Below are 72,089 nucleotides of genomic sequence, written 5' to 3'. Positions count from 1 at the left end.
TGACTATGGCCATTGATATATGTATTGAATTAATTTTAAAATAAACTCTGATAAAAGAGAAACATATTTAAAGAAAATATGATGAATTTTGAAAAGGATCCAGTGTGGATCCAGTGTTATTCCATAAAAGATGAAAATTCTAAGTCTTGTTCACATCCTGACTATGGCCATTGATGTAAATCGTCAACTTAGGATTAATCACCTTTTATCAAATGGTGCACGTGCCATTCGTGTTTCACCATTGTGAGATTTTAAAAAAATAAAGGCGAAAAGCATGAAAAAACAAGCAATTTATGACATTTACAATACTCATTCATTCTATCTAAAAGTTGGAAATGTAAACATTCTCATTAATACCTAACTATTACAACTGAATTTGAAATCCTAATCTAAGAAGGATGTCAACATTTCTAGACATTCCTGCAAGAAAGAAGAATTAGCACCAAGCCAAAATAAAATGAAAGAAATTAATTCTAGCTTAAGATGCTACATCATGCTAAAAGAGCCGTATAGCATATCTTGTATTTATGAGAAAATGTGCATATATACCTATACATATTTATATGTATATATATGTATGTGTACATATATATATATATATATATAAGCAATACCATAGGCAAACAAAAATTCACATGTAAGAAGGCATATACAAGGTTTTAATGAAAGATATATATATATACAATGAATGGTGGATGGTAAAGTGGTAGATGTTGCTGTGGAGATATACAGCAGATAGCCATTTGACAAATGTTACAAGATAATATTGTGAAAAATAGTAGATGAAGTGTAAGCTTGATGGTGCTGGAAATGTAACAGCACCTTAGTAGAGTGTGGGTGTTACGAGTGAACATGCATGTATAAGAGGCTAGGCAAATGAAAGGGGTTGAAGGTGCAATAGGAATTGGAGGGTTGCAGTAGGAGGTGTTGTAATAATGTATAGGCTGAAACATGCTGCAAATGGGATACAGTATGATGCAGCTGGGGTTGCTGCAAATGGATATACAGGTAAGAGTAATGCTTAATGAAAAAGAAAAAAAAGGTGACAAAGGGATAACAGTGTAAGGTACCATGAATTAAAGGGGAGTTGAGGTAATGATTGGTTGTGAAAATGGAGAAGGTGGCAGCAAATGCATAGGTAGTAGGTCATATGGGCTGCGAAAGTGGAGCTGAAATGATGATACAGGTATAAAATGTGCACAACAATAAGGAAGTGCAACAAGTTATGTATGTTGTATGAGTGGTAATGGTGCTGTCTATTTATGAGCTTGTCAACAATTTATATATATAACGATAGGAGGTAAGATGCAGCTGTATGATACAATAGATGAATGCTGTGAAAGTGAAAACATGTCGCATGTCAGTAATGGAGTATGACAGCAGTGGGTGCATAATGAAAACATACAGTGAGGTAGTGTGTGTTGAGGAGTGTCAAACAAGGGTGAATAAAGGTGCTATGGGAATGAAGGTATTGGTAGTGAAATGGGTATATGCACAGTAGGTAGTGCAATGGGAGGCTGACAGGGTGCTGGGAATATTTGTGGCAGTTGTGCATATGGCGAGAGAATATGGGCTAATGACGACAGCCATAGGTGAGTGTGACTAAAAATGTTTAGTGAGATGGTAGTGTGAAGCTGGAAAGCATATACTGGGAGTTGGCTGTTGTAGCCAGCGCAGCAGGATGTTATGGTATAACCTTGATTCCTTGATGATAACATGGGTACCCTACAGTCAGCATATTGGAATGCTTCTTAAGAATCATAGCCACGCAGAGGCTTTGGACCTGTACCATCAAACCTCGCTAGACCTGGCTGAAATGGGGGTCTGGGTATCATTATGAGTATGCAAAACAAAGACTAAATGGGGATCAGAAATACTCTACAGATAGTGGCAACCTAAGGATGCAGAGGGGGAAATCCCTGAAGAAAATCAATAAAAAAAATTGCAAAAGGAGAAAAACATGAATAGCAAAGAATATAGTGGATTATGGGAATGGCTACTTCAATTAACAAATATACAACAATTCATAATAAATAAATGCACACATACTGGACCTATCTGATGAAAATCAGATAAGCCACTAGGGATATCAAACAGTATTTGATGGGAATCCCTGCAATTGCCTTTAAGATATTTCAGTATATTGTTCTCAAAGTTTTTCTTCAGAAATTGCCCGTCATTATGAATATTTACTAGTGATAGCTTGTATACGACCCCCTTGCTGTTGAATCCCAGGCGAGTTCACATCCTCTTTAGAAGAGAATGAAAGCACATTTTTTTTTTGTTTTAGGAGAACTATCAAAGGCATCATTCTCATAAGACAATCTATCAATAACTGAAGAAGAGTCTTTAATATTGACTAAGCTGCTGGGCTCATCTGTATGCCTGGGAGGATCAACGAATGACCCTGAGGAGTGTATGGGCATTGAATTTATTTCTATAACAAAAGAGCCATCTGATATTCTGGCAAGTAATTTGTCATAAGTTGATGCAGAAATTAATGTATGACCTGATGATGAATGGGCTAAACTAATAAGATGGTGAAATGCAGGTGGACTTGGTAATGTCAACCAAGAATATGATGCAAAAAGAAAGATGATCAGATGGGATATGATGCTTCAACTGTAGCTGATATTCAATGAAAGCAAGCTTATCTGGATTTAACATGGAGATTGTAGATCAGATAAAATATCCTTGTGATCTAATTAGTCCAGTCAGCTGCGACCGGGTCACATGGACCGGATGGTGAAATCTCTTGATCTTGTCTACTACACTGTTCCTGAACAAGCGACATGCTCACACATAGCGGAGATGTTGAAGTGAGAAAGCAATAATAAAAAAAACAAACAAAGGAAATGTTGTAGAAAATAGACGATTGATGTTATGAATCAAATCAAAACATGAAGCACATGAAGTGAATTTGGCATAGTAACATGATGCTGGAACGAACTGATGCAAACATCCGAATTCAGCATTGAGTAATTCTATCAGCAGATTGATGACCAATTTTCAATGAATCGATGTGCCAGTCCAGGAGTAACTGATCTTTGATGGAGGATTTCATGGTAAAATATACTTAATCTCACTACAGGATATTCAGTGATTTTACAACAAAACGTAATTGCTGCCTTCTTCATGATGCCATCAGAGATGCTCACGTCAACCGGATCAAAGGGGCGAGAACCTCTTACGGGATTTTGCAATGCTTCAGAAAGAGCAGGCGTCATATTTGAAGATGCTAGGAAAAGAAATTATATGTGTCGTAGAAATAGCCAGAAAAAAAAAAGAATGAAAACTGAACTTAAAAAAAAAGGGGGGGGGGGATGGTCATATACATCGGATCAAGCCTCATTCGGACCCAATGAAATGCATAGCACGCACGATGGAGTGTGGTGAACATCTGGGATCACCGTTTGTCATATCCCTTGCTCTGATGCTTATGATGTCAAGGATACACAGAGGCAAAGACATCGATATAATGCCAAAAATAAAGCAAAGGAATCCAATACCTCTCAAAATCAGGGTGAATACGAGAGAGGTGTTTAATGAAATATATTGACCAATAAAAACAAGAGAATCGAATTTCAAAACAGAAGTAACGACAGAAAAGGGGGAGTCCGAAGTTTACCAAAAACTTAACAAGAAAGCAAAATTCAACAGGAAATTTGGACTGGGATTCGAATGAACCTTGCTGGATTATTGAATCCGGCAACCTGAGTCCAAAATTCGCAGCATGAGCAAAAAAAAAAATGTTGTAGCGTGATTACTCTGTTTGCTATTGCACAGGAGAGGAGCTGATGTTGCTAAGAGCAACCCAGCACCCTCGAGAGTGCATTTACGGGATTAGAAATGAGAATTTTTTGGAGAAATTCAAGTGAAAAGAGCCAGAATGAAGGTCGAATGATAACTTACCTGGATGTTATTGAAGTTCTAAAGGATAAAAGAGTCTTCTCTTTGTTATGCTTGGGAGATCCTCTAATGCTGCTGAAAAGGAAGGAATCGAGGGGAAGAAGGATGCTGGAGAAGGAGGAGAATTGTGTATTGTAATGGATGCCTTTCTTGACCCCCTGAGGGTCGATTTTATAAGAGGTGGCCATTAGGCCACTCTCAGATCGGGTCACCCTGTTTTATGAAATTTTCTAAAAAGGAGGCTTTAAAAAAAAAATTCTAAAAAGGTGTTTTCACAACTTGATTTTCAAAAAAGGGTGCTTTAAAAAAAGGCTATTTTTGTATTTTCTTTTTCAATTTTCTCATTTTTTGTTCTTTTCTTCATTTTCTATATATTTTTTGTATTTTTTGAAAACAAAAACTCTAAAGCTATGGGATTTCTAAAAGTTTACAAATTTTTACAAAAGAAGGCTTTTTTGAAAGTTTGATGCTATCTTTTGGAATTTTCTTCAGAAAATGGGTTTACATCCGGGTTTTGAAGAAATATTCGAGGTTTAAACCTCGAACCGAAGAATATAGAGTCTCAAATCCAAATGGATACTAGATCGACTATCTGAATATTTTAGAATTTATTTTTGATATTTTTGTAAAATTTAATATGAAAATTGGATAGTGAAGCTTAGATTTGGATTTTAACATTGGATCTGGATCCAAGATCGAGTCAGATATATAAAATGAATTTAATTTTAGTAAAATTTTAGAAATAAAATGGAATTTAGCTTTAAAACTAACTCAATTACTCAAAAAAATGGGGTCAGGGGCAAAAAGGGAATATTTATAAGATTTTAAAAATTTTGGGGTGTTCGCAGATGCCCCTCTTTGCTTCTAAGCCGGTTGAAAGCCTAGCTTAGTGGCAAAGATGACACTCCAAATTTTGAAAATGCCCCAGTCAGCAGATCTGAACTGGGTGTGGAAGAATTGATTTGAAAGACATGGTTTCAGGCTTAATACCTTATCCTGAATGGCTTTGGGGAGATGAAATTCTCGAACAATGATATAGCTGGATAACAAAAATGAGGAAATTGTGATGGGATTTTGGGCGAAGATCCCGAAATGATGAAAGATAAGAATTTTGATCAAGTCTCATGGGTGAGACAAGATAAACTTTAGGAATGACTCAGGTTTAGCCCTTAACCTGGATGAGACGAAGATATATCAAGATAGATTAAATGGAGAAAGGAATATAAGCGGACCTTGATAGGACATTTTTGCGAAAATGCCTTGTGAGATGAAGTTCAAGTAGAATCCTATCCTGGATGGATATACAAAGCATGGATTCTCGATGGGAAGAACCATGATGGGACAGGAGAGATACTTCAACTGTATGAGGCAACTCTTCTGGAAGATATAAACAATGCTAGGTTACATAAAAAAGGATATTGAATATTTATTTCATTCTTGGAATATCTAGAAAATTTTGCCAATAAGATAAAAATTGTAGTTGACTCAAACGCTTGAAAATGTGCGCGCATGTGCAAAAGACATTCCCTCTTTTACCTGGAGTATTTCCTCCAACGAGGTTAACTCCTTGGTCTTTAAGAGTCAAATTCAAAATTTTAGCGCTGATGACTTTCTTCAAGGAAGCTATCTATTTTCTTGATATGAGAAGAAAAAAAATATTCTTAATTTCATAAAAGCAAGTGATGAAAAGACATTGATAAAAGGATTTTGCATGAGAAAATATGACTTCTGGCAATTTCGGCAGTTTGATATCTGGGTGTTTTCCCATGATGATCTTTTTGCACTCTTTTTGAGTCATTGAACTTTTCGGGCTTTTACATCATCCTTTATTTTGGAGATGTCCTAACTTTTCTCTCTTTTTCGGGGAAGAGTATGTTATAAACTCCTTCATCTTGGAGATGTTTTGATCCTTCATTTATCTCAGGAATTATATTAATGATATCGGCTCAAAAGGTCTTTAGATGATAGCAGAAATCAAATATCTTTTAGGGTTTGTCGGTAGGTTCATCACACTCGCCTTCATCTCGACGATGATCTGAACTTTCTATGGAAGGATCTGTCATAAACTCCTTCATCTCGGACATGATCCAAATCTTCTTTGGCCCCGGGGGTCTAGCTCGCATATTCGTCTTCATCTTGACGACAATTGAGAGATCCCTTTTGCAGATATTTGATTGCAACTTAAATGGTTGAGAGGACATGGATTGAGTGGGTTCTTTTATGGCATAAGATATTTCCACTGCCTGATTGCCAGATAGCCGTCTTTAAACACGCGCCATAGCCATTATCAATATCGATTCGCTTTCGGCATTTCAATATCATTGAATATTTATTTTGCCAATCATACCGAGGATATTTCTTACATCCTTTTGGTTGATCAACAGGGAAAAAAAAGATTTGAATTTTATCCCTCTTTCGCAAAAAGTTTCACCTTTTTGGAAAGAATACTAGAGGTAATCTGAGGTGATTCTTTTCTATAGTAAGAATATTGTAATCAACAATATTTTTAGCAAATTGGCAAAGTTTTTGAGAATTCTTTGTGAAATAATTACTCAATATAGATTTTGACAAGACCTTGAGTTGAATCTTTGATTTTGAAAATTTCGACTAGTAAAACTGGGATCTTTCATTTAACGACCAGCGAAGGAGCTGGAACCCTTTTTTATTTAATGACCAAAAAAAATTGAAACCTTTGATTTAATGACCAGTGAAAACTGAAACCTTTCATTTAACGACCAGCGAAGGAGCTGAAACCTTTCATTTAATAACCAGTGAAAACTGAGACCTTTCATTTAACGACCAGCAAAGGAGTTGGAACCTTTCATTTAACGACCAGTGAAAACTAAGACATTTCATTTAACGACCAGCGAAGGAGCTGGAACCTTTCATTTAACGACCAGTGAAAACTGGGACATTTCATTTAACGACCAGCAAAGGAGCTGAAACCTTTCATTTAATGACCAGTGAAAACTGGGACATTTCATTTAACGACCAGCGAAGGAGTTGGAACCTTTCATTTAATGACCAGTGAAAACTGGGACATTTCATTTAACGACCAGCGAAGGAGCTGGAACCTTTCATTTAACGACCAGTGAAAATTGGGACATTTCATTTAATGACCAGCGAAGGAGCTGGAACCTTTCATTTAACGACCAGTGAAAACTGGGTCATTTCATTTAACGACCAACGAAGTAGCTGGGACTTTTTATTTAACGACCAGTAAAAACTGGGACATTTCATTTAACGACCAGCGAAGTAGCTGGGACTTTTTATTTAACGACCAGTAAAAACTGGGACATTTCATTTAAAGACCAGCGAAGTAGCTGGAACTTTTTATTTAACGACCACTGAAAAGTGGGACATTTCATTTAACGACCAACAAAGTAGCTGGGACTTTTTATTTAACAACCAGTGAAAACTGTGACATTTCATTTAACGACCAGCGAAGTAGCTGGGACTTTTTATTTAACGACCAGTGAAAACTGGGACATTTCATTTAACGACCAGCGAAAGAACTGGAACCTTTCATTTAACAACCAGTGAAAAGTGGGACATTTCATTTAACGACCAACGAAGTAGCTGGGACTTTTTATTTAAGGACCAGTGAAAACTGGGACATTTCATTTAACGACTAGCGAAGGAGCTGGGACTTTTCATTTAACGATCAGTGAAAACTAGGACATTTCATTTAACGACCAGTGAAGTAGCTGGGACTTTTTATTTAACGACCAGTGAAAACTGAGACATTTCATTTAACGACCAGCGAAGGAGCTGGAACCTTTCATTTAACGACCAGTGAAAACTGGGATATTTCATTTAATGACCAGTGAAGAAGCTGGAACCTTTTATTTAACAACCAGTGAAAACTGGGACATTTCATTTAACGACCAGTGAAAACTGGGACATTTCATTTAACGACCAGTGAAGGAGCTGGAACCTTTTATTTAACGACCAGTGAAAACTGGGACATTTCATTTAATGACCAGTGAAAACTGGGACCTTTCATTTAACGACCAGCGAAGGAGCTGAAACCTTTCATTAGTGGAAACTGGGACATTTTATTTAACGACCAGCGAAGGAGCTGGAACCTTTTATTTAACGACCAGTGAAAACTGGGACATTTCATTTAATGACCAGCGAAGGAGCTGGAACCTTTCATTTAACGACATTTGATTTAATGATTTGATCTAAGATTGAAACTTTCTGAGGGACAAATAGTACATGGACTGTGAATAAACTTGATCTTTAGATTTGAAGATTTTGAGAAATGACCTGTGTGAGGACTGAATTTTGAAAGCATACTAGTAAGAGCACTGAAAAAAATGTATCAGTACGAGCACTGGTTTTTCCAACTGAGAGTCGGGAAGGAGACCGACATTCTTAAGGTATTTAGAGATCGAAGCAAGAATGCTTGCCGGGGTTTCAAGATTATCCCTTATCCTGAATAGAATATACATTTGATGAGAATTTAGAAAAAAAACATGATTCAGGTTTTATCCCTTAACTTGAAGGGGAAGTAGAAGATTTTGTGAAGAGATAACCTGAGACTTGAATTTAGAAGGGATATGACAAGATTTATGATTTATGATTTATGATTTATGATTTATGATTTATGATTTATGATTTATGATTTATGATGGACCAGCACAGTTAGCTGTATGTGGTCCAATTTTCAGGATTAACCCCTTATCCTGAACGGGGAAAATAGAAAGAATAAAATTTGAGAAGGTAGAATGATATAGAATTTGATGAAAAGTTGATAAAAATGAAGAAAATTTGAGGAAATTGATGAAAATTTATTTTGTAAAAGAATTCTCACAAGTAGCATTGTTGCCCCTATGAGTGATTTCAGGATTATCCCTTATCCTGAATGGGAAAAGAATACCTCGAATGTCGAGGTTCAGGTTTATCCCTTAACCTGAAAGGGGAAAAGAATAAAATTTATAAAAGTGGAGAAAAATTGAATAAATTTATGAAAATTTTGTTTTTGAAAAGAATTCTCACAGACAGCCTTGTTGCTTCTATGAGGGGTCTCAGGATTATCCCTTATCCTGAATGGGAAATAGAATAGAATTTAATGAAAATTAATGAAGAGAAGTTGATATAAATTTAGAAAATAAAGATTGAGGAAACTTGTGTTGTAAAAGATTTCTCGTAGGTAGTATTATTGCTCCTACGAGGGGTTTCAGGATTATCCCTTATCCTGAATGGGAAAAAGAATAGAATTTAAGGAAAATTAATGACGAGAAATTGATATAAATTTAGAAAATAAAGATTGATAAAAGTTGTATTTGCAAAAGAATTCTCATAGGTAGCCTTATTGCTCCTATGAGAGGTCTCAAGATTATCCCTTATCCTGAATGGGAACACCTCGGACAACGAGGGTCAGGTTTATCCCTTAACCTGAAAGGGTAATAAAGAATAAAATTTATAAAAATTGGGAAAAGATCGAATAAATTTATGACAATTTTGTTTTTGAAAAGAATGCTCACAGATAGCCTTGTTGCTTCCGTGAGGGGCGTCAGGATTATCCCTTATCCTGAATGGGAACACCTCGGACAACGAGGGTCAGGTTTATCCCTTAACCTGAAAGGGTATAGAGAATAAAAGAAATACCTCATTGAAAAGAGGCATCAGGTTTATCCCTTAACCTGAAAGGGAAAAATTTTGTTAAAATTTAATAAAAAAAAAAATTTGATGTAAACTTGATAGAAATATGAATAAAATGAAATGAAACTGATAAAGATAACAAGATTTAACTGAAAATTTTATAAGATTTGAGAAAACGAGTTTGTCTGATCCTGCCTGCATATGGGATCTTCAATGTGAAAGAAAAATGTTCGTTTTTAAAAGACAAGTGAAAAATCATTTTTGGGAAGAAAAATCAACCGCAAGAAGAATGATCAGCGCGAGATCTGAAATTTGAAAGAGAATCAAACATGAGAGATCATCATGAGGGTCAATTTTCGAAGGCAATGGTTTGAAAACCTACCTTTTGAAAAAGAATATCAACAACAGATTTGATTTCTGAAAATAACAGTTCGAAACTGATAATAAGATCAACACAAGGGTTGATTTTAAATATAATGTTTTAAAACCAATCTTGGAAGATAAGACCAAAGGGTTGATCTTTGAATATAATGATTTGAAACCAATTTTAGAAGATAAGAACATCACAAGGGTTGTTAATGGTTTGAAACCCATTTTTGGAAAATATGATCAACACGAGGGTTGATATTGGTTCGAAAACCCATTCGATCAACACGGGGGTTGATAATGGTTCGAAACCCATTTTTGGAAAGTACGATCAACACGAGGGTTGATTTTTGAAGAAGGTTGGACAAAAAATATTTGAAATTTTTTGTTATCATGACGAAGATTTTGCAGAAATTTTCAAAATTTCAAGATTTTTGAAAAACCCTCATAGGTAATATCATTTCTCTCATGAATGATGTCAGGATTGTCCCATATTTTGAAAAGAACAGAAATTTAATGCCCCAGTGTGGCAAAAGAAAGAAGTATAAAAGATATAAAGAAAATTGACATTTCATTAATAAGCGAAGGTTCGATAACAAAACTAAATATTTATAAGAACTTTGAAAGGAAAGGATTCAAAAAGACTGGGCTGACTTGCCCCTACAAGACGACTAAAAAAGGAATGACACTGCAGAAAAAAACTTGGGCATCCTCATTTCTTGGAGTGATCCGGAAATGGCTCTGTCAGGACTGTTGGGTGCTCTTCTTCCTCGTCCTCCACCAACTCACTTCTGTAAATGCAGTCTTGTATCATATGCTTGAGGACGAAGCAGTGCTCTGTGTCGTGTCCTGTTGCCCTATGGTACTTACAGAATTGGTCTTTAAATTTTTCCAAGATTACGGGAGGATCCGCTATTTTAGGGAATTTGATCATCCCATGCTTTAACAGGTAATCCATAACTGTTTCCAAAGTTTGATCTAAAGGAGTGAAGACTCGATCTTTCTCTCACTTGATGTACTTGGGCTTCTCTTGAAGATCCCCTTTTAGTTGGAGGCAAGTCAGAAATGGCTTGTCATTGTTCTTATAGGATCTCTCCTTCTGCCCCTTGTTCTGATCTATTCTCGGGCCACTGCCACTGTTGTTGTTTTTTCCTTTGCTGCTACTGCCAAGACTATTGCTGGAGGTATCAACTGAATGAGCGAACTACACCTTCTTTTTCTAGTCTTGGATATTCTTGACCAGAGGCATGCCCTCGTAGAGCCCATTTTTTATTCCTGCTTTGAGCCATTCGGCTCGCTCAATCAACTTGATAAAGGATTTTGCCGGGGAAGTGGCGATGAGGCTCCTCATGGGCTGAGAGAAATTGTTGAGGATTATCTGCAATGCGTGCTCCTCTGGAATGGGTACCTTCATCTTATTACAAGTGCTTCTCCACCTGTGAATGAAATCTCCTGCCCTTTCAGTCTCACCTTGCTTCAGGTTGTAAAGATGATTTAATGTAGGTGAAGCTTCAGTGTTGAATATAAAGCGCTCAATGAACAAATTTACTACCTTATCGAACTCTCATAGTTCGATAGGATTGAGGTGGTCGGCATACCACCTAGCTGCTACACCCTCTAGACTGCAGGGAAAGCAAATAAACAAAGCTCTGTTGTCCTTTCTGAAACGACATCATTCTGCATAAAAAGTGGCTAGGTGAGCCTTAGGATTGCCGATTCCATCAAACTTGAGAAACTTGCGAGGAAGATTCTTCAGGTTGTCATCCCCATCTAAGCCATCGTAAAAATCCTCGCCGGTGTAGGTCTGCTTGCCCTTACTCTTGGCTTGAATGTCCTTGATTGCTCGATTCATCTCCTTTATTTGCTTGCTCATCGGGTCCTCTGCTGGAATCCCAGACTTGGGCTTGTTGACGGATTCGGGCTCTTCTGCAACTATCTTTATGGACTGCCTCGGAGGATTCTGATTGTAGACAAACTGCTCTTCCTCTTCTGATTCTTCCTCGGCTGACTCTGATTCCTCAAAAGTAGTGTCTGGCTGTACCTTCTTTCTGATGATTTTGACTTGCTTTTTGACAGGCTTCTTCCTCAGTTTGCTTTTAGGAACTGCCTCTTTCAGATTGACCTCGGCTTGCTCCGACATCATCCTCGCCATCATCTTTTGGAACAGACCATACATAGCGGGGTCAATGTCATCCCCTTTGTTCTGACCTTGTCCCCTGACCGACTTAGGAGAGTCCATCCCTTCCGCGTCACTGTCGCTATGTTGAGGAACTATTTCTTTTCCAGCTCTTGTCTGAACCATTTTCGAATATCGATGCTTTTTGCAGAGGAATGGGGAGGCTTTTAGACCGAAGAAACTTTTGGAGAAGTTTTGTCAGGAGGAAGGATTAGGTTAAATATGTTAAAAAATTGTATCCCATTACTAGGGATTGAGTCACCACAAAATTTGTGACAATTGCGTTGTTACTCCATGAGGGAGAGTAACTAACTAAAACACGAAGAAAAATGCTATTTTGAAAAGGATATCTCTTGGCAGAAAGAAATTTTATTTATGAAATATAAACAAGAATATAAAATCATAAGAAATAGGAGGAAAAATGAATTTTGAGAATAAATGGTAAAGATTTAAAATTTGAAGAACTTGCAGGCAGGATCAGAAGAATTTTGAAGAAATCAGAAGAATAAAACGAAAATACACCTAAGTTTTTAAAACAAAGAGGAAATTTTGAATAATATACACCCAGGGTTTTGGAAAATATAAGGAATATAAAATATCATACCATCACAGATGTATAAACAAGGATATACAAACAACCCTCCCTAAAGCTGACTCTATATGCAATATTTGAAATGGCTAATAGGACCTTAATCCTAACTCTAAGATTTAGATCATCTGATTCCAATCAAGGTACGACGATATACTCAAGCCGAAGCTCGAAGTACGTGGCATAGAAATATACCTCCGGTTCTAAGGTAATGGCTTCCCAACATCCTTGAGCACCTACCGATATACCTCAGATTATGGCCCTTAGGTACGTGGTAGGGGGCACGAACCCAAATAAGTGGTCCAGTTGTGAGGTTCTCTCTCGAACTATAGCTCAGTGAGACATCCCAGCAACGTGAAGACCGGAACAATACAGGTAGGGATGTTTTCAAAAACATGTTCAAATGCAAGAAATCAGATGTCTCTAATGCAAGTCCTAAAGAGATAGAATTTAAATGAATAGAAGCATACACTTGCATACATTGTCTGCATTCAATCCCTAAAATTGAGGAGAGTTGTATTTCAGACCTAAGTCTAATGTGAACATGGAATAATCTCCTCAATATGGTCCTACAAAACCATACTTAAATCCCATATGCATTATGTCAACTTAGGATAGAGTCTAGGCTCCTAAGGTTTGCATGGAAATGAAGATGACATTTATAGAATAAAGACTTAGACAATATCAAAACAAAGCAAAAGGCATAGATCCAACCAGACGAAGACGAGTCCCATCACGGTCGCCAAAACTGTGATCATCGCAAAAATTTTCCTCTCTTGGTGTTTCTCTCTCTTCCTTCTCTTTTTCCTTTCTGACCTCTATTTCTCCTTTTTGAGGGAAGAAATGAAAAAGACAGAAAAGAAGAGAGAAGAGAAAAGAAAAGAAAGAAGAGAGAGGAACTCTTTTGCGGGGTCTCACTTGACCTTAATTTGAAAATATTTAGAAAATTACTCGCCTCCGTTTTAAAAATATTGCGAGAAAAATTGAGAGACGGGGCTCGCTCGTCGGTACGAGGTTCGACTGTTCCTGGTGCCTTTACCAGGGGTAATCGAACCAAGGATCGAATTTATGCCTTTTTGCTTTGCTAAAGTATTATCTAAAAATTTATTCTAAGTCTAAAATGCACAAAGAGTCATGCTTGTGTAATGCAAGGATGTATGCTCTTTTGAGAAAATGTTTTGAAAATTTCCAAGTTTTCTGAGATAAATGTTGATAATAGAGTGAAGAAATGATTTCTAACTCAAAACTTGAGATTTAAAGTTCTAAGTCTTTGAAATAATCAGAGTTTTTGGGAAGATAAAATGGGATTTGAAGTTGAGATAAAAAGAGATAAAGTTTCAAAGTCAGAAATGGACTTTGAACCTGGATTTAGGAGAAGAGATGAGATTTGAAAATGGAATGGTATATCAGTTTTGAAGTTTGATATCAGGATGGAATTTGGAGTTGAGAAATCCGAATGGAAAAAATAGATTTAAGAAATCCAGTTGGGGTCTGAAAGTGGATTTGGATTTGAAATCTGGAGTTGGGAATATAATTTGATTTCAAATATGGAATTCAAGATGGAATTTGAATTCTGGATCCTAAATGGAATTTGGATCTGAAGTTTGATGGAATTGGATTCAAATTTTGGAATGGAATTTGGATCTGAAGTCTGAGATCCAAGATGGAATTGAATTTTGAGTCCTAAATGGAATTTGGATCTGAAGTCTGAGTTCCAAGATGGAGATTGCATTTGAAAATCTGGATCCAAGTTGGGATTGGGATCTAACTTTGAATTTTGATTTTAAAAGTCCCAATGGGAATTTTGAAGATGGATCTGGGTTTTTGAAAACTCAGATAGAATTTAAAACTTAGGAAGATTTAGATTTTGAGATTCAGAATCAATCTCAACTTTGATTTTGAATTTGAAGATAAACTTGATTTTGAATTTAAAATCAGAAGGTGAATCAGACACTTCAAAGTTAAATTGAACTTTGAAGTTTGAATTTTGAATTTGGAAATTTGAAGTACAGAATGAATTTGAAATTTCAAAGTCAATTTGGACTTTGAAATCGAATTTTGAATCTTGAAAATGAGATACAATTTGAATTTGAAATAGAGACTTGAAGAAAGATATTCAAAATCACTTGGGTTTTTGAAAAAGAATTTTGAAAATATGATGTGATTCTGTCTTAAATGATGAATGAATTTAAAGAATTTGAAATTGGTTTTGAAAAGCATATTTCATTCTTTAAATGAATGTAAATAAGATTGAAGATATAATACATCCCTGACTATGGTCATTGAATGTATCATATAATAATCAGATTTAAATTCAGGTGAAGAAATAAAATACATTTTTGTGCTTTTATAGAGTTTAAAATGAAATTAACTCTCAATATATCCTGACCGTGGCCATTGATATATGTATTGAATTAATTTTAAACTAAACTCTGATAAAAGAGAAATATATTTAAAGAAAATATGATGAATTTTAAAAATGATCCAGTGTGGATCCAGTGTTATTCCATAAAAGATGAAAATTCTAAGTCTTGTTCAAATCCTGACTATGGCCATTGATGTAAATTGCCAACTTAGGATTAATCACCTTTTATCAAATGGTGCATGTGCCATTCGTGTTTCACCATTGTGAGATTTTAAAAAAATAAAGGCAAAAAGCATGAAAAAAACAAGCAATTTATGACATTTACAATACTCATTCATTCTATCTAAAAGCTGTAAATGTAAACATTCTCATTAATACCTAACTATTACAACTGAATTTGAAATCCTAATCTAAGAAGGATGTCAACATTTCTAGAGATTCCTGCAAGAAAGAAGAATTAGCACCAAGCCAAAATAAAATGAAAGAAATTAATTCTAGCTTAAGATGATACATCATGCTACAAGAGTCGTATAGCATATCTTGTATTTATGAGAAAATGTGCATATATAACTATACATATTAATATATATATATATATAAGCAATACCATAGGCAAACAAAAATTCACATGTAAGAAGGCATATACAAGGTTTTAATGAAAGATATATGTATACAATGAATGGTGGATGGTAAAGTGGTAGACGTTGCTATGGAGATATACAACAGATAGCCATTTGACAAATGTTACAAGATAATATTGTGAAAAACAGTAGATGAAGTGTAAGCTTGATGGTGCTGGAAATGTAACAGCACCTTAGTAGAGTGTGGGTGTTACGAGTGAACATGCATGTATAAGAGGCTAGGCAAATGAAAGGGGTTGAAGGTGCAGTAGCAAATGGAGGGTTGCAGTAGGAGGTGTTGTAATAATGTATAGGCTGAAACATGCTACGAATGGGATACAATATGATGCAGCTGGGGTTGCTGCAAATGGATATACAGGTAAGAGTTATGCTCAGTGAAAAAAAAAAAGGTGACAAAGGGATAACAGTGTAAGGTACCATGAATTAAAGGGGAGTTGAGGTAATGAGTGGTTGTGAAAATGGAGAAGGTGGCAGCAAATTCATAGGTAGTAGGTCATATGGGCTGCGAAAGTGGAGCTGAAATGATGATACAGGTATAAAATGTGCACAGCAATAAGGAAGTGCAACAAGTTATGTATGTTGTATGAGTGGTAATGGTGCTGTCTATTTATGAGCTTGTCAACAATTTATATATATAACGATAGGAGGTAAGATGCAACTGTAAGATACAATAGATGAATGCTGTGAAAGTGAAAACATGTCGCATGTCAGTAATGGAGTATGACAGCAGTGGGTGCATAATGAAAACATACAGTGAGGTAGTGTGTGTTGAGGAGTGTCATACAAGGGTGAATAAAGGTGCTATGGGAATGAAGGTATTGGTAGTGAAATGGGTATATGCACAGTAGGTAGTGCAATGGGAGGCTGACAGGGTGCTGGGAATATTTGTGGCAGTTGTGCATATGGCGAGAGAATATGGGCTAATGACGACAGCCATAGGTGAGTGTGACTAAAAATGTTTAGTGAGATGGTAGTGTGAAGCTGGAAAGCATATACTGGGAGTTGACTGTTGTAGCCAGCGCAGCAGGATGTTATGGTATAACCTTGATTCCTTGATGATAACATGGGTACCCTACAGTCAGCATATTGGAAAGCTTCTTAAGAATCATAGCCACGCAGAGGCTTTGGACCTGTACCATCAAACCTCGCTAGACCTCTCTGAAATGGGGGTCTGGGTATCATTATGAGTATACAGAACAAAGACTAAATGGGGATCAGAAATACTCTACAGATAGTGGCAACCTAAGGATGCAGAGGGGGAAATCCCTGAAGAAAATCAATAAAAAAAATTGCAAAAGGAGAAAAACATGAATAGCAAAGAATATAGTGGATTATGGGAATGGCTACTTCAATTAACAAATATACAACAATTCATAATAAATAAATGCACACATACTGGACCTATCTAATGAAAATCAGATAAGCCACTAGGGATATCAAACAGTATTTGATGGGAATCCCTGCAATTGCCTTTAAGATATTTCAGTATATTGTTCTCAAAGTTTTTCTTCAGAAATTGCCCGTCATTATGAATATTTACTAGTGATAGCTTGTATACGACCCCCTTGCTGTTGAATACCAGGCGAGTTCACATCCTCTTTAGAAGAGAATGAAAGCACATTTTTTTTTTGTTTTAGGAGAACTATCAAAGGCATCATTCTCATAAGACAATCTATCAATAACTGAAGAAGAGTCTTTAATATTGACTAAGCTGCTGGGCTCATCTGTATGCCTGGGAGGATCAACGAATGACCCTGAGGAGTGTATGGGCATTGAATTTATTTCTATAACAAAAGAGCCATCTGATATTCTGGCAAGTAATTTGTCATAAGTTGATGCAGAAATTAATGTATGACCTGATGATGAATGGGCTAAACTAATAAGATGGTGAAATGCAGGTGGACTTGGTATTGTCAACCAAGAATATGATGTAAAAAGAAAGATGATCAGATGGGATATGATGCTTCAACTGTAGCTGATATTCAATGAAAGCAAGCTTATCTGGATTTAACATGGAGATTGTAGATCAGATAAAATATCCTTGTGATCTAATTAGTCCAGTCAGCTGCGACCGGGTCACATGGACCGGATGGTGAAATCTCTTGATCTTGTCTACTACCCTGTTCCTGAACAAGCGACATGCTCACACATAGCGGAGATGTTGAAGTGAGAAAGCAATAATAAAAAAAACAAACAAAGGAAATGCTGTAGAAAATAGACGATTGATGTTATGAATCAAATCAAAACATGAAGCACATGAAGTGAATTTGGCATAGTAACATGATGCTGGAACGAACTGATGCAAACATCCGAATTCAGCATTGAGTAATTCTATCAGCAGATTGATGACCAATTTTCAATGAATCGATGTGCCAGTCCAGGAGTAACTGATCTTTGGTGGAGGATTTCATGGTAAAATATACTTAATCTCACTACAGGATATTCAGTGATTTTACAGCAAAACGTATATGCTGCGTTCTTCATGATGCCATCAGAGATGCTCACATCAACCGGATCAAAGGGGCGAGAACCTCTTACGGGATTTTGCAATGCTTCAGAAAGAGCAGGCGTCATATTTGAAGATGCTAGGAAAAGAAATTATATGTGTCGTAGAAATAGCCAGAAAAAAAAAAGAATGAAAACTGAACTTAAAAAAAAAAGGGGGCGGGGGATGGTCATATACATCGGATCAAGCCTCATTCGGACCCAATGAAATGCATAGCACGCACGATGGAGTGTGGTGAACATCTGGTTTCACCGTTTGTCATATCCCTTGCTTTGATGCTTATGATGTCAAGGATACACAGAAGCAAAGACATCGATATAATGCCAAAAATAAAGCAAAGGAATCCAATACCTCTCAAAATCAGGGTGAATACGAGAGAGGTGTTTAATGAAATATATTGACCAATAAAAACAAGAGAATCGAATTTCAAAACAGAAGTAATGACACAAAAGGGGGAGTCCGAAGTTTACCAAAAACTTAACAAGAAAGCAAAATTCAACAGGAAATTTGGACTGGGATTCGAATGAACCTTGCTGGATTATTGAATCCGGCAGCCTGAGTCCAAAATTCGCAGCATGAGCAAAAAAAAAAAATGTTGTAGCGTGATTACTCTGTTTGCTATTGCACAGGAGAGGAGCTGATGTTGCTAAGAGCAACCCAGCACCCTCGAGAGTGCATTTACGGGATTAGAAATGAGAAAATTTTGGAGAAATTCAAGTGAAAAGAGCCAGAATGAAGGTCGAATGATAACTTACCTGGATGTTATTGAAGTTCTAAAGGATAAAAGAGTCTTCTCTTTGTTATGCTTGGGAGATCCTCTAATGCTGCTGAAAAGGAGGGAATCGAGGGGAAGAAGGATGCTGGAGAAGGAGGAGAATTGTGTATTGTAATGGATGCCTTTCTTGACCCCCTGAGGGTCGATTTTATAAGAGGTGGCCATTAGGCCCCTCTCAGATCGGGTCCCCCTGTTTTATGAAGGACCTTTGCGCAATCAACACTCATGAGTGTCGAGAACGAGGCCCAACTTAATCCCATTCATATTGGAATTACATTATCAATTCCAAATACGTAGCCACATTTTGCCCGCACAAACGAGGCATAAACGAGGCACGGACAAGACTATCTGCCGAGAGCGTCTGACGAAAAGGGGGAAAATACATGCAAGCATGTAGCGTGACACATGTCACAAGCCTAACCACCTTGCTGTCATGATGGGACAATGGGGCACGAGCATCGGATGCCCAAGGTCGCAACGCTCAAGTTGCTTACAAGAGAAATTCCTCGCTTAACAAGTTCTTTCGTTTTGTAGGTTGGCGGCAATGAAGGGGAAGTCACCGCCACCTAGTGAGCTCTAGCAGGAGGCTCACCAAGGTCATGGCATCCAGTTGAACTCGACAACAGGCCACAGACTGCGTGCAGTCCAACACCGACCCGCACAAAGCGGCAACAAGGTTGTCGGGTGCCTTAGCACCCGGTGCCAATCCTGCACCAAGGAGTAAGCCAAGGCCTGTAGGGGGCCTGCCGTTTGACTGGGCCATTGGGCCCAAGTCAACCTTGGTCTGCACTTCACGTGCAGACCAAGTGCTGCTGGGGTGCAACACTATCCCAAGGAGTGCAGCACCTAGCTCACCCGGGTGTACTAGCACCCGGCTAGGTCTAGAGTGCCATAAGAGGGCTCAGTTGGGTTAGATGCCCAAAGGGTTGGGCCTAGACCACTTAGCAAGGTCTGGTCCAACAGTGACCAGACCCAGATGGGTCATGGGAGAGCCCCTAGTCTGAACCCAGTGGGTTCGGACCAGGCCTAGCCTGAACCCTAATGGGCTGCGGCTAGCCCAAAGACCCCTGTCCGGTGGGTCAACACATCAGCACGGTCTGGACCCTCTGGGTCCAGACCCTACTGTGTCAAATGGGGCAGGGTAGCACACAGGGATGTGTGCTAGGCCTATGCCTCTGGTCGGACCCCGGGAAAGGGTCCCGACCAAGGCTGTAGGCCACAACCCGCACCCGCACCTAGGTGCACCCATGGGGGCGACCTAACACCCAGTTTGGGTGGGGCGGTCAAGGCAGCACGGTCTGGTCCCAATGGGTCCAGACCTTGCTGAGCAAAGGGGAAGGGGGACACAGAATGTGGGTCTATACCCCCTGGTCTGACCCCGAAATGGGTTTAGACCATGCCCGAACAAAGTTGGAGCCCCACAAGGTGAGTGCGGCCAGATGATGGAATCCGGGTGCTAGGTGCACTCGGTTTCCAGTTCCCTCAAGGCAACTCCCAAGAGGGAAAGGGACTGGGTTGCTCTATGGTTTGAATCTGATAGGGGTTTAAACCAGGGCTGCTGCCACTGCCCAAGCCCTCCCCCTCGATGGGTGCACCAAGGAGGAGGCAACCCGGGTGCCAAGTGCACCTGACTCCTATGCCATGGGGTTGAAACGAGTGGGGGTTGGCCCCCAAATGGTGGCCCCACTTCGTGAGTGGGTCTACCAGGGTGGGTCTGGGTCCATGGTGGCCTAGACCACCCTGCCAAAACATAGAGGCTACAATAACCCAACTGGGACTGCTGCATGCTCGGCCTCAAAACCGCCCAAAGGTTACTAAAGGGGGGTCTGGACTGACCTGAAAGTGTACTAGGATCGAGACAACGAGCACTAGAGGGAGGCTGAATAGTGCTTTTAAATATCGTCTTCGGAATTTTGACGGATTTTGCAATTCGCAAAGCAAACACACAAAGAACACAATAATTTATCAGGGTTCGGTCTTTCCCGACCTACATCCAGTCCCCAAGCAAAACCCGCTTGAGATTTCCACGATCAATCTTGTGTAACTACAAGATCATATAGACCAAATCTGATCCCACTTTCAGTAACACACCTACTGAAAGCAAACAACTCCTTTAAACGAAGGAGCCCTTCCTTTTACAGAAAATTGAAATAAGTAACAACTTACAAAAGCAACCTACGAGCCCTTCTTATGAATGCAAATGAGATGCAATTGAATTTTGAGGTTGTTGAAATACTCTACTCACGAATTCACTGTCTCTCAAAGGAATTTGAGTGAAAAACTGAAGTGAAAATATCACGTGAGTGAGAAAATGAATATGAGTGAAAAGCAAAGAGTAATTGATTCAAATTCATTGAATTGCAGTGCTTTTGAGTGTAAAATGCACTCATATTTATAGTTGAAACATTTCATACGTTGAGGGTATGAAAGGGTGTCAAAACAGTCCATTTTGAACGATCAAAATGTTTGAAAAATGAAAAGACATGCCTTTTTAAAGTTTTAGGAAAAACTACAAAATTAGTCGACTGAAACAGTAGTTAGTCGACTGATAATTAGCTATTATTAGACTGACAGTTATCGTCGGTCGACTGATCTGTTTATCGAGCCGTTTGAAAATCTGAAGATTGGAAACTTAGTCGACTAGAGAAAAAATTAGTCGACTGATAATATCATCAGTAGACTGAAAAACCTTTCAGTCGACTGCTGCTAAATTTTTCTGAAAATACATGTTCTGTCCGATCGACTGATAAAATCATTAGTCGACTGCTGCTAAATTTCCAGAAAACAGACATTCTGTCTGGTCGACTGATAAAACCTTTGGTTGACTAATTTGACAAAAATGACATTTTGTTTAGAAAATTTGGCGCGAAAGAATTAGTCGACTGGTGAGTCTATTGGTCGACTAATAAACACGAAAATTTAAGAAAAGAGTTTTCTAAAAAGATTTTCATGAAGGGTTCTTTTAGAAAAGTTTTTCTAAAGACTTTTTAGGTGAAATGCAACTGGAATATGCACTTTAAGTAAGGCTCTTACAAGAATCTAAGACTTTTAATGAATTTTAACATTTGCACACTAGTCTTCAAAGATTCTTCATCGAATTCTTCAATGTTTGTCATTTTTCTTCATTGTCTTAGCTGAAATGCAGTTGATTCACTTGTTCATCATCAAAACCTTGTATTTGAAGTATCATGTATGACTTCATTGTCGTAACAATCTCTCCCTTTTTGATGATGACAAACTAATCAAAGATGGAGCATTTAGATGCATAGATGGATATTTTACTCCCCCTATCAATATGCTGCAAAACATTAAAAGTTAGTACATTCAAAGCACATATATCACATATTGATTGGTTTGCATTTCCATCATTACTTCATGCATTTTTAAAACTTAAAACTTTTTCATAAATGTAATTTTCAATGCTTTCACATGATGCAATTTCCATGTTATGATGCAATATGCAATTTCTATCTTTTTCTCTTAATTTCTCATGTTTCTTATGCAAGTTCTATCTATTTCTCCCCCTTTGTCATAATAAAAAAGAGTAAGGGCAGAAATAGTATAAGCAAAATGTGAATTCAAGTTCAAAATATTACAACCCATAAATTATCAAAGTTCAGTAAAGACAGAAAACAAAGATCAGAAAAGTGAGTTGAGAAACTCCTTGATTGCAGTAATATCTTTCTGAATCGAAGAAAGTTGTTGAGTCACATCTTCACGAAAAGTGTGTTGATGCAGCTCCAAAGCTTCCAGTCGCTGCAAAACTTCATCATTGTCTTGACTAGTAGAAAATTTCTTTCGTTTTGCTTGAGATGAAGGTGTCACAAGAGATGGTGAGGGTTCAGAAATTGATGGTTCAGATGGTTCAGTTTGATCAAAGTTTAAAGGAGGCAGATATTTGATTTTCATTCGTTTAAAAATAGTTTGATCAAAGAACTCCTTTTGCTTAATATATTTTTCATTGGTTAAGGGTACTTTGAAATATCTAAAAATACGAGTAAGAAGACATCCATAAGGAAGAAATGGTTTTTGTTTCCACAAATTAGTAAAATACACGTTGGCCCAATTTACAAAAATATTTCCAAATAAGACATAAAGAGTCGTAGAAAGATCTGTGGAATAGTAATCAAAAGAACTAGTTTTAGGTAGAACATTGTGGGCAAGAATTCATCCAGCAATAAGTGCGCGAGTTTGAAGATTGGTATTTTTGAAAGGAGGACAATGAGGTGCACTAGGAAGAAGAATTTGTTCAAAAATTCTTTCATCATTAAGTTCAATAGTATTAAAAAGAGTGTCTGAAGGTGGAATTTCTAGGATTTGTCCAAGCATTTTAGAATCAAACTCAATTTCAACATCGCGAACAAGAGAGAAAAGAAATCCAGTTTCATGATCAATTTGTAAATTTGTGTAAAACAAGTGGATCAGAAAAGGATAATGAAGGGGGCCTGCACCGACATCAAAAAGATGTGAAATACCTGAAAATAATTCTCTGATTTTGTAACGAGAAAACAGGTGAAATAGGACATTTCAGCCTGGTAAAATAGGAAGTGCAGAAATCGATCCAAAAGTATCATATAAAAGAGGATTTCAGAGTAATCTAAGAGAAAATCCATGTCTTGTTGGAGGTGTAGTAGGAGGAGAACCTTGTGCGGATGCAGTCTTCTGACGAGGCATGGTTGAAGCAGATTCACCCAAAAAAAAAATTCAGTTGCAGAGAATGATTGATCAACACAGTCGTTGAGAAGAACAGTTGAAGATGGTGTTGATGTCGGCTTCCAAATGACGTCCGACAGGAGGAAGATATCCATCGTCGTGCAATAGAAACACTTTGTTCAAAGTGAACGATGTGCCTTCAAATTCGTTGGTAGTGGCCAAAATAATCAACAGTAACAACCCACTGAAAAGGGATGTCGATTCTCCACAGATTTTAGGCAAGAGGGAAGAGACGAGGAGGAGTCCGAGGTGGATGACGGCAGGTGAGAGGAGGCTGCCACAAGGGGATTTCGGCGAGGACTGAAGAGACACCGGTCACGGCAAGAGGATTCCAGCGAAAAGTCAAGAGACTCCCTGTCACGGCCAGAAGATTCTGGCGAGGAGAGGTTCGAACCTCACTCCGAGGGTTTTTCGAAAGAGAGAGAGAGAGAGAGAGAGAGAGAGAGAGAGAGAGAGAGAGAGAGAGAGAGAGAGAGAGAGAAAGTTTTGTTTTTCAAAGGGTTTCGTTTAAGAAAAACGAAAAGGTGCGTAAAAATGAAACGATGCGTTAAAAACCAAGGGGTATCGGGTCCTTTAAAAAAAAAATTAAAAATATTAGTCGACTAATAAGGTGCGACTCATTCTGTAAAATTTTTAAAGCATCGGTCGACTAGAAATTTATCGGTCGACTAATATGGTGCGATTTTGAGATTTTGTTCAAAAATCAGCATTTTATAAATCCAAAAATGAGCAAATGCCTAGTTCTCTTATAATTCTCATAAAATCTTCATTTTTAAGTGGTTTAGCGAAGATATCGGCATGTTGTTCATTAGTAGAAATGAAATTTAACGAAATATCTCCTTTTAACACATGATCTCTTAAGAAATGATGACTAACTTCAATATGCTTAGTTCTTGAGTGCTGAACATGATTTTTCGAAAGATTTATAGCACTAGTGTTATCACAATAAATAGTTGTGGAGTAATTCAAACCAAAATCTTTTAAGGTTTGTTTCATCCATAGTACTTGTGAACACTCTAAACTAGCCGCTATATATTCTGCTTCAGTTGTTGAGAGTGACACTGAATTTTGCTTTTTACTAAACCAAGAGACTAAGGAATTTCCTAAGAAATGACAAGTTCCGCTAGTACTCTTGCGATCAGATTTACTTCCTGCAAAATCTGCATCACTATATGAAACTAAATCAAAGGAAGATGATTTTGGGTAAAACAAACCAAAATCTGAAGTATCTTTCAAATAACGAAGAATTTGTTTTACTGCAGTTAAATGAGATTCCTTTGGATTAGCTTGAAATCTAGCACGCATATAAATACTAAACATAATATCAGGTCGACTTGCAGTTAAGTATAATAGAGATCCGATCATACCTTTGTAGAGCTTAGTATCTACATTTTTACCATTTTCATCTTTATCAAGACAAGTAGTTGTACTCATAGGATTTCTTTTTTATTTCGATGAGTCCATCTCAAACCTCTTGAGAAGTTCTTTTGTATACTTATGTGAACACCCCAAATTTTTTAAAGGTTTGTAAAAATAACCTTTTTGCCCCTGGCTCTATCTTCTGAGAAAATCAAAACTAAAATTCAGTTATTCTTCAGATTTTCTGGATTAAATTCCATATTGATATATTCAAATTCAATTCCGGATCCGAATCCAGTGTTTTAAATCAAAATCTGAGCTCCAAATTAAAATTATAAAAATACCAAAAAAATGGTTCTGAATGGCTCGGGCAGTTCATCCGGCACACTGTTGGATCCCCAACTCTGTATTTCTCGATTCGAGGCTTTAAACCTCGAATATTTCCTCAAAATCCAGATATGAACCCATTTTCTGAAGAAATTTTCCCAAAATAGCCTTGAGTTCTCAGAAAATCTCTCTCTTGTAAATACTTCGCAAAAATACAAAAAATTAGTGTCTAATCTTTGTTTTCTCGTAAAGTCTTAGACTTTTATTCCAAAAAATACAAAAAAATGAAAAATAACACAAAAACCAAAAAAAATTGGAAAAACTAACGAGAAAAACAAAATGATTTTGACCCTTTTGAAGTAAATTTTGCTAAAAACCTCGGGAGCCCCCTCTTTGTAAAATCTTGAAAATCAAAGGGGCTCCTCTGCAAAACTTTCTTTTAGGGTTTTAAAACCCTTCGTAAGAAAGGAAAAGGGCGAAAATCGCCCTCACTCTCACCTCTTTCACTTTTTTTTCAGAACTCTCGAAACCCTCTTCTCCTCAAACCCTCTCTCTGCTTCGCCCATCGGGGAACCACCCTCTTCCTCCTCCGCCCATCTCCAACTGATCTTCTTCTCAAACCTTCCTCTCCTTTCTTAAAAAGGCACTCAAGAAAACCCTAAAGGCATCCGTTATCACCCCTCCATCACTTCTTCACCTCGGCACCTCTGGTTTTCTTCCCCTTTCTCTCTACAATCCATTTTCTTTTCACCTCGTCATTACATCGAAGAGATCGATTTCTCATCCTATTGCTTCTTTTTCCTAATGCTTCTCCTCTATTTCTTCGGTATATACCAGAACAAAGAAGAACTCTCTTTTGTCAAAGAATCCTTGTAGAATCAGGTAAGATCTTCCTCTCTCTCTGACTCTGATCTTTTGTCATTTCTTTTGATTTTATCACCATTACCGCACCATGGGTTATCGGGTTGCCTGTAGCAAACTCCGATACACCCTTGTGCTACAATGAATGGAGCCACGGTTCCCACATATTTCCTTCATCTTTCCCATATTTTATCTCTTTTTTTTAGTATTTTTGTTTTTTTTCTGATTTATAAGTCGATTTGTTCCTAATTCTTCGTCTGTCATTTCTTTGTTTACATCAAAATCTCAAATCCCGTCTTGATGAATCGACATGGGTTTTGATTTTGCTTCTACGCTCCACTTTTTCCTTTAGCCCCAATTAGTTATATTCATCTGGATTCTTATGTTTAAACTGTTATGTCTACTGCATTATGGCTCAAAGTGCCATCGCTACTGCAATTTGATTTCATGTTATTTTTTGTTAAGTTTTTGTTGATCGTAATTACTTGAAATGTTTTGATTTTTTGATTGATGCATATCCCTGTTTGTTCCATCAATTTCACGAAGGACAACATTCAGTACCATGCTCTAGTCCTGTAAGTATGTTTTCTTGTCTTGTATTCGTTATCTGCTATGCCATATGATCGAATGTTAGATCGATGGGAGTTTCATTGCTATTTTCGGTTCATATTTTCTTCTGCCGTCTTTGTTTTATCATTACAATTTCTATCTTCCATCTTCTTTTGATTTTATTGTATAAGTATCATGTTTTGTTAGCATACCATACTATATTGGATTACATCAACATCGTCATTCTCAATAAAGTTTACTGCAAGAAGCTTACTGTTATAAAGAAATTTCTGGATCTCTGTATGCCAAAGCTTTCTCACGTTACCTTACCTTTTTTTTTCTGTATATATTCTGATCATATTGGGTATTTTAGCATTCTGCATTTTCTGTATTGATTCCCCACTTGCCTGCCAATGGGATGCTCAGGGAAGATGACCATGTATCTCCCAGTTACCTTAACGGTTATTCCTAAGATTAATTTGCAGAAGTCATCCGGTAAGTTGATTTATTGTTTGCTTTATTGATTCGCCTTTCAACACCCAAACCCCTCTGAGATTATGAGGGATATCAAGTTTGATCCAGAGCAGAGTCGGTTTTGTATAGATGATCATTATATATGATTATCCATTTTCTCTTGCTGAACACGTTGGTTCCATAACGTCTGGAAATAATCTTCAGCCAAAATCCAAGGTGGTATCGACCAATATTATGAAGGCAGATTACCTAACAATTTTTTTAATAAGAAAAGAGAAGCTCTGTGAAGGATTTGGATAAACTCCTTGATGAGGACAGTTTGATAACAAATGTATGGACATCCTATCAAAATGTTTTATATCCGTGTCTGACTGCATACCACATGGATGAGGTTTGGGCATTGCAGGACAAGATTCTTAATCTTGTGACTATTCAACCTCTCCATACTGGAGGAACTTACATTCATCCAAGTAAATCAGTGGTTTGGGACTGTGATGTTGGGCATCATAGGATACGCAAAAGGGAGTATCAAAATCTAATCATTTTTTTTCTTCTTCTTCTCCTTTTTTTTTGTTTTTCTCTTCTTTTCAATATTATGATATCATAATAATTGAACGTCTGTTCTTTTCAAATCAGAAGTTTTATTGATATTGCCATCACCCCATATTGTTGTGGCGTCCATCCACCAGTTGCATCCTCTTCCCCTGCAAAAGAGTGCTATGTAGTGCAAAGTTGTTAAAGGGCATATTTGTTGGTGCTTTTCTGTCCATGTCATCAATAGTTGTGGTGCTCAAGTTTTCGGTGGAGCATAATAGTACCAATGTTGTTCATAGCCAGGTCACAATCGGAACACTTATTTTCCAGAATTGTGTTGTTGGTCTGTTATTTGTTTTGCTTCCAGTTTTAGGTGGCAATGGTGGCCTTATTCAAGGGATTGTATCCATAGCAAAATTGTTGCTTGTGTTGTCCGTGTTCCTGATTGCTGCATCCATATTGTGTTGGTCATTTGTTCCCTGTTTCTTGAAGTCGATGAGCCAGGACAAATGAGCTTTATCAGCTAGCTTCTGTGGCTTTTTGCTTATTATTAGCTTGGTGCAGTGACTTGGCCTCAGTCTTAAGTTGGGGTCATTTGTTGCTGGTGTTATGATATCAACCACTGATTTTGCTCAGCATACACTAGGTCAGGTGGAGCCCATTTGTAACCTATTTATGGCACTTTTTCTTGCTAGCATTGGAATGCTTATACATGTCCAATTTCTGTGGAGCCATGTAGATATTTTTGCATCTGTCATTCTGGTTGTTACAATAAAAACAATAGTGATTAGTGTGGTGACCAGAGCCTTTGGCTATGGAATGAGGTCTTCTTTCCTGGTAGGCGTTTCTCTTGCACAAATTGGAGAATTTGCTTTTGTCTTTTTAAGTCGTGCCTCAAATCTTCATCTTATTAAGGGAAAGATGTATCTTCTTCTTTTGGGAACTACAGCCCTTAGCCTGATATATCAATCACCTTTCATTCCTGTACATTTCTTACTATTCATTTTGCAAGATAGTTAGTGTTAGATAGTCTGGCCTGTTAGTGTTGGGTTGATGGGGCTAAGCTAATATTGATGAAAACTATATTGCTCGTGGGGTGTATTTTTTTTTTTTCAATCTGCAGACCGGGTAGTTTCATATTATATCATCCTATATTTCTTGATGTTGGGTGTGGGCCAAAAGCTGACAGTAGAGGATTTTTCTTCCGGGCCTGTTGATTCCTCTGTGTTCGTGGATCCCTTCCAGAAGCCTGAAGGTGCTGAGAACCATCTTGTTATATCATATATCATCAATCTGATTAGTCCTTTTGCAGGAACTAAGCTGCTAATCAGACATAAGTCACTTACTCTCTCTGTTTGCTATATGTTGTGTAACATTTCTTTTTTCTATTCTTTGATATACATGTATTGTAGTGATACGTCAATATTATCATTGATGGCACCCCCATATTCCATCTGTAATCCCATCCCCCATAGCACACATTTACATTGCCAAAACCCACCTGTCAACATCGTTGGAACCCATCTTGCTAATACATTGATTTCTGATTGGGTTAATATCTATTCGCTGCAGGTTATCAGTAACCCACGAATAGTTTCAGCCTGTAACAGGTTTGAAAACTTCCCTTTCAGCCTCCATTTTTTTCTTCTTCCTTGACTTAAGATGAATTTCTGTTTCGAAATTGTTGCAAAACTTTACTTAGAATTTATTATGATTTGCTTAGAGAATATCGGTTTTTACTGCAAAAAAATAAGACTGATATCTATTATAAGATTTGCTTGGGTCATTCCCAACCAAGAAAGCATGGTGAATTCATTAGATTTTTTGTGCCTTCACGACACAATAAACACTATGGCGTCTTGTGTCTTCATAGTACAGCAAGCCCCATGGCTGTTATGGTCTCCTGTGTGTTCATGACACAATAGGTTAAGAGATTGTTGTGATCTCCCGCCACTACTTTACTTCATTTCCTGATCCATAGGGAGATGTAGAAAGTGTCATATATAACTACATTCAATGGTCTAGTGCAAATGGCACATCAAAGCTATTTCCTTTATTATCATGTTCACATTTTGCCATTTGAAGTTGCATCAGACTAATGGCTGCATTTCTACAAAATATGTTATCTCATTTCCTGCATTCATGTAGATACTGATTTGAATCAGTGCCATTGCCCTCCTTACATTTCATTAGGCACCTCTACTACCTGTGCATTTGCATTTAGTGTGTCACCAGCCATAACATCTCACTGCCTCATTGTTTTCCTGCCACCATACAATTTGTTTGTGCATACCATTCCACCTATATATATATATATATATATATATATATATATATATATATACATTCATGTCCATGCACATATATATATATATATATATATATATATATATATATATATATATATAAGTATATACATATATATGTATATGCATGTACATATGTACATAAATATATATCATTTTTCCACACTTTTAGATCTTAAATACCTTGGCATGTGAGCATTTTTACCATTGACATCCATATGATATGTGCAATTTTTCTTCTCTTTTCATACTAATCAAGTGTTTTGGCAGGGGAATATGTGGAAAGGGTCATTATTTGGAGTTGCATATTCAAATTCATGTATTGTAATAGTTAGATCTTAATGAGAATTTACATTTCCTGTTTTAGATAGAATGAATGAGCATTGTAAATATCATAAATTGCTTATTTTCATGCTTTTTACCTTTATTTCTCGAAATCTCACAATGGTGAAACACGAATGACATGTGGACCATTTCGTAAGAGGTAATTAATCCTAAGTTGATGATTTACATCAATGGCCATAGTCAAGATGTAGACAAAACTTAGGATTCTTATCTTTTATAAAATAACACTGGATCCACACTGGGTCATTTTCAAAATTCATCATGTTTTCTTTAAATATTTTCCTCTTTTATTAGAGTTTAGTTTAAAATTAATTCAATACGTATACCAATGGCCATAGTCAGGGTATACTGAGGGTTAATTTCTTTCTAAACTCTATAAAAGCACCAAAATGTATTTTATTCTTCATTTGAATTTAGATATGATCATTATATAATACATTCAATGACCATAGTCAGGAGTGTATTATATCATTAATCTTATTTACATTCATTTGAAGAATGAAATATGATTTTCAAAATTCAATTTCGAAGTTATTTAAATTCATTCGTCATTTAAGATAGAGTTGCATCATATTTTCAAAATTCCCTTTTCAAAAACCCAAGTGATTGTGAATATCTTTTCTTCAGTTTCTACTTCAATTCATCAATTCTATCTCATCTTCAAAGTCCAAATTTTTAACTTTGAAATCAAATTCAAAGTTCAATTTAACTTTGAAATTCTTGATTCATTCTCTAAATTCCAAATTCAAGCTTCAAATTGAAAATCCAATTTGACTTTGAAATTCATTTGTATATTCGAAATTCAATTCTCAAATCAACTTTTGAAATTCCAAAATTCATTTTCAAAATTCAAAATTCAAATTCAAATTCAATTCAAAATATCTCAAAAATCCATTTTTTTTTCGAAGTTCAATTTAACTTTGAAACCTCTGAGTTATCTTCTGACTTCAAATTTGAAATCAAGATCAAAATCAAAGTTTAAGATTGATTCTGAATCTCAAAACTTGACCCTTCTTAAATTTTAAATTCAAATCTGGGTTTTCAAAACCCAGATCCATCTTTAAAAGTCCCATGTGGACTTTCAGAATCCAAATACAAAAGTTAGATCCAAAATCCATCTTAGGATCTAGAATCCAATTTCACCTTCGATCTCAGACTTCAGATCCAAAATCCATTTTAGGATCCAGAGTCCAACTTCACCATGGATCTCAGACTTCAGATCCAAAATCCAGTATAGGATCCAGAACCCAAATTCCACTTTGGATCTCAGACTTCAGATCCAATTCTATTTTAGGATCCAGAATCCAATTCCATCTTGGATCTCAGATTTTAGATCCAATTCCCATTTAGGATTATAAATCCAGAATTCAATCTCATCTTGGATTTCACCTCTATTTAGAATCCAAACTTTTGATTCAAATTCCATTCTGAACTCCAAAATTTTGAATCAAATTCTATCTCCAAATCTAAATTCCATTCCAAGTTTATCTTGAATCCAAAAACCAATTTTATTTCTCAATTCTATTTTGATTTCTCAAATCTTATTTTGATTTCAAGCTTTACAACTGAAATTCAAATTACATTCCAAATTTCATCTATATCCTGATTCAAAATTCTAAATTCAAAGTCCATTTATGACTTTGAAATTTCCTTTCTTCTCCTTTTAATCTCAATTTCAAAACCATTCCTTTCGAAGTTCAGATTTATTTTTTTCCCAAGCTCTGATTATTCCAAAAACTTAGAATTTTAAATCTTAAGTTCTAAGTTAGAAACCATTTCTTCACTCTATTCATCTCAGAAACACTTGGGGATTTCCAAAATCACTTTTCAAAAGGAGCATACATCCTTGCATTGCACAAGCATGATTCTTTGTGCATTTAGACTTAGGATAAATTCTTAGGTGATATTTAGGCAAAAGCAAAAGGCATAAATTCGACCCTTGGTTTGATTACCTCTGGTAAAGGTGCCAGGAACGGTCGAACCTCGTACCGACGAGTGAATCCCGTCTCCTAGTTTTCCCGCAAATATTTCAAAACGGAGGCGAGTTATTTTCTTAAATACTTTCAAAATTAAGGTCAAGTGAGACCCCGCAAAAGAGTTCCTCTTCTCTTCTTTTCTTTTCTTTTTCCCTCTCTCTTCTTTTTTGTCTTTTATTTTCTCTCTTCAAAAAGGAGGAAATAAAGGCTGGAAAGGGAAAAGAGAAGGAAGAGAGAAAATATTACGAGAAGAAAAATTTTGCGATGATCACAACTTAGCCCGATTGATGAAGATTCCTTCTTTAGTTTGCTTTATTTGAAGTCCAATGAAGTAGTTTAATTCCCCCATCAAGCTCATTTCAAACTCTTCCTGCATAACTTTAGCAAATTCTTTACAAAGAGAATCATTAGTAGAACCAAATATTATGTCATCAACATAAATTTGCACAATAAGAATATCTGAATTAAGATTTTTAATAAATAAAGTGGAGTCTACCTGACCAATAGAAAAACCAGATTGTTCTAGAAAATTTTGTAGTCTTTCATACCACACTCTTGGTGCTTGTTTAAGTCCGTACAAAGCTTTTTTTAATTTGTAAACTTTTTCTGGATATTTCTCATTTTCAAAGCCTGGAGGTTGCTCTATATAAACTTCTTCATTTATGTGTCCATTTAAGAATGCACTCTTAACATCAATTTGATATAACTTAAAGTTCATGTAACTAGCAAAAGCAAGCATCATTCGAATTGACTCCAATCGAGCCACTGGTGCATAGGTTTCATCAAAATCTATGCCTTCTTCTTGATTATAGCCTTGTGCTACTAGCCTTGCTTTGTTTCGAATGACTTCGCCATTTTCGTCCAGCTTATTTCGGAAGACCCATCTTGTTCCAATTTCTGGATGATCCTTTGGTCTATCAACTAGATCCCATACATCATTCATAGTAAATTGGTTAAGTTCTTCAGACATGGCCAAAAGCCAAAATTCATCATCACAAACCTCATTGATATTCTTTGGTTCTATTTTAGATATGAAAGCAATATTTGCAATATATTGCAATTGCCTTCTAGTTTGGACACCACTCTTTATATCTCCAATAACTTGTTCATGTGGATGATTGAGAACTTCTTTCCAAACCGGTTGAAGAGGAACATTTTCTTGAGAAGTATTCTCTATCAAAGGTTCTTCTTGAAGTATTACTTCTTCTCCTTCGCTTAGAGGTATAACCTGCTCACAATTCTCATCAAATGCAACATGTAAAGATTCTTCAATGCAAGATGTTCTTTTATTAAAAACACGATAAGCTTTACTTCTAGAAGAATATCCAAGAAATATTGATTCATCTGATTTTGAATCAAATTTATCAAGATTATCTTTGGTATTTAACAAGAAGCATTTACTACCAAAAATTTTGAAATATGAGATCTTTGGTATACGATCATAATACAATTCAAAACATGTTTTAAGTAAAATTGGTCGAATAAGAACACGGTTTAAAACATAACATGCTGTATTTATTGCTTCAGCCCAAAAGTATTTTGGTAAATTTTTATCTTGAAGCACGGTTCTAGCACATTCTTGCAAAGTTCTATTCTTTCTTTCAACAACTCCATTTTGTGGAGCCGCTCTAGGAAAAGCAAAGTTGTGAGTTATACCATGTAAATCACAATACTTTAGAAAAGATTCATTTTCAAATTCACTGCCATGATCACTACGAATTTTAATAATAGATGTAGATTTTTCATTTGTAATTCTTCTACAAAGTTTGGAAAATTTAGGAAAAGCATCATTTTTTCTTTTTAGAAAAATCACCCATGTAAATCGAGAATAATCATCTACTATAACAAAAGCATACTTGCTACCATTCAAACTTTGAATTCTAGATGGTCCAAATAGATCTAAATGTAAAAGTTCAAGAGGACGTTTTGTTAAAACTATATCTTTTGCTTTAAAAGAACTCTTGATTTGTTTACCCATTTGGCAAGCATCACATAAGTGATCCTTCTTATATGGTATTCTAGGTAGGCCTCTAACAAGTCATTCTTGGATAACTTGGAAATAATTTTAAAATTAACATGTCCAAGTCTCTTATGCCATAACCATTGAATTTCATTTGAAACAATAAGACAATTTTCATTAAAAGTGGGTAATTCATCTAGATAAAGTTCATACACATTGTTCCTTCTTTTACCTTTAAAAATGATCTTTTTAGATTGAAAATCAGAAATTAAGCATAAATCATGTTCAAAAGAAACAAAAAAACCTTTATCACATAATTGACTATTTGATAATAAATTATGCATTAAACCATCTACTAAAAAAACATTTTCTATCAAGGGAAATTTTGGATTACCAATATTACCAATACCTATTACTTTTTCCTTGTTATTGTCACCAAAGGTGACGGTTCCTCCATCCTTATTTTGGAGGGTGAAAAATAACTCTGGCCTTCCAGTCATATGTTTGGAACAACCGCTGTCTAATATCCATTTGCTCCTTATTTTGTGTACCTACAACAAAATTAGAAGACAAAGCATTTGACCCCTTTCTATTTTTGGGTCCATGAGAGTTTGTCTTAGGAACCCATATCCATTTGGATTTTGGTTTCCTTTGATAATAAATATTCTTTTTATAAAAAGATTTAGCATTTCTAGAGTTATCATGTCTAGGCTTATAAACATTATAAGTTCCATGATTAGATGCAGTTCTAGAAAATTTAGTTCTTTGAACAAATGGTTGAGAATATTGTCTTTGATTCTTCACCACATAGTTTGGTCTATTTTGAGTATCAAAGAAGCTATATCCCAATCTGGTTTATTAACCGAGCATCTTTGAGAACCAAGAAGTCTTTCTAGATTCTCTTGACCATTTGTGAATTTGGTCACTATAGAAAGAAGATCATTTGATTTTTCTTTTAGACTATTTATTTCTTTTTGTAAGAGATTGGTTCTAATTCCAATTTTTTTTAACTCAAATGCTTGACAAGAGTTTTCCTTCTTAAGATCTTCTATCTCTTGAAATAACACTTTGTTTTGAGAGTCAAAAGTTGAATTTTCAGCTTTTAACTCTTTGTTTTTAGAACTTAGACTCTTAAATTTAGCATATAAATCATTAAATGCTTCTAATAAATCATCATACTCAAATTGACTTACCGAGTCTTCTTGAGCTACAAAACACATGTAGACTTCTTCATTTGATTCTTCATCGGAAGAGGAGTCACTATCATCCCAACATGCTTGAAATACCTTTTTCTTCTTGAATTGGTCCTTGGGCTTGATTTTGAGAAGAAGACAATCTTTCTTGATATGTCCTAACTTTTTGCAGTTAAAGCACTTGACTTCATTAGGATTGGAAGAATCCACTTTCTTTACCTTTCTTTGAAATCTTCCCTTTTTGATGAATCTTTTGAATTGCCTTGTGATGAGGGCAATATCTTCATCTTCATCTTCTTTTGAATTTTTAGAATCGAAAGTAGCCTTAAAAGCAAGAGATTTCTTCTTGGGTTCTTCTTCTTGTCTGTCTTGAAGTTGGACTTCATATGCCATTAAGTTACCAACCAAATCTTCAAGAGTGAGAGTGTTTAAATCATTTGCTTTCTCAATAGCTGTGGTTTTTCTCTTCCATTCAAGAGTTAAACACCTTAGGATTTTTCTGACTAAATCAACTTGTGAATATTCTTTTCCAAGGGATTTCAGAGTGTTAGTGATATCGATCATTCTTGTTACCATGTCCGATATAGATTCATTTTGCTTCATTTTAAACAATTCAAATTTATGAACTAAAGAAGCGATTTTAGATTTCTTTACCTTTGACGTACCTTCGTAAGTCACGAGAAGAGTATGTCAAATTTTATTTGTTGTAAAGCATTGAGAGATGCGATTGAACTCTACCTTGTCAACGGCACAATACAATGCATTCATAGCCTTGGCATTAAGTGAAGCAGTCTTCTTTTCTTCATCGGTCCATTGGCTGAAATCAGTTGATCGCATTTGGTACTGTTCTGAAACAACTCTCCAAATTTCGAGATCCATGGATTATAAGAATATTGTCGTTCTCACTTTCCAGTATTCATAGTTTGTTCCGTCGAAGAGAGGAGGACGAAAAGAGGCGCATCCTTCTTTGTGCTGAGATGTTGTTGCCATGCTAGATGATGGTCAAATAAAAAAAATAGCAAACCTGCTCTGATACCAAATGAAAGTGCAGTAGGATCGAGACAACGAGCACTAGAGGGGGGGTGAATAGTGCTTTTAAATATCGTCTTTGGAATTTTGACGGATTTTGCAATTCGCAAAGCAAACACACAAAGAACACAATAATTTATCATGGTTCGGTCTTTCCCGACCTACATCTAGTCCCCAAGCAAAACCCGCTTGAGATTTTCACTATCAACCTTGTGTAACTACAAGATCATACAGACCAAATCTGGTCCCACTTTCAGTAACACACCTACTGAAAGCAAACAACTTCTTTAAACCAAGGAGTCCTTCCTTTTACAGAAAATTGAAATAAGTAACAACTTACAAAAACAACCTACGAGCCCTTCTTATGCATGCAAATGAGATGCAATTGGCTTTTGAGGTTGTTGAAATACTCTACTCATGAATTCACTGTCTCTCAAAGGAATTTGAGTGAAAAACTGAAGTGAAAAATATCACGTGAGTGAGAAAATGAATATGAGTGAAAAGCAAAAAGTAATTGATTCAAATTGATTGAATTGCAGTGTTTTTTTAGTGTAAAATGCACTCATATTTATAGTTGAAACATTTCATACGTTGAGGGTATGAAAGGGTGTCAAAACAGTCCATTTTGAACAATCAAAACATTTGAAAAATGAAAAGACATGCTTTTTTAAAGTTTTAGGAAAAAACGACAAAATTAGTCGACAGAAACAGTAGTTAGTCGACTGATAATTAACTATTAGTAGACTGACAGTTATCGTCGGTCGACTGATCTGTTTATCGAGCCGTTTGAAAATCTGAAGATTTGAAACTTAGTCGACTAGAGAAAAAATTAGTCGACTGATAATATCATCAGTAGAATGAAAAACCTTTCAGTCGAATGCTGCTAAATTTTTCTGAAAATACATATTTTGTCCGGTCGACTAATAAAATCATTAGTCGACTGTTGCTAAATTTCAAGAAAACAGACATTCTGTCTGGTCGACTGATAAAACCTTCGGTCGACTAATTTGACAAAAATGACATTTTGTTTAGAAAATTTGGCGTGAAAGAATTAGTCGACTGGTGAGTCTATTGGTCGACTAATAAACACGAAAATTTATGAAAAGAGTTTTCTAAAAAGATTTTCATGAAGGGTTCTTTTAGAAAAGTTTTTCTAAAGACTTTTTAGGTGAAATGCAACTGAAATATGCACTCTAAGTAAGGCTCTTACAAGAATCTAAGACTTTTAATGAATTTTAACATTTTCACACTAGTTTTTAAAGATTCCTCATCGAATTCTTCAATGCTTGTCATATTTCTTCATTGCCTTAGCTGAAATGCAGTTGATTCACTTGTTCATCATCAAAATCTTGTACTTGAAGTATCATGCACGACTTCATTGTCGTAACATAACCGACCCTTGGTCAGTCTGGGAGCTTGCTGCAAGGGTCGCAGCAGCCCCCAAGTGGGTCCATGGGGCCCCAAACGAGCAACATAAGGTCTGGGCTGGCTATGAAGGAGTCCAGCCCAGCTTCTAATAAGCACAACCCCTCAAGGACGTTCCCATCTAAAAAAATATGTATTTCATGGAAGCAAAACAATGAAACATGCTATATGGTATGAGAAGCAAAAATTGAAGGTTGAACAAGAGGAAACCAAATGTTTCCATAGCATGCTCGTGGGTTTCAAACAACCCAAAATCCGTTGCATAAAGTGTGTGCAAATTCGGTTTAGGTGCTCATGCCCAAATCGAAAAATATTTCAATAAAAATGAGAGAGGCATAAGAAGAAAGCTCACCTCAAGTTGGATGGAGGAGGTGGAGTCCTTCTCAGCTGGGGCTGGGCTGCACTTAAGCTACACACACACAGGGAAAAAGGAAGGAGAGGTGAGACGGTGGGGAAGAAGAGAGGAGAAGGAGTGAGAGCATCGACCTTCTCTCTCCTCTCTCTCTTTCATTTTTATAAAGGGAAGACAAGATGGAGGGTGGGGAGTAGAGGAGGGAAGATGGAGGGTTCTCCATCTTCACGCCCCCCCCCCCCCCCTACCCCCTCTCTTGGGCCTATGGGGTCAAGGGTGGTCAAGGGGTGGCCCCAACCACTCCCCTTGATTTGAGGGAAGTGGGTGGCTTTGACTTGTCAAAGACAAGCCTGCACCCACAAATCAACTTTTTTGAAAGTTTTAAACATTTTATATATTTTTTTTGAATTATAATAAATGGGGTAGGGGCTACTCCCTAAGGGGCGCCCATCCCATCCCAAAAGGTCGTTGGGTTTTGGCCAACCACTTCTTTCAATGCCAAAACCCAACCCCAAGTCTTGCATTTTTCATGCTTTTCAAAAAACCTTTCAAAAGTGCATTTTTTTGAAATTTTCATTTATTTTTATTTAAATTGTCATGGGCTGAGGTGGGTCCCATGCCAACTACTTCTCTAATATGCCCAAAACAAACCCTCTTCTTAAAACTTTTTGAAAACCTCTTTTAGGTTTTGTAAAAATTACAATTCACTTAATTAAAAACCCAATTTACTTTCTCAATTCAAAGTTAGGTTTAAAATAGTTTAAATGCCATATTTTAAACTTTTATTTCATGAATTAAGACCTACGTGTTAAAATCATTTATTTAGATTTTTAGTTCTGATGAAATTGGACCTCGTTACGACTCATACTTATCGATATACCCTTTTTCGTGAAATTACATAAAATAACAAAATATTTTTCTCGTTTAGGCTCTAAATTTGGAGTGAGTCTAATTAGATAAAATATAAATCTACCCTAGAAATATCAAGGTTCAATTCATAGAGGTTTGCCGTGAATCGCCTTGTAAAGCAAAATTACGCGATTCAGAACCTCATATAGCTATATAAGCACAAATTTCAAAAAAATCTCGCGTTAAAGCAAGAAATTACCAACACTGAAGCATATGACATATAAAATTTCCTCAGAAATACAGTGGGTCTTACAACAAGTCCGCTATTAGTGAAAATAGGTACTTGTTCTTTATCGTGACCTTGTTTAGCGCATGGTAGTCCACATATAACAGATTGGAGCCATCATGTTTCATCTAAAATAGGACTGGGGTGCCAAATGGAGCTTTTGATGGATGAACGATGCCTGCATCCAACATCTCATCTAGCTACCTACGCATCTCTTTCAGTTCAGCTGACCTCATGTGGTATGAAACCATTGTAGGAGGCTTTGCTTCCGTGGTTAACTCAATCTTATGGTCGACCTCGCATCTTGGTGATAGATGCTTCAGCAATTCCGAAGGATTCACCCCCCGAAATTTCACCAACAGTGGAGCTAGGGTTGGTGGCACTACTGCTTGCACCTTCCCTTCTTCTGTGTGCACGACAACTAAGAATGATTGCTCCCCAAGCTTGACACCCTTCTTCAACTGCTTTGCCGACAACACTGAAGTCTTGCCTTTCTGAGTAAGGCACTGAACTGTATGTGACTGGTTTGGCCCCATAATCGTCAACGAGTTAAACTTTGACAGCATCATCATATTCTGACTGCGCAAAAACTCCATACCCAAAATCATCTAGGGGCACCAAAGAGAAGTTGGCCTTGCCGGCCTAACTCCCAATTTGGATGACCACATCCCTTGCTTCACCAAGGATGGGCTTGGCCTCAGAGTTCACAATTTTGATGGTTCTCTGCTTTGGCTCGAGCTTCGAGCTTCAAGCCCAACTCTGCGAGACGAAATTGTGTGTGGCCTTGGAGTTTACCATTGCTGAAGTAGACTTTCTATTCGTAATAATTTCTAGATACATGAGTTCCTTGCTGACCTGCATGTTTTCAACTCTGCAACTTTTAGTTGCGTTAATCGATCACATGACCCCCATCCTTAGTTGCATGGTCTCATTATCACTGCATTCTGCCTGCGCTACATTGGCTTGTTCATTGTCCTTTATAAGACGCTTTAGACATTGTCTGGTGATATGCCTGCTGCCATAGAACCAACAAGTAACAACTGCTCCCTTGTTGTTGTTGTTATACTTCTTGAAGTTCTGTTTCATGTCAAATTGGTGGGATATCGATGCCTCACCTTTGTTGTCGCTTTGCTCATCCTTCTTGCCTCCGTGGTCAGGCTTCTTCCCGACCTTGGTTGATGGGGTGAAGGGCTTGCGCTGAGTGTTAGCTAAGCGCTCGACTGTCACATATGCATCTTCAAAAATATTGGGGTTGCTCCTTTCCACTTCGGACTGTGCCCATAGTTGAAGTCCCACAATGAACCAGTTGAGCTTGTTCTCATATGGAATGTTAGGCACTTCAAGCATAAGCTTCTGAAACGTTCTGACATAGTCTTGTAATGAACCAATATGTTTAAGATCCAACACCATTTTATAAGCTTGTCTTTGCACATTCCTCGATATGAAGTAGTTACACAGTTCTATTTTGAAGTCATCAAATGTGTCTATCACGCATTGATCCCTGTCCATGTCACTGCGCTTCTGCCTCCACCAAGCGATAGCATCTTTATCCAGTAGAGCTGTTGTAGCCTTAATCCTGAGATCTTCAACTGTCACATTCTAAATATCCAAATAATCTTCTACTTGGAACAAGAAGTTCTCAATGGCATTGCTATCGTGAGAACTATTGAACTTTGCTGGTCTTGGCATATCAATCCTTAATGGCCTCTCACCATTTCCACCATTTAGGGTCACTGTCTGCTGCAATGTGTGGTTCTTCAACTGAAGCTTCCCTACTTCAGTCTGTAAGTTGGCTACTCTTGTCGTCAACGAGGTGACCTGTTCCATCAGTAAGATCACTTGCTCTTACAGGCTCGCCACCATATCATTCAGTCCATCGAATGATTCAACTGCATATGAAATTGCTTCTTCATGTGAAGTTATATCTTCCACCAGCTTGTTGATAGTTGTAGCCATCTGCTCTTGGCCCCGAGGTGAACCCATCTCCTCAGCTTAGGCAACTGTCTTGCCTTTGGTGTTACGATGTCTTGCTCACAAATCGTAGCATGTCGATGCGTCTCTCGACACTCACTCCAGAATCCCTTTCCCAGCACGAAAACAGGCTCTTGTACCACTTGTCATGGGCCTATTTCCTTCAATAGGTCAGCACAGTGCGATGATCCTTCCTTATTGCCGCAAGCCTTGTTATCGCTCGCTTGCCAGTCGTGGAAGCTTGTAATCAGAGAGCAAGAGAGAATAGAGGGAGAAGAATTGCAATCATAATGAGGGTGAACAAAAGAAAGCTCAATGCATTTAATTCATTCACAATTTAGCCCATAGGCCTCTTACAGTTCAAGTATACGGGCTGCCCCTTCGGGGTATTGATTAACCTGAACTGGGCAACTTACATCAGACTCAACGAAAACAAAACATACTGTAGATGCAACTTTACAATGTAAGTCAAAGGGAAGAAGGACAATGTCATGGCTAAATTCATATCATATGTGAAAAGAATCATGGTTTATTTAATGATGAAAATATCACATAACTATATGAAAAATAATCCATAGCATGTGCAAAAAATATCATATTTGAAATAAAAGAAATACACTTGCCTATATGAAAAATAACCTGTAGCATGTGTGAAAACCTCATACTCGTAGATTGAACGATAAAAAAGTTTACATGATTATGTAGGAAATAATGCATAACATGCGAGAAAAACATCATAGATATGACCCAAGGAATCATGCAAGTTTATTAGGTGCAATGTTTTTTCATGAAGTATTTTATATGATATATGATGTATGGTTTTAAAACTCATTGACTCGTCACTCGACTCATCCTTGAGTGACCCGTGACTCAGCTAGGTCAACTTGGTGACTCAACCAGGTCATATTAACTTTATATTTTATATAAATATATGAATATACTATGTATATTTTATAGTATTTTATCAATATATTATATATAATATTCATTATATGATATTTTTGTAATATATAATTTTATTAGTATATGGATAACCATACTTTTATATATAATATAATATATTTATATTATATTTTATATAATATATGTAATTATATATAAAATATATTATATATGTATATATATTCATGACTCACACATGACTTGGTTGACTCGTCCATGACTCGGCCGGGTCAACTCGATGACTCAACTGAGTTTTGTATAAAACATGTTTATACTCATTTTTTACCCAATGATTGTGCGATCCATGCCGAGTCACTGGTTGACCCAGTGAGTTTTTAAGCTATGGTATGATGCACAAATTGTGATATAATTTGTTTGTTTGCCCCATATAGCCAAGTGAGAGGTGTTGAATGTGGTGCAGTCATAGGGTCTCACAACTGGAATCCAAAGAGACAGAAGGTGGTGTTGGTTGCATAACCAACTAAGGATAACCATAAAACATGTGGTTACAACCAGGGGCGTAGCTAGGATTCATGTGAGGGGAAGGGGGCAAACAGGGGTGTAGCAAAAAAAAAAAAAAAAAATTGGTGTGATAGTCTGGGGTTGGGGGCAGCGCCCCCAAAAATTTTTTTTTTGAGATAAAATAAAAAATGGCTACAATTATTAATAAAAATTTATTTCATATGGACAAATCAAACTATTTGCTGCAGTCAGGGCTGGGCTTTTAATTTTTTTTTGTTTAACTGGGCCGAGAGGCAGGACTGGGCTACAGCCCAGTTCTGCCCCCCCACCCCCCACCCCCCACCGGAGCGCTGCCTATGGTTACAACCCATAAGACTTGGAAACAGCTGCCCAGGGTAGGTTACTTATACCCAGCCCCCCGTGTGTAGCAGGAAGAGAATACAGTGAAATCAGTTCTGCTTGTACTATTAGTTTTTGACTTGCAAGACAAATGTTGCATGGACAGAACGTGCGGCATTTGTCCTGGATGCATAGGTCGCACCCCTTATAAATGAAAGGGTGGGGACAAAGCAATCCCCACCACGACCATTTTCTGCCGTGTATTAAACAAAGGGCAGGGACAGGTCTGTCCCCACCCAAGCAGCTACAATGAGTCAAACGCACGTCCTCAATAGACTGTAGCAATCCTGTTACATTTCATATTGGATAACAGATCTGGATCCATGTCAAGCACGTGGGATTTAGAATATTATGTGGAGTAGGATAGAATATTAGGCAAGCAATAAAATGTTAGTACGTGGGTGTGTCAGTGATGTGTATAGGATATGGGTAATATCATTGTAAACTGTAATGATTTTTCATGATTTTATTGCCTATTGAGGATATAACGACCGGATTCACGAAAACTTCATGATAATTTCAAGATATCGCCAATAGTTGAAACTTGAAAATATGGTTTTGTGTGACTGAACTGTTTTTTTTAATGGATAACTATAGAAAACTGAAAGGTCAATCTATCCCCTTGGAGGCAACAAATTACTTCAAAGGTCATTTTGAGAAGGCCGGTTTGGACTCCCTTAATCTATCAACGTTGAATCTTTCCAAACTTAGTGGGGCGGGCCACTCTCACTACAAGAAATCTGTGAATTAGCGACGACCCTACTCCGTTGCTAATCCGGCACTAATCCATCGCTAAAGTGTTAAGCAATGGATTAGCGTCAGAGTAACGACGGATAGCTTTCATCGCAAAATTATAGTCGCTAAGTAGCGACGGAAACTATCTGTAGCCCGTTCTGTGGCTAATTTGTGATGACTTAGTGAACGCCAAGTTCCGTCGCAAAGCTATCATTACTATACGAAGATTTTTGTTTTGTGACGGATTAATATTCGTCGTTAATGCCATCGCTAATATAGCAACTAACTCAGCGATGAACTAAGATCCATCGTAAAAACATTGACCTGCTAGTAAATAGCGATGAATTAAATCCGTCGCTAAATTAGTACCAAATAGCGACGGATATTTCCATAGCTAATCCGTAGCAAAAAAAGAAAAAAATATAAAAAAAAATATTTAAAACATAAATATCGAGAAAAAATTTCTCGTAATACAATTTATATTTTCTGTGAATAAAATACAAAGTACACATCCAAACACATATAAAAGGAAACTAAAATAGTTAATCGATCCACTATAAAATTCGCAAGTTCTAATTATTTACAATTGAACATTTAAAATTTTTAAACAAAAAGAAGGTGCAACAAATACAACACATGAATCTAATCATCACCAAGATTCTGTGCGTCTTCTTCTTCATTGTCTCGATATGCGCCTTCAGCTTCACTACGCTGATTAGCGCCAGCAACCTATAAGAGAAAAGAAAGGTTAGTATTGATAAACAAAATATACTGAAATAAATTATATACAATGCACCTAAGTTAAGGCAATCAAAGTAACATGAAATCTAACGACATACAATACATAACATGAAACTTTCATACCTGAGATTCACCTGCAGACGAAGTTTCCCTGTTCTGAAAAAAATTTCTCAACTCATTACGGACAACGTCGGAAATTGCTTCATGTAAGTAGTCACACATTGTATCCTTAATGAGCTGGCGTATACCATGCCAAAAATTAGGCAGGTCAGTCGGATGCTTGGAGCTGATGCTGACAAGAGAACTCTGTGAGCCGTGACTGGAGGAAGCAACGACTGGTGAGGTGTTCATATTACTCACAAACTCGAACACACGACCCTTTTTTGTTCACCTGTTGCAGTCACCCATGATGCAGGATCAAAAGGTGGATGCTGAGTGGAGTCATCGCCATATCGCTCTGTCATATGTTGCTCATATGACTCCTACAAAGTAATGATTACAATACGAATTAATAATTAAGAATTATAATGTCTATGATAACTTGTATATTACAATGATTATTAATACAATAAATACATACCATTATCATTCTCGCCTTCTCTGATACGAACTCTTCCGTGGTCTTACGTTTATGTGTTTCAATAAACACATCCTTATATGGCACAATGTCTCCTTTTTCTACTTCCTGCGAAGTTAAATAATAAAAAAATTATTTAAATGGTTTGAAACAATACTTATAAAATTGACAATATATATTGATGAGTTACCATTTTCTTCAAGTGGTTCCCAAAAATCGTAGATTCACCTGTGTGTAGATGGGCATCAAGCGTTTTTGCTCGATTTTGTGCAGCCTTCGCTGAGCGGTTTCAAAATTCATGCATCGCCCACTTGTCGCACATTGCATCCCAAACATCTGCCCTGATAGTAGGAGGTCCATGGCCCTTCCATTGCAGTGGATCATTTATCCTACCAGATGTTTTTCTTTCTACAGTCTTCATATTGTGCAACATGTTTGCAAATCGATTAGCAGCCACCTTCTGTCACACCTTTCTTCCATCATGTTCCTCCATCGTAGTCGCGAAGCGATTCGAAGCCTACAAATATTTTCAGAAAGTTAGTAGACATGATTATAACAAAAAATTAAATATGAAACACATTAACTATAAGAAACAATTGTATACCGTGAATGAGGACCACAATCTGTCCAACATCTCCTTCGGGTACTTTTTCCATTGTGCGACTGGTCCTGGTAGATGTTGAAGTAATGAATTTCTAATATCTCGTATTACTTCTTGTGGCTCGAACCTTGCACTGTACATGAACTGGTACACACTAACTATCAATATACAATATTTATAAGATAAGTAATAAGTGAAAATGAAATACTTACGGTCGATTATCGATATACACTATTTAAATGAGTCTTCTTGTGTCAGACTGAGAAGACCCTACATCCTGCATTGGCTCATGACTTATATGAACAACTGGTGTAGGTGGGTCATGTATAGGCGAAACATCATCTGTAGAAAAATATGTTAGAAATTCTCAGAATACACATTTAAACTAATCAAGTATACAATTAGTTAAATGATACACCTATCAAAGAAGCTCATGAAGATGAAGGTTGAGATTGGCTAACACTGGATGAACGACCACTGTAACCTCCATGAACCATATTCTAACAAATAAAAAATGCCATGCAATACATTCAAATAATTTGAAATCATTCACATCAAGTATTGCAATACATTAAAATCATTCAAACACGTTACAATACATTCAAAACATAACTCGATACGAATCGAAGATACATAATCAAAGAATAAAAAATAATTTTGTATAATATTCAAACATTGAAATACCTTCAAATCATTCACATCATTGCAATATATTTCAATACATTCAAATAATTCAAATCATTCACATCAAGTATTGCAATACATTCAAATCATTCAAATACATTACAATACATTCAATAGGGGTTTGTATTACAAGATTTTGTTCACTAGCTCGAGAATTCTGACTCATCACTTGTTTGACTTTCATATTCTTCCTTTTCCTCCTCTTCTTCATCTTCTTCTTCTTCATTGTTTGCCCATTCACTTGGTATATCATTTGTATCATATTCTTCCATGAATGAAGTATCGACCAATGGAGATATGACATGTATATCATGTGCGACATCGTGACCATAAGAGAATTCATAGATATTATCTGATTTATAGTAATCACTCTCTTTAGTTAACTTGTCTTTCTGTAACTGATCATACTCAGGGTATAGTTTGGACTTCACCTAGCAAACTGCCGACCATTCATTTCTATGACTTCTTTGTACTTAGATATGAAGTATAGTAAACTTGTTGAGCTTGCAAGGCTAATATGAATGGTTCATATATTTCAAACCTTGATTTATGATTCACCTCCACAATGCCTGAGGCTTTGTCAACTCTTGTTGCAGTTGGATCAAACCAATGACACTTGAATAAAATTACCCTATTATTTATGCCTATGTAAGTCAACTCCATTATTTCCTTTATAACACTGTAGTAATCATGTTCATTTTCATCGTAACTGCTACCCTTGACACACACGCCACTATTCATCGTTGATTTGTTTATACCGTAGTCTTTTGTATAGAATCGATAACCATTTATGATGTACCCGTTGTAACATTGCACAACTTTGGTTGGACCATTTTATAAATCACATATTCCTTTATGTTTAACATCACCACAGCAAACCTATAAACATAAACAATGAAGAAGACAATTTATGATCACAACCAATTAAGTAACTTAGTATTGTTTACACGTAAACAATTTATGTCATCGTCCTTACCAACTCTTTCAACCACTCCATAAACTTAGTTTCACGTTCTTTTTGCACTTCTGCATCAGTGAGATGTGAAACTTCTCTTCGCAACTCCAGATCAAATCGTCTGCACTTAAAAATACTTATATTACCGAACCATGTATGCACATATAGAACATAAAAGGATTTAGATTTGTGTTGCGTCTACATGTACTTACTCGATGTATGGGACGATCGCTGAGCAATTAAAGAGAATATAGATTTGTACTACGTCTTTCTCTCGATCTGCCAAGAGTCTTGATCGACAACTACCAAATGCATGCCCAAATGGTTGAAATATCGACAGTTTGTTAGCTACAGTAAATTGTTCTCCATCATCGTTAAGAGGTGGGCAAGTGTAACATGTTGGAATGTGAGGTTTAAAGTATATAGATGAGAAATTTGAAATCTTTTCTAAAGTGTACTCCTCACAAATAGAGCCTTCTACTCTTGCTTTATTCCGAACCTTTTTTTTGAGGTCAAACATGCATCTGTCAAAAATATACATCTCAAATTTGAAATATCTGTCATTGAAGAGAAAAATATATCTTTCAAATGGGTACATCTACTGATATTGCACAGGACTACCAACCCTTAGTTCATATGGCAAATGTATGATCAAATGTTCCATAATATCAAAAAATGCTGGTGAAAATATCTTCTATAGCTGACAAATAGTAGTGATGACAGAATCCTCGAGATTCTTTACCTCAGATACTACGACTTCCGATGCACACAATGTTCTAAAAAATCTACTCAACTCAGATAATACCCCCATATAGGTTTGTCTAACATACCATGGAATGCTAGGGGTATCAATTGTTGCATAAAGATATGCCAATCATGGCTCTTCAACCCATATAATTGTTCATTGTCGATCTTCATAGCCCGAGCAATGTTAGAGACATAGTCATCTGAAAATCTCAACTGTTTCAACCATTGACATGCCTGCTTTATTTGATCAGGTCGAAGCACGTATCTTGCCTTTGGTTTTAGTACTTTGCCATTATACTCTTTGAGTTCCAATTCTGGTCTTTTATATATTACTTTTAAATCCATACAGACCTTCGGATTATCCTTCGTTTTCCCTTTAACATTCAATATTGTATTGAACACATTATCAAACACATTTTTCTTCATATGCATCATATCCAAATTATGCCGTATCAATAAGGTCAGCCAATATGGTAGTTTTCAAAATATAGATTTCTTTGTCCAATTGTGATCATTTCCAAATCCAAGGAAGGGTGTCGGACTACGGGCATCTGTTAATACATCTGGAAAGTATCACAATCTTCTTAAAATCTTTATGCTAGACAATCTTGTCGATGGACCTTCCATTTTAGTTGTACTTGCTCAAAACACATTCTTTTATCTTCAGAACAGATGGTCACTGGATAGAAATCGACGATGACAATCAAACCAACATGGCTTCCTTCCATGCGTCAATCTAAATGATTTTATGTCCTCCATGCAGTATGGACATGCCAACCTCTCATATGTGCTCCAACCAGATAACATACCATATGTAGGAAAGTCACTGATTGTCCATAGAACAGTGGCCTTCATATTGAAATTTTATTTTTTGTGAGCATCGTACGTGATAACACCGTCATCCCACAGTACTTTTAGTTCATCAATCAATGGCCTTAAATATACATCAAGATTTTGGCCAGGTGAGGTCGGACCAGGGATCAATAGAGACAAGAAAAGATTCTGACGCTTCATACACAAGCTTGGTGGAAGGTTGTATGAAGTTGCAAATACTGGCCAACATGAGTATAGAGTTGATCTATCCCCAAATGGATTAAATCCATTTGTACATAGACCGAGTCTAACATTTCTCACTTCCATTGCGAAGTTCTGATGAGTATCATCAAAGTGCTTCCAAGCTTCCGCATCAACAGGATGCGTGATCTTGTCTTCATCATGTCGAACTTTATTTGCATGTCATCTCATGTGTTTAGCTGTCCTTGAAGACATATACAATCGTTGCAATCTAGGGGTGATAGGAAAGTAGCGAAGCGACTTGTATGAAACTTTTTTTGATCTCGTACTATCATTGCCTCTTGTCTTTGTCTTGAACCGAGGATGCCCACATGGCGGGCATGATATGTTATTTTTCAGATCCTTGAAATACAACATGCAGTGATTTGTACAAGCATCTATCTTTTGATACCCCATACCTAGAGCGTTGATCATAATCTTCGCACGATAGAAATTTTGTGACAATTTCTCATCTTTGGGCAACATACTCTTCACTATCATGCATAAATGATCAAAACATGATTGACTCAAATTATACTCAAACTTCAAATTGAGTGGTTGAAGAACTGCAGACAAGATAGTGTGACTTTCGCAACCATTCCAAAGTGACTCATCAACATCTCTAAGTAAGTTATAAAATATACTAGCTGCATCGTTTGGTGCTTCTTCCTCTACCCCAATTGTTACATCACTAGGACTCATAGCAGAACCCAGTTCTGTTCCTGCGGCATCAAATATCAAATCCATATATGAATTATCGTGCACCACATCCACCCATGCGTCAAAATTATTCTTAAATTCTTCACCATGAAAGGTCTAATTCTGATAATCACTCACAAAACCCTTCCTGTATAGGTGATGTCTAATACTATGAGGTTCTACAAATCGATTATTCTTACAAATCTTGCAGGAACACCTAATCCGACCTGTGGGATCCACTGTACTGACACTTGCCATTGCAAATTCAATAAAACTTTCAACACCATCTATATATTCATGCAATACCTCATTGTCAACTATCCTACGGTACACCCATTCACGGTTTGCAGTCATTTTATCGTATAATGTTATGAATAGTATCCTAACCAATTAAAAGAGAATCATCAAAATGATATGATGAAGAAAATATCAAATTTATCATGCAATATATGATGCATGCTATATATTTGATATATATCACACTCACACACATACATATATATAATATAAATATATATATAATGTCATACAATCACAAGAACTATGATGCATGTATTGATAACTTAATATTTTCATATACAAACTATTCATAACACGATACATTTATTTGAAGCATGCTTTCATTATATAATTTCACATGGAAGTTATAATCAAATTGAAAGTAACTACATGCAAGCATGGATACAATCACATCAAACATTGCAATATATCCAAATCATTCATATAAAAAAAAAGTCAAACATGTACTTGCAACAAATACACTTCAATATCCAGCTAACTACTACCATGCCTAGAATGGAATCCGTACTCCAAAAATAAGAACACTTTTATTCACATACATTAAAATCATGCTTAGCATGATCTCCAAACTCCATCAAAATAGTCCTAGATATCAACAACTAAGTGAGTGTGTGAATAGAAAAGTGTCGCATCCAAAAAATTAAATAACATGTGATGCGCTTGCATCACTTACTCACCACGGGTATTTACCCGATTTGAATTGCTTTTGCCTTTCAATTTTTTTTTTTATTTCTTTTTGCATTGCATTTTTTAGAGCATGCAATGCTTGGCAATAAGTATCGTGCAATTTGCTTAGCAATGTACCTACAAAGAACATATATACAAAACAATACAGGGAGGAGGTTCGACCCCTCCCTGGCAAAAAAATTAACAGGAAGGGGGCTCGGCCCCGCCGTTGCAAAAAAAAAAAAGAGGGGGCCGACCGACCTTCTGCCTCCTGTCAGCCTCTCGGAACCCGAAAGAGAGAGAAGGAGGCGAGAGATGTGGCAGGGGGCCATCGACCTCCTGACGGCCTCCCGACAATAAAACAGAGAGAGGGGAGGGCACAACAGAGGTTGCGGGCCCTCCGGCAACCCAAAACAGAGAGGGGAGGGCACCACAGGGGTTGTCGGCCCTTTCACAACTTGAAACAGAGAGAGAGGGGAGAACACAACATGGGTTGCTGGCCCTCCAGGAACCCAAAAGAGAGAGGGGGGGGGGGGGGGGGGGGGGGGGGCGAGAGACGCGGCAGGGGGCCACCGACCTCCTGTCGGCCTCTTGACAACAAAACAGAGAGAGGGGAGGGCACCACTACAGGAAATCTGTGGATTAGCGATGACCTAAATCCGTCGCTAATCCGTCGCTAAACTGTTTAGCGACGGATAGCTTTCATCGCGATTTTTTCGACGCTAATTAGTGACGGAATATATCTGTCGCCCGTTCCGTCGCTAACTTGCAATGGATTAACGAATGCCAAAATTCATCGTAAGGTCATCGTTACTCTGCGGAGATTTGGATTAGTGATGGATTTATATCCGTCGCTACTCCCTTGCTAAATTTAGCGACCATAGAAAATAGCGACGGATATATTCGTCGCTAATCCGTCGTAAAAAATGAAAAAAATAAAAAAATATTTAAAAATTTAATATCGAGAAAAAAATTCTCGTGATACAATTTATATTTCCTGTACAATTTATATTTCCTGTGAATACAAAACAAAGTACACATCAAAATACATATAAACGGAAACTGAAACAATTAATCGATCCACTATAAAATTCTCAAGTTCTAATTATTTATAATTCAACAATTATATTTTTGAAACAAAGATAAAGTAAAACAAATTCAACACATAAATCTAATCATCGCCAAGATTTTGTGCGTCCTCTTGTTCGTTATCTCGATTTGTCCCTTCAGCTCCACTACGCTGATTATCGCCAGCAACCTACACGAGAAAAGAAATGTCAGTATTGATAAACAAAATATACTGAAATAAATTATACTCTATATGTGATTCTATCATGCTCATATGTGTTCTAAGGCAGTAAAAAAACTTTATACATGATTATATCATACTCATATAAGTGTTATAAAGCAGTAAAAAAAACTTTATATGTGATTCTACCGTACTCATATGTGTTCAAAGGCAGTAAAAAAACAATATATGTGATTCTATCATGCTCATATGTGCTCTAAGACCATCAAAAACTTGTATATGTGATTCTACCATGCTCATATGTGTTCTAAAGTAGTAAAAAAACTTTAAATGTGATTCTATCATGCTGATATATGTTATAAGGCAGTAAAAAAACTTTATATGTGATTCTATCATGCTCATATGTGCTCTAAGGCAGTAAAAAAACTTTATATGTGATTCTATCATGCTCATATGTGTTCTAAGGCAGTAAAAAAACACTTTATACATGATTCTATCATGCTCATATGTGTTATAAAGCAGTAAAAAAACTTCATACGTGATTCTATCATGCTTATATGTGTTCTAAGGCAGTAAAAAAACTTTATATGTGATTCTATCATGCACATATGAGTTATAAAGTAGTAAAAAAACTTCATACGTGATTCTATCATGCTCATATGTGTTCTAAGGCAGTAAAAAAACTTTATATATGATTATATCATGCTCATATGTGTTCTAAGGTAGTAAAAAAACTTTATACATGATTCTATCATGCTCATATGTGTTCTAAGGCAGTAAAAAAACTTTATACATGATTCTATCCTGCTCATATGTGTTCTAAGGCAGTAAAAAAACTTCATGCGTGATTCTATCATGCTCATATGTGTTCTAAGGCAATAAAAAAACTTTATATGTGATTCTATCATGCTCATATGTGTTATAAAGCAGTAAAAAAACTTCATACGTGATTCTATCATGCTCATATGTGTTTTAAGGCAGTAAAAAAACTTTATATGTGATTCTATTATGCTCATATGTGTTCTAAGGCAGTAAAAAAACTTTATAAATGATTCTATCATGCCCATATGTGTTATAAAGCAGTAAAAAAATTTCGTACGTGATTCTATCATGCTCATATGTGTTCTAAGGCAGTAAAAAAACTTTATACATGATTCTACCATGCTCATATGTGTTCTAAGGCAGGCAAAAAACTGTATATGTGATTCTACCATGCTCATATACTGAAATAAATTATATCCAATGCGTCTAAGTTAAGGCAATCAAAGTTATATGAAATCTAACGACATGCAATACATCACATGAAACTTTCATACCTGAGAAGCACCTGCAATCAAAGTTCCCTTGTCCTGGAAAAAATTGTTGAACTCATCTCGGAAAACATCACGCATTGTTTCATGAAGTAGTCACGCATTGTGTCCTTAACGATCTGACGTACATCATCACCGTCAAGAATAGGATGCTTGGAGCTGATGTTGATGGGAGAAGTATGTGAGCCATGACTGGAGGAAGCAACAACTGGTGAGGTGTTCACATTACTCTCAAACTCGAACACACGACCCTTTTTGGGTTTACCTGCTGCAGTCACCTATGTTGCAGGATTAAATGATGGATGTTGAGTAGAGTCATCGTCATATCGCTCTACCATCTGTTGCTCATATGCCTCCTATAAAATGATGTTTACAGTATGCATTAATAATTAAGAATTACGATATTTATGATAACTTGTATATTACAATGATTATTAATATAATAAATGCATACCGTTGTCGTTCTTGCCTTCTCTGATACGAACTCTCCCATGGTCTTACGTTTATGTGTTTCAACAAACACATCTTTGTATGGCACAATGCCTTCTTTTTTCCCTTCCTGCGAAGTAAAATAATAAAAGATTTAGTTAATAAGTTTGCAACAATATTTATAAAATTGACAATATATATATTGATGAGTTACCATTTTCTTCTGGTGGCTCCTAAAAGTCCTAGATCCACCTTTGTGTAGATGGTGTTTGGGCATTTTCGCTCGATTTTGTGCAGCCTTCGCTGAGCGGTTTCGAAATGCATCCCCCGCCCACTTGTCGCACATTCCCTCCCAATAATCTCTCCTGATAGTAATAGGGCCATGGCCCTTCCACTGTAGTGGATCATCTATTCTGCCAGGTTCTTTTTTTGCTGCAGTCTTCATATTGTATAGCATGTCTGCAAATCAATTGGCAGCCACCTTCTGTCACACCTTCCTTGCATCATTTTCCTCCATCATAGTTGTGAAGCGATTCAAAGCCTACAAATATTTTCAAAAAGTTAGTAGACATGACTAAAAAATAAATAAATATGAAACACATTAACTATGAAAAACAACTGTATACCGTGACTGAGGACCACAATCTGTCTAACACCTCCTTTGGGTACTCTTTCCATTGAGCAACCGGTCCTAGTAGATGTTGAAGTAGTGAATTCCTAATATCGCATACTACTTCTTGTGGCTCGAACCTCGTGCTTCACATGAATTGGTACACAGTAAATATCAATATACAATATTTATAAGATATGCAATAAGTGAAAGCAAAATACTTACGGTCGATTATCGATATACACTATTTGAATGAGTCTTCTTGTGCTAGTCTGAAAAGACTCTGCATTCTGTGTTGGCTCCTGACTTGTATGATCAACTGGTGTAGGTGGGTCATGTACAGGCGAAACATCATCTATAAAAAAATACGTTAGAAATTCTCAGAATGCACATTTCAACTAATCAAGTATCAAATTAGTTAAATGATATACCTATCAAAGGAGCCCGTGAAGATGAAGGTTGAGCCTGGCTACCACTGGATGAACGACCACTGTAACCTCCATGAACCATATTCTAACAAATAAAAAATGTCATGCAATACATTCAAATTGTTTAATGCACAACTTATAAACTTAATTTCGTATCAAAATAAGAGTGAATGACATTAAAGCAAAGAATAAAGGAAGGCATAAAATTATCCAACCTAAACCCCTAGGGACACAATGGACCAATCCTAAACCTCAACTCATCAAACAACAGAATGAGTCATGTACCTAGGGCAACCAAGCATACATCATAATAATATCATCATTCACTTGTATGTTTTCATATACCTGACCAGAAAAAAATAAACAGACTACAAAGACATCACTGGGTAGCAAGAGCACTCTAGGATTTGTAGAAATTCTCCCCATTCATAAAGAACGACACCTTCAAACACCATAAACTTTTCCAATGCTCATAACTTAATTTGCTACAGAAAAGTTCCCAACTATGCTATCTCATATGCTTATTTCAACTGCACTTCTACAAAAATGAGTATCCAACCGCCACACTTGCTTTCTCCATTTTAGAATAGGATCTAATCTGGCATGTCAGATGACTTTTGTCGGACACAGAATCATCAAAATTGAGTTGGAAAGTGGTGGTGTTAGTAGGCTCACAAACATAAAAAAAAAGACATAAAGGAAAGCAAAATATTGAGAAGGGATGCAATGCAATGCAATGTTGGGGGCCCTCTTGTTTCCCAAGGACTTTATATGGTATGTCAATAGAAAACCTCATCATCCTTAACGCAATCACTCACAAATACTTAAAAATCAATATTACAAGATCATGGTCTCTGAGACCCACTCAACAATCAAATACCAAAATGAACTCAGGCACACACGACCAAAAACCAGAAAGGCCAATTAACTCTGCTGAAGAAGACTCCCCAACTGACAATAACACCCATTTAGACATTAAAAACTTCAGTCAACTCCAAACCTTTCACATCAATCTGATCAATACCCATGGAACACAAATGCTAATCAAACACAATAATAATGAAATGCAACCATACTTTTTCACAAAATCCCAAACAACTGCAATCTCATAAGCATGACGATGATAGACATCTGAAAAGCAACATTATATTCAACTACTCATTCTAATTGTCGAATGGAAAAATAAAAACACCCAAAACACGCATTTTCATGTTTTCCACGGCAAATCTAATTGACACCCATGTAACAAACAAGTTATTTTTTAACGCATTTAAACTAAAACCCCAAAAAAAGATCTATAACGTATTGGGTACAAAAACAGAACCTGAAAATCACATTGCCTATCAATTAAATACCAAAAACCCTGGAAAGTGTTGCATCGCCGATAGGGGGTCGGCCCCCTTCCGGAAAAAACAAAATGCGGACTCCCTGCTGCCCCTGCCGGAAAAAATAGAAGGGGCAGCCCCCCCCCCCCTTTGTCGGAAAAAAAAACTTTACCTGCGGCGGGCGGGGGGCGACGGGCGGTGAACCGGGGAGCGACGGGCAGCGGGCCGGGGCATCGGTCAGCGTAGAGACGGGCTGGGGCATCGGTCGGCGTAGCAACGGACCGGGGAGTGTGTCGGTTGGTGGGGCAACGGGTCGGGGATTGCGTCGGTCGGCAGGGCAACGGCTCGGGCGGAACGAGGGGCGACAGGCCAGGGATTGCGTTGGTCGGCGAGGCGACGGGGCAGCGGAGGAAGGCGTCGGGCGGCGTAGGGAGGGCGGGAGAGAGGAAACAGGAAAAGAGGGAAAAGGGTTTTTTATCAGATTTATGCGAAAATTAGCGACGGATTGGCTGACAGAATTATTCCGTCGCAAAGCCGGCGTAAATATATACAACTCCTTAGCGACGGAATATGTTCGTCGCTAACGGAGTCGCTACGTAGCGATGGAAAAATGCCGTTGCCCAATCCATCGCTAACTGCAGCGTGTTGTTGCGACAAAAATGGTTCGTCGCAACGTAGTGACGGCTTAGCGTCAGAATATTTTTCGTCGCTACATCTGTGAATATCACGAAACTTCGCGACGGATTAGTGTCGCTCGCTAAGCCGTCCCTAATTGGCGATGGAAAAATTCCATCGCTACTATCCGTCACTAATTGACATATTTCTTGTGGTGCACGGCTGGGGTTGCCGGAGGATCGACAACCTAAAACAAAGAGAGGGGAGGGCATGTCAGGGGTTGCCGGCCCTCCGACAACCCCAAACAGAGAGAGGGGAGGGCACGACAGGGGTTGTCGACCCTCCAAGAACCTGTAAGAGAGAGAGGGGGGTGAGAGATGCAACAGGGGGCCACCGGCCTTCTGTCGGCCTCTCGACAACAAAACGGAGAGAGGGGAGCACACTGTTTCGGGTTGTCAGCCCTTCGACAACCTGAAACAGAGAGAGGGGAGGGCACGATAGGGGTTGCCGACCCTCCGGGAACCTGAAAGATAGAGAGGGGGGCGAGAGACGCGGCAGGGGGCCACCGACCTCCCGTCAACGAAACAGAGAGAAAGGAGGGCACGACAGGGGTTGTCAGTCCTCCGGCAACCCGAAATAGAGTGAGGAGGGCGGGACCAAGAAAAAGGTGAAGAAGAGGGGTGCGGGGTCACCTCTGGTTGTTGGACAAGAGGACGACGACCGGCGGGTGGGCGGCGGGAGGATGCGGGGCGGTGGGTGGCCGACGGGAGGTTGTGGGGCTGTAGGCGGCCGACGGGAGGTCGTGGGGCGACGGGCAGCTGGTGGTAGGTCGACGGGTGGGCGGGCAACGAGCGCTCGACGACCGACAATAGAGAAAAGAAAGGAAAAAGCAGCTCGAATTAGGGATTTATGGGAAATTTAGCGACGGCCAAATGACGTCGCCTGTTCCGTTGCAACTGTGCGACGGAGTAGAGACATAATTTGTACGTCGCTAATCCATGGTTAGGTAGTGACGGATTAGCATCGGACTAATTTCCGTTGCTAATTCCACAAATAATTCGAATGGTATTGATGGATATTTTGCTCTCGCTAAGCCATCGCTAATGGGCGATGAAAAAAATCCGTCGCCAATATCCGTCGCTATTTGGAGTTTTTCTTGTAGTGTTTAGCTTGGACATCCTATTCACCTTGAAGGAGGTAAAGCGGGGGTATGGATGCTTCCAAATGGGAAAACACCAGGTTTAGATGGTTTTTCCATTGAATTTTTTAGATATTATTGAGATTGTGTCAAACAAGACTTTCTGGACATGTTTCTTGAATTTTATTCCAATGTTAAAGGTGCCAGGTATTATGGGAAGATCGATTCTCATCCTCTTACCTAAAGAGCTGCAAGCCGAAGACATTAGCCATTTTTGACCAATTTCATTGGTGGGAACTTGTTTCAAGATTATTACCAAGATATTGGCCTCAAGATTGAAGCTCGTGATAAATTCTCTTATTTTCCCTTCTCAATTCACGTTCATTCCGGGTAGGCGATTACATGGGGCAAGCATTTTGGCGTATATATAAAATGGTTTACTCCATCAAGTCATCAGGTAAGCCATCTTTTGGTTTGAAGGTTGATCTTGAAAAAGCTTTTGATTCATTAGATTGATATTTTCTTTTATGTTGCTTGTAATGTATGGGTTTTGGGGATAAATGAAAAAAGTAGATTGAGAGGTTACTTCACGCCACATCAATAGTAGTTTCTATTAATGGTAAAAAGGAAGAGTCTTTTAAACCAAAGAGGGAGTTGTGCCAAGGTGATCCACCCTCTTCTTTGCTCTTTATTTTGGCTATGAAAGTGTTGTTGGTATTGCTAAACTCAACAATTGAGGGTGGCATTTTTTGTGGTGGTTGTGTTTCAAATAGCATTAACATTTTCAATTTACTTTTTGCATGACATTATGGTGTTTTGGGAGGCCTCGGAGGAAAATATGGTAGTTTTATAGATCATACATGTTAATGGAGCTAAGAGTCAAGTATTGGTCTTGAATGACTGTTCGAGGTTCATGCAAACAAGGGCAGCTACTATTTTTTACTGTCAACCAGTATCTTTTTTTATTGATTACTTAGGTCTTAAGCTTCATTTGGGAGTCACGCACGAAATACATTGGAGTAGGGTGGAAGATCGTATTCATGCCAAGGTCCAAATTTGCCTCTCGAGTTCTATCTAGAGCTGGCCGAATTAACTTGGTTTGACACAACATATCCATGATGTTTAGTTAATCACTTTATGTGAATTTTTATCATTCCAAGGATTGTGGAGAAGAGTCTGACCAACATTTTTCAAAATTATATTTGGCATGGGAGCGCGGATAGTAGCTCTCAAGATCTTTGGTGCATTGGGAAATTATTATCCAACGACTTGAGGTTGGTGGTCTAGGTATACACAACCTAAGTCATTTCAACAAGGCTTTAATCTCCAATTGGTTATGGATAATTTGTAAAAGAGAGGGTATGATTTTCACTATTTTTTTGAAAAAATATAGCTTGCAGGATTAACCATGGCCGAATTGGGCAGAATCCCATAAATGGCAAGGGGGGTGTTGATCGGGTATTTGGAATGGACGGGTGACCGCTATAGCGGATTTCTCTAGCCATATCAAGTGAAAATTGGTGCAGCACACTTTTTTGGCATGATACTTGGTGGGGGTGAGTGGTCATTGAGTAAGGCGTTCCTTGTCTTCTATGCTGTGGCGCATAAGAAATATGGAAGAATCTATGAGTTTTGGTCTCATTCTTCAAATGAGTGAGAAATCGTATTGCGGCAGGACCCTATAGAAGAAGCTTTCTCCCAATGGTCGTTGCTTTTGTCGACTTTGGAATAATTTTCTTTGAAGCAAGAACCGGACTGACTGTTTTGGACATTAACCGGACGGGGAATTCAGCACATTGTCCTTTTATAGCAAAGCAGGTTATATGTTCCCCCCCCGAACAGGGCAGTTAGCTACATCTCATGCTCGGGGGTTGTAAACACCCCAAATTTTCACTCACCTCCCCAACATTTCCACCAAGCATCAACATCCAGCCTCTGAAATCGCTGGAGGGCAAAATGGTCATTTTCTGAGCCGGACCTTGCAAAAGTCCAAATTTCATCTGCAACTCTCAAAATTTCTCTAATTTTAGCTCAGATGTTCAAAATTTTACTCCTGACAGGAGACAGACATCTCCAAGTCTGGATTCAAGATTGCATTTCATAAGACATGACATTGCATATCATTGCATGAGCATTTCAAATCACTGCACTGCACAGCATGTCATTTCGAGGTCCAGAACTCTTGATTTCAAAATTTTCAATCCAGATTAGAATTTCAACTCTTTTCAAAATTGATTTCAAAACCCTGGGTCTTCAAAATTATCAATTCTTCCCATTTTACCCCCAGGACTCTGAATGTCAAAATATTTTCTCAGGAAAATGATCTGGATAGTTTTAATATGGATTTCAGCCACCTTATCTCCGATTTTGCCCTTTTTGACAATTTCAAATATCTTTCTTTTACAAAATCGCCCTACAAGGGCCAACTCTTTCCAAAATTCCTGTTTTGCCCATTAGTCCAGATTTTATGAAAATTCCAAAAAGAAGTTGTGGTTTTATCCTTATTTCAATAAAGAAGCAATGTGGGACCCACACTGAGGTGGTGTCACACAAGCTTTCCTTTTGAAAATTTGAATTTTGAAAAACCCAAAAATATAGGAGCCTTGTCCCCTGGATTGGTGCCACTTGTCTTTTCTCTCTCCTCCCATTTACATGCCATGTGTCAGCATAGGGTTCACTTAGAGTTGGTGCCACATGTCACCTTCCCTCTTCTGCCAAGTGTCAGTGTGGGGCTACCCTAAGAAGCCGCCACATGTCATCCCATTTTATCTGCCATGTGTCACCCTATCCATCCTGCACCATGTGTCATTTCAAAGACTACCAGGAGATGCCAAGTGTCATAGGTTGTCTTGTCTAGAAAAAGTGGAGCTTGTCTCCTCTGAGGTGGCGCCACTTGAAGTGTGTCTCCTGCAGAGGACACGTGTCAACCTCTCCCTCCTTCTAGAAAAGTAGCCTGACACATGTCTCTTCCTACTTTTCTCAAAAAAGTAGGAGACATGTGTCACTCCTAAATTCCTACAGAAAAGGTAGGCTTGTCTCCTCTGAGGTGGCGCCATCTGGAGTGTCTCCTGCAGAGGACACATGGCAAGCTCTCATTTCCTCAGAAAAAGCAAGTGCCATGTGTCATTTCCTGCTTTCTTCAGAAAAACTAGAATTCAAAAGTTCAAATCTCCTCATAGGTGGCGAAAATCAAGAACTCCTACCTTTTTCATCCTGTCTGAGATGGCGCCACATGGCTTGGCCCACCTTCTCTCCCCTCTGCCACGTGTCACCCTCTGCTTCTTTCAGAAAAAGTAGAGGACACATGTCCTCTCCCTACTTTTTTCAGAAAAGTAGGAGACACATGTCACTGCCCTCTTTTTCCTCCATCTTGCCACATGGCATTGTAGGAGCCACCCTGAGGTGGTGCCACATGTCCATCCTCCATTCCTCTAGGGCCAACCTCCATTTGAATTTCAAACTTTCCCCTGAGGTGGCGCCATCTGAGAAAGCCTCTCCAGCAGGCTGACACTTGGAACCATCCTGGACTGCCACATGTCCAGATCTCCTTTCACCAGAAAAAGCAAAATTCAAATTCCTCTGAGGTGGCGCCTTCTGAGCCCACTGCTCTGTCCTTCTGACATGTGTCAAACACCTTTTGAGGTGGCACCATTCCAGGACTCCACTTGGCTCCATTTTTATTTTTTTATTTTATTTTTAATAAAGGTAGCCCACCATGAGGTGGCGCCACCTGAAGACTCCCTACAAAAAGTGAATTTGAAATTCAAACTCCAAGAGAGCACCCTCTGAGGTGGCGCCTTCTGGGAGCTCCCTGCAGAGAGAATCAAGCAAACTTTTGAAAAATTCCAAATTCCCCCTGCTGAGGTGTCTCACCCACAAAATTTCCATTTTTATTTTTTCTCAAAAAATCAAAATAGCCTTTTGAGGTGGCGCCACCTGAGGGCTCCCTGCAAAAGCCAAATTCGAATTTCAAACCCCCAGATGGCACCCCCTGAGATGGCGCCACATGGAGGGCTCAGATTGAACCTGTTTGAATTTCAAAAATTTTCAGAAAAATTATAAAAACAAGGGTTCACGCCCAGCCTAGGGAGAGGATTTTTTTTTAGCTCTTGTGAATCTGCAAAACCCGACCTAGCCTTCCTAAAATCCGATTTTGAACTTTGGAAATCGTGCCCCCTTTGGCTCATTGAAGAAAGGTGGAGTAGAGCTCGTGCTGTGGCGAATTCGATTCCAACAGAGGTCGATTTTTGTGAACCATCCGAAGCTTGGAGCGAAGGACGAAGGAGGCTCGTGATAGCTGCCCATTTCAAGAGCTCCTACGCTGCGTAACGAAACAAGGTGCACTTTTTTTCCCCTTGATGTGATTCTATAATCCGAATCGGGAGTCGTTTGAAGAAAAAGCTCATCCGAGGGATGGATTGAGCTATTCTCGTAAAACGACATATATAAAAATGTTTCATTATGCTTCCTTGATTATTTTAACATTCATATAGTTAGCTAGGTTTAATTTGCATTTTATTTCATTCATTTAGCATATTTCATGAATTAATTAGGATTAATTTAGCCTTTATTTCAATTCTGCTTATTTTCAGTAGGTCTCTGTTTTTGTCAGTCAGTCCACACGTCATTTCATGCATTTGTTTTTTATTAAAAATCCCAAAAAAATCACGGAATGCGCCCTTATGTGTCCCTGAAATTTTGCCAAAAATTCGGAGGCATTTGAATTTGTTTACTGCGGTAAACATTCAAAATGGCAAGTCGGGTTTTTTTTACCCGGGATACATTTTGAAAATCATTTTCCGACTTGTAAAATCGAGATATCCCTCATGGGAGATCCGATTTCCGATCCGAAAGATGTTTTGAACTCGAGAAAATGTCTAGTTTTTAATATGATGTTATCAGAGTTTTCTGATTTTTTTTAATGTCTGACAAAAATCCGAGATGTCGGTACACGTGTCAGAGCCTAATTTGGGCCTCTGAGATCTTGGATCGACTTAGGGCTATGGTTTCTCTTTGTGTGTTGCTCCAAATCCAAAACTGTAAAAAGTGAAAGTGGTGTCCGAGATGTCCTCTATTTGAATCTGAAAGCCTGTAATTTTTAGAACAGTGTTGACCCCTGCTTCGAATTTTTTTTGTCAGCCCCTTGTTTTGCTACATTTGTCTGTTCTGTTAGTTTAGGCAGAAATAGTTATATTTTTATTTGTGTTTCCGTTGATCAAATGCCGAAGTCATAAACATGAAAGTTGTTCATGTAGGTGTCGTGCATAACTATGATTAATTTCATAAATTTTCATGGCCGTTTTGTATTTGTTTAGCATTTTACATCAGATTAGTGTGATTTTTACCTCTGTCAGAACTAAATCCCTGTTATTGAACTCACCATGGCTCAAATCCCGAGGCTGTAAAAACCAAAAATGTTCCATTTCGGGTCTTTTAGCAGTCTGCAAAATATCAGAAGTTTCTATGGTGTAAATCTTGCATTATCATATTAGGCATTGCATTTGGTTCGGATCCATAGGCAAAATCCATCATTTTAGGACTTTCCTTGAATTTTAGCATTTAAATCATATCATTTCGTGATTTTTAGCATTCTAGGTTGTTTATCAGAGTGTTTAGATGCTTCATACCGAATTTGGTGCAATTTGGAATCCATTTGAGGTTCAGATCATCCATAATACCAAAACAGGGTCCCGCAGGACCCAGATCCAAGCGAAAAACAAGCGAAATTCGTTATTTTGAGTAAATTGCAAAATGCCAAATTCTGATTTTACAGTCCTAATGTGTTTAGCAGCATGTCATACTACATTTCATCATCATTGAATTCAAATTGAATTTCGAAATCCCAATTTTATTAAGTTTTCCTTCAAAAAAACCCTGATTTTAAAGGTGTAACTTTAATTTTAGGGGTATTTTGGTCATTTTGACCCCAATTCCGAATTTCAAACTGTTTTCCACTGAATTTCTTGCATTTTTATCATTTCAAATATCAAGAAAGCATGAGAATAGGGTTTATATCCAATTAAGTCCAATAATTTCATAATATTATTGGAAAATCTTGGAAAAACCCACATATTTGAGCTAACTTTATTTCAAGCTTGGCAGGGACATTCCAAAGAAGGAGCTGAAGTCTGCAAATTTTTTATTTCCTTTATTTAGTGATGTAATAATGTAAATTTTGGAATAAGAGATTTAATTTCCTGCTTAGACTAGGATGCATATCATATAGTTTGAATTTATGCAAATATCCTGCTTATGTGATGCATACATCTTATTTCAAAAGCACTATGGATGTTCACGAATGGCACGTGCACCAACTCTTAGGGAGTTGATGGACTCGGTGGGATCCATATTTACGGCCCTAGTCGGAATATGGACGAGACCCAGATCCATCATCTTTCTACTAGTCACATTGAGCCTACACTCTTAGGCTATCTTAAAATGCACATCATATTTCCAAAGTTTTCAAAATCATGTGCATCAAATCAACTAAATTCTGAACATATTCATGGCCACAGTCAGGATATGTGAAGGATTTATCTTGACTTAATGCATATTTTTCCAACAAATCTCTTAGAAAATCTTTTCAAAGTGCATTCATTCACTCATGACATTTACATCATGAAATCATTGATTTTCTCAAGATTTTCTCAAGAAAACTTCATTCTCAAGAAATCGATTTCTCAAGAAATTCTAAGGATTTTTCAAAATCGGTTTTCCAAAGACAAGTTTTTCCACAGTTTTCCCAGGAAAATGATATTTTCTTAAGATATTCAAAAGAGTTTTCCAATCTTTCTTCAAGATCCAAAATCGATTTCCAAGTATTTCAAAAGGTAAAATTCCCAGGATTTCGATTCCCCAAGTTTTGAATTTCCTTCTCCAATGAGTTTTCCTATAAATCTTCCATCATTTTCCTAAGAAAACTCTCAAAGTCCAAGTTTTCCTAAGAAGTGCTTCCCTTTTCAAAAAGTCCATCTTTTCTCAAGAATCACTTCCATTTTCCCAAGATTTTCAACTATTCCTGATTTTCTCACATCTTTATAAACTTTCTCATGTTTTCAAAAAAACCCTTTTTATCTGAGTTTCCTGAGAAATTGACCTCTTTCCTGAGAGATTCTTTCCAACTCCAAATGTTTTCTAAGCATACATCATGTTTTCCAACTTGCATTTTCCAAAATCTCATAGCACATGCCTGAATTCTCTGTGCATTTAGGGTAGAACATAACTTCCATAATTTAACCAAGTCAAGCATAGTTTTGGTCCTTGGTTCGATTACCCCTGTTAAAGGCGGCAGGAACGGTCGAACCTCGTACCAACAGGTCGAGCCCCATCCCATGGATTTTCCCGCAATTTTCAAAAACGGAGGCGAGTATTTCAAAACAATTTCCAAAATCCGGTCAAAGTTTGAGGCGCGAAAGCATTTCTCTCTTTTTCTCTTCCGCAAGGAAGGGAAGACGGGGGAAAAATTTCACGACGAGAACAGGGGTCCCAAAGAGCACCACGTATGTAAGCATGTGTGTCTCGTATCCCCATGTTTGTCAGCATTAATTAGCGTTGGAGTTTGATGCGATTGCAAAGACTTAAGTACCCTCTCCTCCATTGGTGCCAAAAAAAATGACGATTCTTGAAAAGGAGTGGTTGTAAAGACTTAAGTGCCCCGAAGATGATTATTTAAGACCCAGTCTCTGCACTGCAGGATTATCTGAGAAAGAAATCTCCCCTGGAGGAGACCATGAACATCAACCCTCTCACACTCTCTCTCCCTTCTATTTCTGCTTCTATGCACATCCAACAGAAGATCTTACATTGCTCCATCAAGCACCGGCTGACCTGCACATTGACTGTTGTGGAGCCTGATTCAGAGTTTTTACCCTTACAGGAGGAGGGTTTGTAGGTTCATCCCAGCGTGGGGAGGAGGGTTTGGGGGCTCCTCCCAATGTGGATAGCATCGTTCAACTTGATTTGTTGTGGAGCCTGATTCAGAGTTTTTGCCCTTACAGGAGAAGGGTTTGGGGGCTCCTCCCAATGGTCATCCGACGAAACAAACCTGAGCCATCAAAAATGTATGTTTGAACTTTTCATCGTCATCTTCTTCTTCTTCCTTCTCTGTAAAACACTGTAAAACCCTCTCTCTCTAGAGAAGAAATCAAGGGAGGCAAAGAGTTTCCCCTGTAAAAGGCCATGAACATCAACCATCTCACTCTCTCTCCCTTCTCTCTCTACTTCTGTGCACATCCAACAAATGATCCAACATTTCTCCATCAAACACCGACTGACCTGCACACTAACTGTAGCATCGTTCAACTTGATGAGTTGTGGAGCCTGATTTAGAGTTTTTGCCCTTACAGGAGGGGGGTTTGGGGGCTCCTCCCAGCGTGGGTAGCATCATTCAACTTGAAGAGTTGTGGAGTCTGATTCAAAGTTTTTACCCATTTATATTTTAAGGCATTAGATCTCATGTTTGAACATCTACGCATGTGCAGTTTGCTTTCATCATGTTCAGTTGCTTTCTAGATTATACTTTGAATTCTGGTGCATTTTAGATCTATCGATTTGTATGTAACTAGAGCTTATTTTAATCTGAATTTTTTACTGTAACTTCATGCATATGTCTTCATGCTCTCCACCAAAAATCAGATCATTCTGAGTTAGTTTGGCCCACTTTAAAAATCGAGATTCAGAACCTATTATTTTGCACCGTTAGGATTTTAGCAGAATCAGGACCAACGTGCGGGAGTGATTTCTCCCTAACCAAAGATGATCTTTCCGATCCGTAAAAAGGGTTGTTTTCTAAATTAAATCTAGTTTTTTCATACCAAATTTCAGCGATTTCTATGGTGGTTTTATTCCATTTTTGGGTCGAAAACCATAACCCTGTCACCCTATGTCATTTTAACGGCTCAGATTTTGATCCATTTGTTTGAATTTTATTTCCCTAATGGGAGATCATTTTTCAATTCTGTAAAATGCGTTCTCTTCGTTTATGTGTCTAGCATCCCTGTAAATTTTCAGATTTTTTCATGGTCAATTACTATTTTATTTTGATTAAATACCAGAACCTTGTATCCAGATTTTATAAATGTTCTCATTTTGGCCCCCATATCATGACTGTTGTAGCACTTCTTCAACAAATCGTTATTTGATTGACAATATTCTTCAGAAAATTGTTGTTATGATTTTTTTGGGTCTCTAATGAGTCTCTACTATGATTTGTAGTATTTTTGGGTCTCCAACAAGTCTCATAATGATTTATAGTGTTGTTCGGTCTTTTAACTATGATTTATGGTGCTTTTGGGTCTCCAACGAGCCCCACAACGATTTGTAGTGTTTTTTGGTCTTTTAACTATGATTTATAGTATTTTCGGGTCTCTAACGAGACCCACAGCGATTTATAGTGTTGCTGGATCTCGCTATAGCGATTTGTAGTGTTTCTCGCTAAACACTACAGCGATTTGTGATACAAATCGTTATCCGAATCAAGACCAACTTGTCAGGGCCATATCTCCCTAACCAGAGATCGGATTTCAAATTCGTAAAAAGTGGTGTCTTAGTTATGAAGTCTAGTTTATTCCTGTAAATTTTAAGCGATTTTTATGGTAATTTGATACCCCATTTGGATCTAAAACCAGACCCATATCAGTCTGCCTTATTTGAGTGACATAGGTTTTTATTTCATTTTGTAAAAGTCATATCTCCCCAACGGAAGATCATTTTCCAAATCCGTAAAAAGGGTTTTCTTCCTCTATGTGTCTAGTTTATATCTGAAAGTTTTATAACTTTTTATACTCATTTGATATTTCAAATCTGTTAAAAACCGAGACATGTCTCCAACAAGTTATAATCAACTTCCATCCACTCACTTAAAATGGAATAATAACATGTCTCGGTTTTTAATAAGTTTGAAATATCAAATGAGCATAAAAAGTTATAAAACTTTTCAGATATAAACAAGACACATAGAGAAAGATAACCCTTTTTACAGATTTGGAAAATGATCTTCCGTTAAGGAGATATGACTCTTACAAAATGAAATAAAAACCTATGTCACTCAAATAAGGCAGACTCATAGGGGTCTGGTTTTAGATCCAAATGGGATATCAAATGACCATAGAAATCGCTGAAAATTTACAAGAATAAACTAAACTTCATAGCAAAGACACTACTTTTTACGGATTTGAAATCCGATCTCTGGTTAGAGAGATATGGCCCTGACAAGTTGGTCCTGATTCAGATAGCGATTTGTATCACAAATCGCTGTAGTGTTTAGCGAGAAACACTACAAATAGCTATAGCGAGGTCCAGCAACACTATAAATCGTTGTGGGTCTCGTTAGAGACCCGAAAATACTATAAATCATAGTTAAAAGACCGAAAAACACTATAAATCGATGTGGGGCTCGTTGGAGACCCCAAAGCACCATAAATCATAGTTAAAAGATCGAACAACACTATAAATCATTGTGAGGCTCGTTGGAGACCCAAAAATACTACAAATCATAGTAGGGACTCATTAGAGACCCAAAAAAATCATAACAACAATTTGCTGAAGAATATTGCCAATCAAATAACGATTTTTTGAAGAAGTGCTACAACAGTCATGATTTATGGGGGCCAAAATGAGAACATTTATAAAATCTGGATACAAGGTTCTGGTATTTAATCAAAATAAAATAGTAATTGACCATGAAAAATTCTAAAAATTTACAGGGATGAACTAGACACATAAACTAAGAGAACCCGTTTTACAGAATTGAAAAATGATCTCCCATTAGAGAAATAAAATTCAAACAAAATGGATCAAAATCTGAGCCGTTAAAATGACACAGGGTGGCAGGGTTATGGTTTTCGACCCAAAACGGGTATGAAACACCATAGAAATCGCTAAACTTTGTTATGAACAAACTAGATTTAATTTAAAAAACAACCCTTTTTACGGATCGGAAAGATCATCTCTGGTTAGGGAGAAATCACTCCCGCAAATTGGTCCTGATTCTGCTAAAATCCTGACAGTGCAAAATAACAGGTTCTGAATCTCGATTTTTAAAGTGGGTCAAACAAACTCAAAATGATCTGATTTTTGGTGGAGAGCATGAAGACATATGCATGAAGTTGCAGTAAAAAATTCATATTAAAATGAGATCTGGTTACATACAAATCGATAGATCTAAAATGCACCAGAATTCAAAGTATAATCTAGAAAGCAATTGAACATGATGAAAGCAAACTGTACATGCATGGATGTTCAAACATGAGATCTAATGCCTTAAAATATAAATGGGTAAAAACTTTGAATCAGACTCCACAACTCTTCAAGTTGAATGATGCTACCCACGCTGGGAGGAGCCCCCAAACCCCCCTCCTGTAAGGGCAAAAACTCTAAATCAGGCTCCACAACTCATCAAGTTGAACGATGCTACAGTTAGTGTGCAGGTCAGTCGGTGTTTGATGGAGAAATGTTGGATCGTTTGTTGGATGTGCACAGAAGTAGAGAGAGAAGGGAGAGAGAGTAAGATGAGATTTTACCCCTCTCTTGTAAGGGTAAAAACTCTGAATCAGGATCTACAACTCATTTAGTTGAATGATGATACCCACGCTGGGAGGAGCCCCCAAACCCTCCTCCTGTAAGGGTAAAAACTCTGAATCAGGCTCCACAACAGTCAATGTGCAGGTCAGTCGGTGCTTGATGTAGCAATGTAGGATCTTCTGCTGGATGTGCACAGAAGCAGAAAGAGAAGGGAGAGAGAGAGTGAGAGGCTTGATGTTCATGGCCTCCTGCAGGGGAGATTTCTTTCTCAGATAATCCTGCAGTGCAAAGACTAGGTCTTAAATAATCATCTTTGGGGCACTTAAGTCTTTTCAAGAATTCTCCCTTGATTTCTTCTCTAGAGAGAGAGAGGGTTTTACAGTGTTTTACGGAGAAAGAAGAAGAAGACTTTGAAGAGTCAACATCATCCTCGACTTTCTGGATGGAGGACATGTTTGTCCTTTTTTTGAACTGTTTGTTTTTTCTTTTTTGAATGAAAGGCATTTTTGTCATTTTCTCAAACCATCACTTTATGAGAAGAATAGCAAGAAAGGGTACTTAAGTCTTTGCAACGACACCAGAGTCTGATGCAAAGTTATGTCAACATACACGGGAATACGAGCCCCATGTGCTTGCATACGTGGTGCTCATTCAAAGCCCCGAACACAGACGTGGGATTCAGTGAATCATCGGGGGGGAACATACACCACCCTCTCCTTTTATAGGGGGCGTTATCTATCTCCTTGGCACAATGGTTGCCGAAGAACTCTCTATGGGGTGGTGGGATGCCGTTATGGGGCTCATTGGTGGGTTGGTTCATTTTGCAGGATAAAATTAAATCTGAGCGTTATTTGAAAAGGCTTGGCTTCCACCTTTGTAGCTAAGAGTAGACTGAGCACCTATTTTGGGAGTGCTCTTTTATGCATTGCTTATTACAACAGGCATGGGGTGATGTTTGTAGCGACTGTGATCTGCTTTCTTTAACGAGGCAGATTCTTATTGCTCCTCACCTTCATGCCAAAGGAAGAAACTGAAAATTTCTATGGCGTGCATGGGTTTTATCAGCATGGCATCTTCTATGGTGGGAGCGCAACCATAGAGTTTTTCGCAACTCTCTCTTCTGTTGCCCACATTCTGGAATAGCTGAAATGGGATTTGTCCTGCAGGGTGCGTAAGAACTGTCCTCAACAACCAATTGTATGGGCTGGTAATTGCAGAATTATTTTTCTGAATAATTCATGTGATTTGGTGCCAGACCATAGGTTGGTCGTCTGGCAATTTTTTTGTTGTTTTTCTGCTGTAAATCAACAAAATGATAAGCTATTTAATGAAAGTCATGCTCAGGATCTTGGAGACTTTTCAATTCATTTTCATGAGATGAATCGTGACTTCATGCGCAAGATTCAAAAGAAAGTAATTGCAGAGGCTTTGAAGAAAATGAAATCAAGAAGGGCAGTTGGCCCAGATGGTATACCTATCGAGGCTTGGAAATGCTTGGGAGAGAAAGGTTTAGAATGGTTGACAAATCTTTTTAACAAGATTTGGCGGACAAATAAGATGCCTAATGAGTGGAGGAAGAGTACTTTGGTGCCTCTATATAAGAATAAGGGTGATATACAAGATTGCACAAACTATCGTGGTATAAAACTCATGAGTCATACTATGAAACTTTGGGAGAGGGTGATTGAGTCTAGGTTGAGGAAGATTGTCATGATATCGGAGAATCAATTTGGTTTTATGCCTGGAAGATCAACTATGGAAGCTATACATCTTCTTAGACAACTTATTGAGAGAAATAGAGAGAGGAACAAAGATTTGCATGTGGTTTTTATTGATTTGGAGAAGGCTTACGATAGAGTACTTAGAGACGTTCTCTGGTGGACAATGATGAAGAAAGGTGTTTCTCTCAAGTACATTAGTATAATTAAAGATATCTATGAAGGAGTAGTAACCAATGTCCGCACTTGTGGAGGGGTGACAACCAATTTTCCTATAACGGCTGGGTTACATCAAGGATCTGCTTTAAGCCGTTTCCTATTTGCTATAGTGATGGATGAGCTTACGAGATCAATTCAAAAAAATGTGTCGTGGTGTATGTTGTTTGCTGATGATATTGTTGTGATTGATGAGTCTAGAGCTGGGGTTAATGCTAAGTTAGAATTATGGAGACAGACATTGGAAGCAAGAGGTTTTAAGTTGAGTAAGAGTAAGACAGAATACATGGAATGTCGATTTAGTAAGCAACGAAGTAGTGATGGGAGTGTAGTGAAGCTTGGTGAGCACGAATTACCGGTGGATGATTCTTTCAAATATTTGAGATCTATCATTCAAAAGTATGGAGAAATTGATGGAGATGTAAATCATAGGATAAAGGTTGGGTGGATGAAATGGAAGAGTGCAACTGGAGTGTTGTGCGATCGTAGAATGCCATTGCATTTGAAGGGAAAGTTTTATAGGA

General features: G+C 37.6%; 1 pseudogene; it reads left to right on the top strand.

Moving 5' to 3' along the window:
• The first annotated feature begins 17,745 nt into the window (after positions 1 to 17,745).
• On the top strand, positions 17,746 to 28,774 carry LOC149848987 (K(+) efflux antiporter 5 pseudogene; annotated as a pseudogene).
• The last annotated feature ends 43,315 nt before the right edge of the window (positions 28,775 to 72,089 follow it).

Source organism: Nuphar pumila, chromosome 1 (assembly GCF_984573655.1).
Source record: "Nuphar pumila chromosome 1, dmNupPumi1.hap1.1, whole genome shotgun sequence".
NCBI classification, from domain to species: domain Eukaryota; kingdom Viridiplantae; phylum Streptophyta; class Magnoliopsida; order Nymphaeales; family Nymphaeaceae; genus Nuphar; species Nuphar pumila.
The sequence above is the reverse complement of the archived record's forward strand: the minus strand, read 5'-3'. Positions and strand labels throughout refer to the sequence as shown.